General features: G+C 35.0%; 5 protein-coding genes and 2 pseudogenes across 7 annotated transcripts; 3 read left to right on the plus strand and 4 right to left on the minus strand.

Annotated features, from left to right (window-relative positions):
- The window catches only part of LOC141715217 (uncharacterized), a 526-nt pseudogene extending 193 nt beyond the window's left edge, over window positions 1-333 (minus strand).
- A 5,485-nt stretch (window positions 334-5,818) lies between these two features.
- LOC141713636 (ubiquitin C-terminal hydrolase 22-like) lies at window positions 5,819-9,706 on the plus strand. The gene is made up of 3 exons (XM_074517140.1): window positions 5,819-6,684; window positions 7,040-7,164; window positions 8,480-9,706. Exons 1-3 carry the CDS (start codon window positions 5,939-5,941, stop codon window positions 9,283-9,285), a joined length of 1,677 nt encoding a protein of 558 aa, XP_074373241.1. The 5' UTR covers window positions 5,819-5,938; the 3' UTR covers window positions 9,286-9,706.
- A 10,920-nt stretch (window positions 9,707-20,626) lies between these two features.
- On the plus strand, window positions 20,627-23,377 carry LOC141713637 (heptahelical transmembrane protein 1-like). Its single transcript, XM_074517141.1, has 4 exons — window positions 20,627-21,012; window positions 21,590-21,685; window positions 22,365-22,422; window positions 22,526-23,377. The coding sequence occupies exons 1-4, from the start codon at window positions 20,753-20,755 to the stop codon at window positions 23,207-23,209; spliced, it is 1,098 nt and encodes a 365-aa protein (XP_074373242.1). The 5' UTR covers window positions 20,627-20,752; the 3' UTR covers window positions 23,210-23,377.
- Window positions 23,378-24,140: 763 nt separating this feature from the next.
- Window positions 24,141-28,708, plus strand: LOC141711154 (putative clathrin assembly protein At5g35200; annotated as a pseudogene).
- Window positions 28,709-29,136: 428 nt separating this feature from the next.
- LOC141713638 (uncharacterized) lies at window positions 29,137-41,729 on the minus strand. 2 transcript variants are annotated; one of them, XM_074517142.1, is made up of 5 exons: window positions 41,589-41,729; window positions 39,543-40,417; window positions 37,359-37,479; window positions 30,972-31,031; window positions 29,137-30,861 (listed from the first exon to the last, which is right to left on the minus strand). In XM_074517142.1, exons 2-5 carry the CDS (start codon window positions 40,358-40,360, stop codon window positions 30,007-30,009), a joined length of 1,854 nt encoding a protein of 617 aa, XP_074373243.1. In that variant the 5' UTR covers window positions 40,361-40,417; window positions 41,589-41,729; the 3' UTR covers window positions 29,137-30,006. The 2 variants fall into 2 exon arrangements, with proteins under 2 accessions (XP_074373243.1, XP_074373244.1); XM_074517143.1 differs by having other exon boundaries at window positions 39,543-40,420.
- A 556-nt stretch (window positions 41,730-42,285) lies between these two features.
- LOC141713639 (uncharacterized) lies at window positions 42,286-49,381 on the minus strand. Its single transcript, XM_074517144.1, has 10 exons — window positions 49,057-49,381; window positions 48,910-48,977; window positions 48,176-48,237; window positions 47,928-48,077; window positions 47,587-47,763; window positions 46,364-46,576; window positions 43,975-45,686; window positions 43,675-43,740; window positions 43,515-43,584; window positions 42,286-43,204 (listed from the first exon to the last, which is right to left on the minus strand). The coding sequence occupies exons 1-10, from the start codon at window positions 49,254-49,256 to the stop codon at window positions 42,536-42,538; spliced, it is 3,387 nt and encodes a 1,128-aa protein (XP_074373245.1). The 5' UTR covers window positions 49,257-49,381; the 3' UTR covers window positions 42,286-42,535.
- Window positions 49,382-50,358: 977 nt separating this feature from the next.
- LOC141713640 (zinc finger BED domain-containing protein DAYSLEEPER) lies at window positions 50,359-54,252 on the minus strand. 2 transcript variants are annotated; one of them, XM_074517145.1, is made up of 2 exons: window positions 54,062-54,252; window positions 50,359-52,885 (listed from the first exon to the last, which is right to left on the minus strand). In XM_074517145.1, exon 2 carries the CDS (start codon window positions 52,864-52,866, stop codon window positions 50,536-50,538), a length of 2,331 nt encoding a protein of 776 aa, XP_074373246.1. In that variant the 5' UTR covers window positions 52,867-52,885; window positions 54,062-54,252; the 3' UTR covers window positions 50,359-50,535. The 2 variants fall into 2 exon arrangements, with proteins under 2 accessions (XP_074373246.1, XP_074373247.1); XM_074517146.1 differs by having other exon boundaries at window positions 50,359-52,931.
- Window positions 54,253-72,089: the final 17,837 nt, after the last annotated feature.

Here is a 72,089-nt window from a genome sequence, read left to right on the forward strand (position 1 = left end):
CCCCAAATGCCAAATCAAACCTATAATTCCTACAATACCCACTAATCAACACATTAAACGTAACCACATCCGGCCTAACCCGATCCTTAACATACGCTCGTAGAACCTCAACCCTTTCTCAAACTCCCTAAACTTAACAAACCCATAGATCACAACATTATACAATGCCACACTCGCCTTGCCATCAATCAACCTAGACATACGATCAAACATCTTAACTACATCATCAAGCCTCCCAATACTACAATACGCATTAATCGCAAACCAAAAAATCGGCTCAATTCTAGGACAAACAACAATCCCATCAGCACAAGGACAAGGATTAACAACCATAAATTCAAAACCTAATTTCAACTAATCAAAACGACGAGTTATAGCAAGAGCACGGATTATCCATTCGTAGGTATTGTGATCGTGTCGATAGAAGCAACGTAATTGAAAATGTGGAAATTGAGGTGGGTGAAAGAGGGCGTAATTCAAAATTAAAATTATAGTTTAAGAGTTACACCAGGAGAGTCTCAATCGACCATGATTTCACACCACTATGAACTTGTTCAAGCCCAAGATTTTGATCCAGACGAAAGAGGGGATGAGAGGTGATGAAATGAAAGGAGGAGTTTTCGCATATATGTTTGTATGAATATATTATATGTCTCGGCTGTTAAATGACTTAAATAACCCTGTCAATTTGGGCCTTTTTTAAAAAACTCGGCCTAAGGTTAAAAATACATATTTTTAATACTCGAGTGGCAAAAAGATAAGGTTTTAAACTTCAGGGGTTTATGGGTATAATGGTGCAAACATTAAGGTCGAAGAGGTCATTAAGCCTATATTTAAATTATATTGGGAGGGAATGGAAAAGATGAGCGAGAAGATATATGTAAAAAAAAGAGGGAAGTAAATTTTTATTAAAAAAATTGAAAGGCATGCCTAGTGGAGCCTTAAAAATGAGGCATGTGATGGATATTCAAGTGTTTGAAGGCACCATTAGGATATTATTGAAGTACATAATTATTCAAAATGTCTCAAATTATAGTTTAGGACAACATTTTAAGTCACAATTGGACTTGCTCTAAGAAATACGCCCATCTTAGAGCCAGTCCAAGAGATGCCTGACATGGTGTCATAAATCAAAATGTAAGACAAATGAGCAAAAGCAAGCCCTCCAATATCCTAAAAGTGCCTTAAAATAGTGGTACATCTCTTATTTACCCTATTTTTAAAGATGTCCCAGATAGGAGTGCACATGGGTCGGGTTGGAGACGATTTTACAACCCGACCTAATTAAATCGGTTTGAAATTTTTTAAACCAACCCGTAAAATATAAGTTCATAACCCAACCTTACTTGTCGTACATCGGTTTGGGTCGGGTTGAGTCATCCTATAAAAAAGTTTCAATAATATATATAATCGCTTATTTTGAAAATTTAAATAAATATAAAATTATGTATAACTTACAATGGTAGTACTAATATTTAAATTTGATTAATATTATGATTTTAGTAAAGTATATCATGTCGTAAATTATATGCACATCCAAAAAAAGTAAACATACACGGGGGAGGAACTAGGGGTCCCGAAGGGAGCCCCGGTCCCCGCCAACTGCGGAATAACCCCAAAATTTTAATATAAAATTTTAAAATTTACTATCAAAAATTTTTTTGGTCCCCCTAGATTTAAAAAAAAATTGAAATTGAGAATTGATTATACAAAATTTTATTGATTTTGTTAATTATTTCATTCAAAATAATATTGATTAGATGGAAATCATGGAATTTGTTCATTAATCTTAATAATTAATAAATAAACATATAAGATAAAGATAGTACAATTTGAAACAAAAAAAAAAGATGCTTAAAACTAAAGTCTAAAAACAGAACATACTTGTTCAGTTGTTCTGCTCCGGTCCCAAAACCCCCAATACACACTATACATACAAGTTACAAAATTACAATCGCTAATATCATCTCTCTTTATCTACTATACCTTTGCATCTAATCCTTAAATATGAGTAAAAGGAAAGAGATTACATCCTATTTTCAACCCAAGAAGAAGCAAATAACTACTTATGAAGATGAAGAACCTTCTGCCGCCTCAATTGAAGTCACTGAAGATGGAGTTGAGCCTCTGATTTTTGGTGGGATAAACAGAAACTCCGAGCAAAATTCTCAAAATCCAGAGATTGTTAATGAAGGTATTGATTCTGAGAACACTGATGAAATTATTGATTTCAATTCGTTAATACGTGATCCTGGTTTGCGGAAACAAATTGAGACTTATCATCCAAATAAAAAAGATTTAATTAGGAGAGCATACATTGATCTTGGCCCATATCAACCTGTTCAAGTTTATCCCTTCTCTAGTCCAGAAAATCATCCCCGTCGATTTCAAAAGAGTTGGTTTGATAAATTTCCTTGGTTAGAGTACTCCCCAGAAAAAGATGCAACATATTGTTTTTATTGTTTTCTTTTTGCTAAAAATCCATTAGGAAGGTGTGGCTCGAATACTTTTACTGTCATAATCTTAATGTCCAGAACATAAGAGGTCAAAGATACGATGGTGCCAGTAATATGCGTGGTGAGTGGAATGAGCTGCAAGCCTTGTTTCTTAAAGATTGTCCTTATGTAAACGAAAATAAATATGCAACCATAAATTGAACAAATAAAATTTTATCATATTTATAAGGAATCTTTATAAGATATTGGAGGTGAGAAAAAAAAAGATAATACACAAACCATTTAAGACATTCCAGTAGTTACATGAAAACATACGAGAAGATGTCTAAATACATGTCAAACTTAAGAAATTATATAAAATTATGGATGAAATATTAATGAATCGAGTTGGTTTAGGTTAGGGTAAAAAAATGTATAAATCGTACCCAACCCATTATGTCGGGTTGACCAAATAATAACCCATCTATTATTCGGTTTGCGTTGGGTCGGGTTTTTCGGGTTAAAAAAGGGTTGGGTTGGGTCAGGTAGTTCGGTTTGCTCAACCCATGTGCAGCCCTAGTCCTAGAAGTGCCTCTTATTTCACCTTTAATAATAAAAAAATGATATACCCTCTTTTTCACACTTCTTTTTTCGTCCATCCATACTTACATTTCAAAGATATTATTATCATAATAATAGGGCATGAATATAAGACTTGTTGTTGGAGTTCATGTCTACAAATAATGTCCTAACTTACTAGGACATTATATTTTATAATATTTGTATTGCATATTCTAGAACACTCCTGGATTTGCTTTTACCATGTGCGTAGGTTTCCTGATGAAGATGTCCCTTTCGAGAGCCTTCCATTGCTCATCATATCAGTTCATTAGCAGATATGAAGAATCTTTAATTTCTCTGTAGCGACTTAGCTGATATTATTGCGAAGGCAAATGCTCTTTGCAAGGTGTATTTTTCTCTTAGTCTTAGTGAGTGTCAATCACTTAATTATACAAGGTGCCTACGTACTAGAGTCCGAGAATGTTGACATTATAGAATTGAGGAGGATTTATAATGTTAATTTTCAAACGAGGGACAATATCAAGTGGTTTGGAATTGCTATTTCAGGAGTCAAACTCTCTGCTATTTAGAACTCTCTTCGAACAACTGGTACTCGTCATGTACCCTTGGCCAAAAGCAGCATGACATTCTCTTCAAATCCCAAAGTGTTCTTATAAACTTTGGATGGCTTTAGAAAATAGGCTCCTAGCGACATTTTCAGTTCCTGTCAGTTTGCTGGGCGCTAGCACAAAATCCCATCACCATGATCCCCACCATGATCCCCTACTTAAAATCGAGCGTCCACATAAAATCAAACCTAGAACCTTGGTGGTGGTATCTCAATCAACTGAGCTACCCGGGGTATGTAGTTTGCTCTGGACTGACTTCTTAGCTCATTGACAAATGTAAGGAGCAACATTAGAAAACTCATTGACAACATGTACTGGCAGTGGAGGTTCAAATCATTTGGAAGAAAAGAAATGGGTGATAGCATGATATTGGTAATTATTCTACTGCTTCTCGACTGGTTAATAAGGTTAAATGCATGGTTCGAGAGAAAAATTAGTTCCAGACAAGTTTATTACACAAAAGACTTGTAAAGATCATTCCCTTATAGTAGTTTTGTACTAGTAGGGAATTACTAGTGATTTGATAGTGTTAGTTTAATTCGGGTTCTTTTTTACGGTTAAAGGGTTCCACACTTTAAAGTTAAAACATGTAAAGTTTATTGAGTTATCTTTCTAAGTAAAAAAAATTCTTTAGCAAGAGAAGGAAAAAAAAGTGCATGCGGACCCCTATAAATAAGGATCATGCCTCGTGTAATTTTTGGGAAGCATGTTATCAAATTCGGGTTAAAATTCGGTTAATCCATGCAACCCAAATTCATGTTCAAATGATACCATCAAACAAAAAGCTTTAAATACTAAATGATTCCAAACATCTTCCTTTTGCAGTATCTTCACATTCTTCTCGTGAATATATAGTTATCTCATGTCAAAGATAAGATTTATGGTAAACCCGGTCATTCATGTGCCTCCCATATAACATAACAAAAATAAGCGATACAAGACGCCCTGGAGCTCCGGCTTGCATTGACTTTTAAAGCGGGGCCATTCCCGCCTCTTAACGTATCATTAAAGTGAGACGGTTTTAGGTCCCACTTTGTTTATTCCTTTAAAATAATTCACTTGGTTGGTTATTTTTGCTTCCCACTTTTGCACAATATAAGTCGAACATTCCAACTCACTTCAAGTCTTCGTAATAGTACAAGTGGTGGTTCCCTCCACCTTCCAAGTCTTGTATGAGGTATGAGTTAGAGCTCCTGATAATGAAGAAAGTCTGAGTTCCGTTTAGTAAAGCGAGGCTAGAGTTCATGTTAGCAATGTCGAAGTCTTTTAGAGCGGTGAGAAACACACACTAGAGAGGTATGTTGGAATCTCTTAAAAATATGAGCCAAAATCCTTTTTTAAAGAGATTAGTCGAATCCTTATTAGAGAGGTAACCGCAACTACTTAGAGCGATGAGTCCAAACTATTGCTAAAGATATGTGTTGAACCTTTAGACAGCTGATCCCGAACCCTGCTAGAAAGCTGGGTTGGAGTTGGACCCTCACAGAAGTCTGCTCGAATATTTTCCACAAAGATGGGTCAAGGCTCCATCTTATTCACATTTTCTCCCATGTGTAATGTCTCCGATAGACTCAATCAAAGGCCCATCCCTCTTCAACCAGGTGGGTTTTGTCTAATTTCACCAAAAATTAATCACGCTTATACAATTACATTTTACACGTTCATTTTTCACTGATTCTCATCGAATTTGATTAATTTGATATCGAAATAAATCTAGAAATAGTAAATTAAAATGATATCTAATTTGTCATAGAAATAAATATGAATATATCTACGAATTTCATAGTGCGTTTCAGCAGACAAACTTGCTAAAACCATTATAATAAGATGAAAATTTTCCAAATAGAAGAAAATAAGTTTATCACATTGAGTCACATTGAGTCAGATATATAAAAATATAACTAAGGCTATCCACTTTTTCTAAATTCATCCGTTCTTAGAAATTCATAAAAAATTCGAATTTAACAAATTCACTCAATCCGATTCAAAAAAATCCGGCCCAATTCATTTCGTAAAATTTAAATAAATCTTAAACTTCGGCCCAACTTTCAAAAACCCTAATTCACCATAAATATAAAACTCGAAACTCGTTACGATCTTGATCCTGAATTGTTTTACCCGTCTAACCGGAACCGAAACTTTGTGCAAACGAGGCCCCATGAAAGAGTAACACCCGCACCCCAAGTAACATACACATAGATCCATGTCCAAAATTTATCAAGACTAAAGAAAAGCCAGATGGATCCACCATCTGGGCTCTTCTTGCTCTCCTTCACATAATCAATCAAATCAAATTAAACACAAACCAAAAAAATGTCTTCACAACACCACCACCACCACCACATCTCATGCCCTCATCTCCCCACCTTCAAATCCACCCACTCTTTCAAATCTCTCTCACAATGCTTCCTCATCAAGCCCCTCGGCCGCGCTTCTATTCATCAGGACCCACACGACCCCCCTCTCTGTGGGTCCTGTTTCTCCCCCCACCGTCTCTACGCATGTCTCTCCTGCGCATCTCTCTCTTGTCCCCGCCACGTGGCATCTCACTCCTCCGCCGCCGACCACCCTATCTCCGTCGACATCGACCGCGCTGAGCTCTACTGCTCTCTCTGTTCCGACCAAGTTTACGACCTCGATTTTGATTGTGCTGTCGTCATTGCACACCTCACCGCCGGCGCCCACCGGAAAATCAAGAATGTGGTAAAACGACGTCGTATTGAGTATTGTAATTGGGTTTCTGATTTAGAACAAAAAAGGGTAATTGAAAATGGGGCAGTTGTGTTGCCTGAAATTGATAGTGAAAATGTGCCTTATGGACTAAAAGGGCTGAATAATCTCGGAAATACGTGTTTCATGAATTCGGTATTGCAGGCATTGCTTCATACTCCGCCTTTACGGAACTATTATTTGAGTGATAGGCATAATAGGTTTTTTTGTAATGAGGGGAATGGCAAGACCGCGAAAAAATTGTGTCTTTCGTGTGATTTGGATGAGATTTTCGGGAATGTGTATTCGGGGGATAGGGCTTCTTACAGCCCTGCTAAGTTTTTATACAGGTGTGCTTTTTCGGGTTTTTGTTATTTAATGTGAGAATTATGGTTATGTTTGTTATGATAGTTGGTGATGTGTGATAGAAACATGTGACAGGTTTTTAAAGATGTTTGACTGTTTTCGAAATGGTAGGATAAGAAAATGAAAGTTTTGGTTTTTTTTGTACATTTGTGTGGTTATTGACAATTGTGTTGTGTTTTTAATATCTATACACTTTTCATGTATGTTCTATGTATTTGGGTCATTTTCGTGTTTGTAGCTTAAAGTTTGGGGATTTCTGTTGGTCAATGTATTTATTTTTATGTTTTAGTAATTATGTTGATGTGGATGTTTTCCAATTTTGTGGTGATTGTCTTTCAGTTGGTGGCAACATGCTGCAAACTTAGCAAGTTATGAACAGCAGGATGCACATGAGTTTTTTATTTCTATGCTTGACGGGATTCATGAAAAGGTGGATAAGGACAAGCGTAAACCTAATAGTCAAGGTAAATCCAGTACTTTCTTTTGTGCACATGTTAGTTGTTTAACTTGGAAGTTAATGTGGAAACTTAGTTTTTTTGTGCAACTATTTGGATTTCTTTAGCTAATGTATTCAAATTTCTGATGATGAACTAAGTACCTGATGCCTTTCTATATGATCTAACGGTTTGGGATTTGGTGGATCAAATGTTTTGTGACTTTTGTGTTAAATGGATCTTATTTTGTACCATGTTTGTCGTCATGTACTTGACATGTACTAATTACATATTCTTTTCAGAACTACTGAATGTAGTTGGAGTGAGGAGGAAATGAGCGGCATTATAGTATTAGACTTTCAGTATTCAAGTTCTCACCTGAGAGTACACGTGTGTAAAATGTGAAGCATAGATCCTCTAGACCTCGCCAAGGAGTTTGACAGTGATTAATTTGTGTAGGAGATTCTGTCACCAATAGCCCTAAGAAACTTTGTTTAGTAAGAACAGAATAGTAATTAACTTGTTTGTTTGGATATCCATATTCCCTTAGCTTCTCTAGTCAAGTTCTCATTTCAACATGATCGTAAAGCGTTTTCTGAAACTTCATAAATTATTCAACTGCAGGGTCGGGGTTAAGATACCTCTCTTCACTGCCCTAGGCATTGGCAAGTGCTTTCAAACTCAAATTTATGACTAAATTCAACCTGCAAGCTCATTGTAGTAAGTCTCCTTTTCCTTGGTCTAATAAATTTACTGGAGGCATTTCTTTTGCTTTTAACTTGACCAATTTAGGTTCAACAGTATCGACTCAAATGATCTTAAGTTTGAAGTTGAAGGTATAACTTAGGTGGACAGACGGGTTATCTCCTTTTGTGAAACATTTGCGGTGTTGTGAAGTTATTATGCGAGGGTTTGGTGCATATTATCTAATATAAAAACAAGTAGATTGCATACCCCCGGGAAATATATCCTAATTTTTTATTTATGAGATGCGGCAATTTTCTTGACTTGCTTGGTTTTAGCCTGCCTAAATTTATGTTACTTGCTACAAAGCTTTTTTGAAGAATGTGCATTCCCTTGCCAAATGTAGTTGTCTCTTTTTTACTCTTTCTTGCTTCACTCTGCTTACCATGTTCTGTTTTTAATTTGTGCAATAAAGAAAAATATACTTCTTGAAGAACCATTTATTTAATCCTGTATCACTAAATAAAGTGTCTTATAATATGAGTTGCTGGACATGTTTCTTCGTTATAAAAATGTTTTCAGACATGAGTTTTTAGAGAAAATTTAAGAACCAACTATTTAATACAAAGTGTCATTTAACCAAACATTTCCTTGGTTGCAGGTAGTGGAGATTGTTGCATTGCTCATAAAGTATTCTCTGGTATCTTGCGATCTGATGTTATGTGTACAGCTTGTGGTTTTACATCTACAACATATGATCCATGTGTCGACATTTCACTAGATTTGGAACCAAATCATGGTGGCCAAACAAAAACTACATCTGCAAAATCACATACTTCGTGCAACGGTGAGCCAGTTGCCACCAATGCAAGCCAAATCAGTGGCACGTCTACTCTAATTGGGTGCTTGAAGAGTTTTACCAGACCTGAGAGATTAGGCCCTGACCAAAAGTTTTTCTGCCAGCAATGTAAGGTGAGACAGGAATCGCTCAAACAAATGTCTATCAGGAAACTTCCGCTGGTTTATTGCTTTCATATTAAAAGGTTTGAGCACTCCCCTGTTAGAAATATGTCGCGCAAGGTTGACCGTTATTTACAGTTCCCATTCTCATTAAACATGGGACCATATCTTTCCTCATCTATTTTGAGAAGTAGATTTGGAAACCGAATTTTCAGTTTTGACGGGGACGAGCCAGATCCTTCAAATGAAATATCTTGTGAATTTGAGTTGTTTGCAGTCATCACTCATTCTGGTAAATTAGACGCTGGTCATTATTTTACCTATCTGAGGTTGAGTAATCAATGGTATAAGTGTGACGATGCTTGGATCACTCGAGTTAATGAAAACATTGTTAGGTCTTCCCAAGGGTACATGATGTTCTACGTGCAAAAGACGCTTTACTACAAAGCAAGTGAAAAACAAGGGCCCTCTGAGAAACTGCATGAAGTAGGGAATTGTCAAGGATAAACAGTAAATAGAGATTTGAAACACTCTGACTCTAAAGGTCAAGCAAAAAGTTTGCACCTGTACCAGAATTTCATGTGATGCTAAGTAAGCCATATGAATGATGGTCGCCTTTAGTCAGATCGGAACTTCAACCCGGGCCTGAAATCATGATCAACTCTGAGAAATATCTTCTGCATTTTCAATTTAGTTACAGAAAGGTCTCTAAATTGAGAGGTAAGGAAGTGCTTAAAATTATTAATTTCATTTTAAGTATTCTTGGCGGAATGATTCAGTTTTCTTCATGAATCTTAGATTTTTAGCGATACCTTTGTAGGGATGTTGCAATTAAGTGTAACGTTTTCTATACATTATCAGATTATCTCTTGCAATGCTTGATACTGGGATTGCTTCATATTTGCTGGTGGTCATTTCTTTGAACTATTATTTTTCAGCTTCAGGTTATGAATGGACCCTTTCTTTTTTCCCCTTTTTACAAAAAAAAATAGAATAAATAAGCCATAAAACATATTTTTATCTTGTTTTTAATAATAAAACATTCATTTTCACGAAAAATTGATTCGGGTTTTAAACTCCTAATAGGGTTTTAACATTTTTTTTCATTTTTGTTGTTCCTTGTTAGAACTTTAACTTAAACGTCTTAATTTGGTACCACCCAAAAAAAAAAAGAGGAGAAATTTAATATCGTAAAAAAAGGTTCGTCGAGGACTTTTAACGGGCCTAAGAACATAATTTGACATAATTTATTTCTCGTTTTTTTGATGGGTATTAAAATATGAAAGTACTCGTGCTTTGTTAGAGCATCTTCAATGATGTTAGGTAAGCTGATGATGGGGGATTTCACTACAAGCTAGTACCGGTTCGACAAATATAGCATAAAGAGGTCGGCTAAAATCAAAGATAATCCTGGATAAATATCCTCTTGGTCACAGGTTCGAATCTCATTAGAGGAGAATTTATGATTATGTCTATGAGTCAGAACCTGTCGCTTAAATGCGGTTTATCTTGATTCACATTGTTTGCAGACTATTGCCCCGAAGAGTAGCGGCTGCGGTTACCTACGATAAAAAAATAATCATAGATAATGATTTTGTTTCATTGGAATGATAATTTTTTAAATATTTTTTACAAATTTTATTTTTGGTATGCCACCTAGATTATTAGTTAGGGGCGAGGATGGTGTTAAAACCAAAAAAAAAAATTTGAAAACTATTATGTATAATTATGGTATTTCAACATCCGAAATTGACAAAATACGCAAATTATGTAAAACCTTAACTATTAAAAAGCCCATCGAAAAAAACTACATGACATGATTGGGAAAAATATTTGTTCACAGTAGTATCTTTGGCAAAAAATCAAGGCTCAACAAATGTGAATGAATATATTCCATCGTTCTCCTCCAAATTGTCATCGTTTTTTAGAGAGTATCAATATAATTATTAATATGATTATTCTAATTATAGGGCACGTATTTTAAGATGAATATAAGATATAATTTTATAATTTTTTTTAAAAAGATTTTTTTTTCTAAAAAACAGAATTTTTAAACTTTAGTTCAGAAAAGAAATTAAAAAAAAAGTTATAAAACTATACACTCTATTCATCTTAAAATGTATATTAGACTCTCTCTTAAAAACGATAAAAATTGAGTGGGACGAAGGGAATAGAATGTAAGAAGGAAGGTGCACATAGATTCAATGCTAATCGACACTATCGAATTCGAACCAACGGTTGCGGTTTTAAATTTTTAAAACCGAAGATATATGGTTGCGGTTCCGGTTTTATCCAGAAACCGAGCCGAACCGGCCCATGCTCTCCCCTACTAATCACACTGTCGGGGAGTATATCCCAATAAGTTGCAAGGAAAAAGCGCGTATGAAACGACTTATTCACGGTCCATTCCGGTAGTTATTCATCCATCATGTACACATTTATTAGGGAGGTGGCTACTGGCTCGCTGCTGCACTGAAGTTGACCTTCACACCAGCTCGCGACAGTTAGTATTCTTGCTTTCATACATGCATGTGCCTTTATAACGAAACCGTTCTTGAATATTTCTCAGGTACTTTTATGGAGAATTCTCTGTGCGTGGACTTGTCAAAGATGGCTGTCTTTTTGCAAGTAAAGTGGGGGTACTGATGATGAAGGATTGATATTGACTGTAATCGCACAAGTGTCTGTAGCTAGCTAGCAATCAGCTTCATGCCAACATCTACAACGTACAGATGTTGTGCCAGTTGACAGTCCTGACATCGTCCAACTGATTAGCAACTAATGCAACACTATTATTGGGACAATTCGGATCAAATCCTGAGTCTTTTTCGAAAATCGGATCAAATCCCGATAACGAGTCCGAAATAAGCTCAAGCATAATGTCTTGAGTGCAACTAACTTGACTTACGATAAATCCACCACAGACCCCCAAAAGATCATGATTTGTTGGTGCACGTGGTAGTAGTACTTCACCTTATAAATTGAACAGAAATCTCATATATCCTTGATGTGGGACTGGGATGTTACAAACTCCCTCACTTAAACTCCTGACATACTCGTCAGACCGAACAGGGAGCCCATTGGATCAAGGTCGTACATCTCTAACCATTGTGGGATAATACCGGCTGGTTTAGTGTCCCCACCTCCGGACCTCTTGCCATTGTGTGGTAATACCACCTGCCTTCGTGTCCCCACCTCCGGCAACTTGATAAATCAAGTTTTCGAGAGTTGGCTCTGATACCAACTGTAATACCCCGACTTTTCAGACAATATATTACACTTAAATGTTAAACTAAAACTCCAAATTTTATTCATACTTAAAATAAGTTTCTAATTGTCCATAAAATTCTAAAAATTAAGACAAAATAAAATCATCTAAATTGGAAATAAAGTCAAATCTTGGGAGACGCAGCTCCAAAACAAATATAATCACTAAAACATTATTCCAAAATAAGCTAAAATCAAGTTCACTTTTAAGATGTCGCAAAAACTAAGCACCTAAAAATTTGTAAGTAATGAGTCAAAGAGCCCAACAAGAAAATAATTCTACACTAATGGATCAAGTATCATAATTATATAAAACCAAAATCATTGTCCAAAAATCCATACGACAAAAAAATCGATTTAATTCCACAGCTCTCGCTAAGGCCACAAATACCTCGTGACACAATATTAAAAGTTTATAATTTATGTCAATAATGCGCCTCTTACTAAGGTATCATAGAGTGTGCACTCCCGAAGGCATCATAAGTAGCACTGCCTAAAAAAGAAACAAAACATGAAGAGTAATAGTTCAAGTGCATAGTAAAACTATAAAATAATATATAAAACATATATGATAAGTACACTTAATTATATAGATATTTATAACCAAATACATTATTTTGTAACATATTAAATAAAATCATACATACATAAATGTGAAAATACTATTTTATAAACTATATATATAAGAGAAAATTATTTTTTATCAAAATAAATAATTTAAATTTTCAAAAACAGATATATATTTATAACAAAATCTGGGTTATCACAACCCGCTTATGGGATTTAGCATTTGTTTGTATCAAAAATTCTAACTTGGTTAACGGGATTTAGATTATTGCTTTATCGAGTTTATTATTTTATTAGAAGTAAAAATATATTTTGTTCATTATGTTGGGAAAATAAAAAAAAAATTTATTTAACGATATTATTTTTCATCAATTATTACTTTATTCAGTTTCAACTATAATTCTAATTTCTGCTAATCGAATTGAAATCACCAAACAATATAAATGAAATTTGTGTCATCTTAGATTTAGGATCGACTCTTGCACATTCTTAGATTTGTTAAAACATATAATTATTTGTAACTCGTAAAGTATACAAGATTAATTATTCAATAAAAAGCTTAAAAAGAAAAATAATTCCTGCTAATCGAATTGAAATCGCCAAACAATATAAATGAAATTTGTGTCATCTTAGATTTAGGATCGACTCTTGCACATTCTTAGATTTGTTAAAACATATAATTATTTGTAACTCGTAAAGTATACAAGAATAATTATTCAACAAAAACGTAAAAAGAAAAAAGGGGCAAAATTAAAATATATGAGTATATTCTTGTTAGATTTTTCTTTAAAATCACATAATGTATAAAAATAAGTACTACGGGATGAGAAATGTTAGGTTCACCAAATTTTTCTCAATAATAGTAAATTTACTAAATATATTATGTACTCCGCGCGTATAAATATATGTCCATAAATTAAAATCCGTCACAAATTAGCAAATATTATTTAATAAAAAATTTGGGTGGCCTACACTAGGCTTACAAGATTCATGTGTAGTCACGGATCTTTTATACAGAGGAGTAAATTTGTTGAATAAATGTCACGCGGGTATAATTGCAAATGTCAGTTTCTGGGTTTAGTAGGCAAGAAAAATGGTGTGAGGGTTGTTGGGGTTTGGAGTTACTTAAGGGTAACCACAAAATAAAATCTCATTTGGTTGTAATATGCATGTTTTTTTACTAATTAACTTTATGTATATTGTGTGATACTCACAATTAGGTCACCTATTTTCTCAGCGGCAAAGGGAGGTTTAGCCCCCACAAAGTAGCTAAACTTCTAATACTCCTTGATTGTAGGGGTGTTCACGGATTGCTTTGGTCCGGATTCTTGTTTTTTTTCAAACCGAACTAGTAAGAACGGTTTTCTGAAGATTAAAACCAAACCGGACCAATTAAACGCCGAGACCAAACCAAGTCAGGACCATAAAATAACAGATTGGTTCGGTTTTGAAACACTGTTTGAACTTGATCATTTACTTTTGTTTCATTTTTGTTAAACTTAGATGGAAACAGTTATTTAAGTAAATGTAATATAAAATTTATCATATTTATTATTATTATATATTACATAGAATTACTATGATATATATTTATAAATATTTAGTTTACGGCTTAAATCTCAAAGTAGTCACTAAACTCAAGATCATATATCAAAAAGATCATTCTAGTTATCGGGGACTCGTATACACTATTCTAGTCGAGAGTAATGACATCTCCGTTAGTCAAGGTCGTTGACTTGACATAAAATGTTACAAACTTAACAGAAATACATATGGCATGACATGGCAACAGAGAAGAACCTATGTGGCTTCCAAATATGCAGGACTACGTTTATAACAAAAGAAAAAGAAATACATATAAGTCTTTAAATCCTTAAATCAAAAGCACAGTTCTGATATCAAACTAATAATTCTCCTTAGTAATTAAAAAATAGCCAACCTCAATTTAAGCCTTGAATATTCAGAAGAAGATGATAAAGATTCATTTCTTTCTGTAAGTTTATGATTATAAATGAAAGGAAAGTACTTCTGAGATTGTTGATGGGTGTGAATCTTCCAAAACGTCGTGTATATGTTTAAAGATATGTGAGATTCTTTGTGTATATAATGGTTGATTTCCAGATCCAGGTGAGTCGTGGCCCTCTTGATATTCGTGTATGTCTGATCTATGTATCTATATACAGTATTTATAGGGACTTAATACATGATCTTGATTTTACTTTTTAATTTTCATTTTTAAATGAAAAACATAATTAGATGCATTGATTTTCTCTTTTACAATATCTTTAAATTATAATTTTAAATCTTATGTACTGCTTTTTAAAATATCAATTTACTTATTATGGATTGATATTTTATAATTAAAAATCAACTTGAAATAAAATATTTATTTTCCTACCTGCATCTTTCCAAGTATAAAATATTTTTCTAATAAAATTTAAAGAAATAATGGGATCTTAAAATTTACAATTACGGCAAAGATTTGAAAAAAAACATACGGATCAATTTTATATAAATCTGAACTTTTTAAATATTGAAAATGTTTATTATTTTAATCATAATTTTGTTTAGTAAAATTTGGCAACTAAAATATATTTGAGAAAAATATTAAACTTTTTAATGATTTTAAAACATAATAGACTAAATTCTACATCCTTTAAAATAGAAATTTTGAATTTAAAATTAGTAAAACTTGATAAGATTTTAGAAATTTAAAAATTATCTTATAAATGGTTTGTTAGACACCATAAACCTGCCACGCTGTTGTAAGTTAGTGCAACTGTTATTTATGTCAATTTCAACACATTTTCCGTCGAGTCAACGCGGTTGACTAACGACTATGTCATTATTTGCAACTATAGCGATGTAAATGAGTCCCCCATAACTACACATATTTTTGATATATGAGTTTGAGTTTAGTGACTATTTTGAGATTTAAGTCTTTAGTTTACGTATGACCTTCGTATACTTTAATTTAATTTAAATAATACTAAGTATATGAATAAGAGTATAACTGCAAAATATTAACTGAAGTTTTTATTTAAAAAGTAATTTAATTTTTTTAATATAATATACACCCACGCATAAACAAAACCATTATTTATAATCTTAACTTGTACGTATATAGTAGAATTTTTATATATTATTATATAACGGTCCGGTTTGATCAAAACGGTTTTAATTTATTGGAAATCATAACCAAACCATTTATGTGTGAACGGTCCGGTTAACCGAACCATTGAAAACAGTTTTAGCGGTTTCGGTTTTTCTTGATTCGGATTGCCGTGATCCGGTCTGGATTCACGGTTTGACGAATTTTTTGAACACCCCTACTTGATTGTTGTCTGTTTAGAATCAGGATTTTAAAAATAAGTTGACTTATATGATACTCAAATAAGGTATTCGTAAATCAGAGATGAATTGATTCGAATTTAAGTTATGATTCGATCTAGTATTTCGAGTTCTTTGATGGTGAAAATAAGTATTCGAAAAATAATCTATTGCTCGGATTTTGAAAATTCTACTAATTAGATCATTTATTGAGTACTTGACGAAATTTTTTAAATATCCGATGATGAAAATAAGTACTCCAAATATAATCGATTTTCGAATTTTATAATTTATTTAAAATAAAAGCCAATTGAACTTATTAGACCTGGCAACGTTTCGTGTCGTGTACAAATGTTCCGTACGTACTTTCGTGTTTTTATGTATCAAATCTTAAACCTGAATCCGACCCGGATTTGCATTCGTGTACCAATTTGGTGACACTAACCCAGAAGTCCATAACTAATATATTTGTATTTGCCCGCTTTAGTACACTAAAATACACGAATTATATACGAAAAATATTAATTGTTAAAAAATGAAATAGATAATTAAATGGCGAAGTGCTCACTGACGTAGTTAAGGAACAATAAAATATATTTTAGTATTTACAATTGTATATATGTTATTTATAATAGGTAAAATTCACATTTTTTTATTGTAGATAACCTGCACCCGCTACCCTTCGGGTACGTACTGGGTAAACCTACGGGCTCACGCAATAGCCTGCAAATCACGTGAAACAAGATAAACTGTATTTAAGCGACATGCTCTGACTCAGGAGACATAATCATAAATTCTCCTCCCGTGGGATTCGAACCTGTGACCAAAAGATAAAATTCACATTTAGTATTTACTATATATATGTATATTATATATTTAAAAAAAATATTTATTTATTCTGTGTACTTTTGTTCCATGTCGTGTATATATATTGGAAACTCAAACCCGATACTAATTATATTCGTATTTTTTATGTTTGTGTTTTTTCGTTTCCAAGTACCAAATTTTCGAATTCAAAATACCAATTATTGATATCATCTTCTATCATATTCACGTGTCATATATCACTATTGACGTGTCTGGAACTTGTGTCATTGATGACCCCGGCCCCTTCGAGAGCAACTGCACAAGTGTTGGTTGGCAACCTTGGCACCCATAACCTAGAGGAATGGCACGCCTCCCCGGCTCTTCTCTTTGCTCTCTTTCCCATCATTTCTAGAAAGTGGATGGGAAAAACAACACTGTTTACATGAGACTTGGAAAGTGTGCCCAGAAACATTAAACATCCCGTTAACTTATTCAAAATATTACAAGTACAAAATTAATTTTTAAAATAATTTTAAAATTTGATCTATTCATTTGCTAACTGAAAATGTATCATTACATTCATGTTAGTAAGATAGGTTAAATTATTTTATACTCACATTTCAATCATGCCATATCATTTGTCAATAACTTTTTATCTTTTTTTATATTTTTAATATTAACAGTAATTTATACCTTCTCGGTGATATCTACCCTACACTCGCGTAATTAAAGATTAAAATTTATTAAACAACAAGGTGGTAAATACTCTAAAGATTATATATTCTCATTCGTAATTATATATATATATATATTACGAGATATGATGAATTAAATCATTTCTTTAAAATATTTTATTTTATTACCATCTCTTCATATTTTCTTACGATCCCCTCAAATTCACGATACTCAAATTGAGAGTTTTCCAAAATTAAAAAAATAGAATCGTCTGCTTCAATCTGCCATTTGAATAAGTTTTTTGGTTTAGAATCGTCCGTGTTAGTCAACCACCTGAATCAATTTTTTCGTTCTAAAACATACCCTTTAATCAGCCACAAAAATATTTTCTTTTGTCCCTGTCAAATCTTCATACCCGTATTCGTCATCTCGTCCTTGTCATTATCTCTATAATTGATATTACCATCATTATCGTCACTGATCATCGTTATCAAGTCGTCGTTATTTCAAATCAAAAAATAATTATAGGGTCGTTGGTCGTCCTCACACATCACGAACGCTATTAGTGTTAATCATACTAGCAGTTGCTAACTCTAACACATTTAATTTTATCGTATTCACAAACTATTGTGATAATAACCTAAATTTTTGATATCATGATAAAATATTATCTCATGTTATACACTTTTATTCATAATAATTTAGTGTATATTGATTACAAGACTTGGTTAACAAGTTTAATATCTCGTAACAATGAAAATAAATCATATATTTAAAATTTTATTTTATTACTACCCCATATTTTCTTATCATAAAGTAAAACAGTCATGCGAGTATGTTTAATTAATTGAAAAAATTAAACATGTCGGTATATATTTTCTTCATAGCATTTTTTTTTAAAATTTCGAAGTAATATTTTTGGAACATATTTTTGTATCTAAGACTATAAATAGCTCTGAATATTAAAAAAATATTCTAAAAATAACATTTTCTATGTTTTTATTATAATTAAAAAAAATCGGCTTAAAGAAGCTTTCATCTTTGTCACCTTATAGATGTGAATTGAAAGTGTGAGAAATCTTCTGTTACTATAACATCCTATATATAACGTGACATTATGCACTTGTCCGTCATCTAATCACTCTATCAATTATCAAATCTGCATTGATTATCAGAAATCGATTGATTACTACTCCCTCCGTCCCATAATGAATTTTCAATATTGACTTTTTGTATTGTTCGTATTAAGCGATTGCCTACTAATTTACGTCTAATCTATAAGATCAAACATAGCAATGAATGATCTTGTTGAATCCGTATTTATGAGTACTTTAATACAATGAAGTTTTAATATGTAAAACTAATACGAAATTAAAGATATTAACAATAAAAAGTGTGCATTGGTAAACGTGTTCAACACAAAGAGTAAACGTTTTTAGGGACGGAAGAGAGTAATATTAACTATTTTGGTGTGATCTGTGAGCTGACACATACCCGTAAATAGCAGCAGTACTGTACTGTTAGGAAAAAGGTCTCAATCCCTGACCATTGGGATTAGATTGGTCTTATCGAGGAGTAGGGGTGTACGCGATTCGGATCGGGTCGATTTTTGGGTAAAAGTCGAACCAAATCGCGAAAAACGGTTTTAGAAAATTGTCATCCACAACCGCATTTGCGGTTGCGATTAACCGCGTCAATTGCGGTTGCGAATTTGCGGTTATTGCGGATCGGTTTGCGGTTCAACCACTTTTTTTAAAATAATTAATAATTTGCAAAAAAATAAATTCTGAATATTAATAAATTCAAGTTTAAGTTACGTGATAAATTTATATTGAAAAACAAAATACAAACTAATGCTCCGTGTGGAGCAAGATATTAAAAACATACAAAAATATGGAGGTGAGAGAAAAGAAAAAAGAAACGGATAAAAATAAAATTACATGTTAATTACATTTTCTATTTATTTTGGTTTTATATCTTATAATGATTGTGAATCTTATGAACGAAGTCTTAACATTAATTTAAGATTAGTTAATATATGTGTATACTTATTAATTTATATGATATTAACTACATTTTTGGAAATATTTACTAAACACTTGTACATTTTTTTATTAAAATTTATATAAATAATAAATAATAAATACTTACTAAACACTTGTACATTTTTTTTATTAAAATTTAAGATATATTTGGGGGGAGAATTGTAAGATCATCTCCCGCCTATAAATATTATGTTACTGGTATTAATCTTAGGTGTACAAATTTTAATATATTCCTATTCCTATACCCGTTGTTTATTTTATTTTGATTTTTCAAAATTTTTAAATTCTTATAATATAGTATTTATAGTATCGTATTCAAATCAGTTTTATTAATATATAATATCTATATTTAAATCATTGATTAATATTTATATGAACAATGGTGTATTTTTATAAAGTTACATGGAATTGTATATTGGTTTGTCATAATTGTGTAACTTTCTCAGATTGATTGAAATCTCTTTTTAAAAAATAAATATCGATTATTCGATTTTACAAACTTGTCAAAAAAATTATAAAAGATATCTATATTTTTCTCAAAATAAAAATATGAAATGGGAATTTACTATATCGTCAAATTAGTCACCTACTAGAGGGATATGTTACAAAATAAGTGTAGTGTGCGGGTGTGTGTATATAATTATAAGATAAGACTAGTATTCGATCTCCATATACCTGTAAAATTATAAAATCAAACTTTAAGGTTGGTCGATTAAAAAAATTATGCGAACTGTTAGTGGTCGATTAAAAAATTTATCCGAACTCGATTCGGTTGTTTATGAACAAACTCGTGTTCGGCTCGGACTCGGTTCGGTTATAAACGAGTCGATCATGAACATCACTTTTGGCTCGGTTCTTAAACTCGGTTCAGTTCAGCTCGACTCGTTTTAAAAAAAAAAAACCTCTACTCAATTTACACAAAACTCCATTCGGTTATGTTCATTTGCAGCTCTACCAAGTAGTGTTATTTTGCCAGCGCAATATGCAAGTGTCCATAATATTGATAACCTAATAATATTGCATTGCCGATTCTCCAAACTGTATTTCAAATAATAATAAAATAATAGTATTAACAAGTCAAAGCAAAGAGGCGGGGGGTGTCTTTAAATGCATGCAGTTGTTAGTTCGGTTCCTCTAAACTGCACTTAATAATCGGACAAAGACACCAACTTAGAAATCACCCGGAAGCACATCCACACACTCCATTCATATTCACCAATCTCTTGTATAAATCTCTCTTCAACTTACACAAAACCACACACACACACACATTTGTACAAGAAATGTCAAGTGAAGATCAAATGGATCAGAGCCAGTTGTTAACTAGTTCTACCAAGATGATCATCAAGAAGAAGAGCCAGAAGAAAAAGAAGAACAAGATGAGAAAGTTTACAGAGAGTTATGATCTTGTCACATTTGAGGAGTTGCCAGGTTACATGAAAGATAATGAGTTTATTCGGAATTATTATCGAGCTAATTGGCCTCTTAAACAAGCTCTCTTCAGCGTTTTCCGGTGGCATAATGAGACTCTCAACGTTTGGACGTAAGTTTCTTAGTTTTCGTGTTTTTAATCTGACCAAACATATTCGGTATATCTCACAAAAGTATGGTCGGTGAAGGGTGAAATCAACGCATATCTTGTGCTAACACCTAATGGCGGAACCAGGATCTCATATGAGTTATGTGAAAATAAAATATCGTCAATATTTTGTTGCTAGCTCCTGGTCATGGCTTAGAATTTTTTTTACTGATGTTTAACAAAATATCCAGATTTTAAAAATAAAAAAATTCTCTATTAAATTTTCAGACTTCTGCCCAGGTCCGCCCTGCTTACCCCCTAAAAAATTAAATCAATTGAACTTCGGATTTTAAATAGTTCGCTCCGTCGGCCGAAATAAGGGGCGGGTTGGGGCAGTTTTTTGTTCACCCCTACTAAGAAGTGAGCTTTAAGGGCCGAGTTCGAGCTTGTTAACGAACAGCTCGGTTCGTTTACGGGTCTAAAAATTGGGGTGGGAACGGTCAATGGTAGCAGTATTATATTGGCAATGATGATGATAACTAGGCGTTGGTGTGTAAAACAAACTCCAATATTGACATAAATGCTATACATGTTTGTGCAGGCATCTGGTTGGATTTATACTATTCGTCTGGTTGACATGCTCGAATCTGATACAGGTCCCTCCTGTGGTCGAGTTTCTCAATATTTTCACCACCTGGTATGTTTCTGTTAACAATGCTATTCTATTATACCCCCTCCCCCTCCGTCCCTTTCTATTTGTTAGAATTTGAATTTATTACGGAGATTACGAAATGAGAATAAAGTGAGAACAAATCAGAGATACGTTTAAACGGAAGTTAATAATGACCTTTTGAACCGCAAGATTTGCACCATTATACCCTTCGGCCCCTAATATACAAAACGGTCCCTTTTTTACCCTGAAGTACTGAAAACGTACATTTTTAAGCTTGGACTGGGAAAAAAACCGAAGGACCGGGAAAAAATCGGTGTAAACCAGGCGGTTCAAGGTTTAAAAAAAGATTAGTTTTCAGTACTTCGGGGTCAAAAAGATCGTTTTTGTACTTCAGGGGCCGATGAGTATATTGGTGCAAACCTTGAGATTCAAAAGGTCATTCCTAATGATTCACTTGTTGATGAATAGTCCTGCCAAGCTCGAGCAAACTTCTAACAACTTCGCCTTTTGATTTCGTGTACAATTTAGAAGGTAGTTTACCTAATATAGACCCTGTAATTGAAACTCTGTTAAAAGCTTCTCAGTAGACCTTAATTACCTGCAATTTTGAATCATATGCTTAGTGATAATCAAATCATCTACGATATGTCTATCGATCATTGTATTCTCTAGTGATCATCTGATTTATGCATCTTACTTGCAGGTCTTCTCCATTAGGTTCAGTTGGGAATGTTTCTCTTAATTCCAAGAATTTCTTCTCTGTAAGCTCTTCCACCTCTCGCATTTCATCGTTAATCGATCATAGATAAATTTACATTTAGATACTATTTTAGGATACTAATAGTCAAAATTCTGGTAATACAGGATACAACAAAACTGATTGACTTGAAGCACTCATCGTCTTTTGGTATGGACATTACACAACCAGAATTTGAAGCTACACGGTGGCCATTCTTTGTATTTCTTGGAGGCTCGATGTTCTGCCTACTGTCAAGCAGCATTTGCCACCTCTTTTGCTGCCATTCCCACCCCTTAAACATCTTAATGCTCCGACTAGACTACGTTGGAATTGCAGTCATGATCATCACCTCTTTTTTCCCTCCAATCTACTACATCTTCCAGTGTTCCCCACACTGGCAAATTCTGTACCTTAGTGGGATCACAATCATGGGCATTTTCACTATCATAACATTGCTGTCACCAGTATTCTCAACAAATAAATTCCGCGCATTCAGAGCCTCACTCTTTGTGGCAATGGGGCTGTTTGGCCTAATACCTGCAGTTCACGCGATGATAGTGAACTGGAATGAGCCTAGCAGGAATGTATTACTTGGCTACGAACTGGCTATGGCGCTATCGTATCTGATAGGCACACTCTTCTACGTTACTCGGGTTCCTGAGAGGTGGAGGCCCGGGTGGTTTGATCTAGCCGGACACAGCCACCAGATATTTCATGTGTTTGTAATCATGGGCGCATTGTCACATTATGGTGCTGCACTAGTTTTTCTTGATTTTCGCAGTAGGATTGGCTGTGAAACCAACATGTAACGCATTGTTAGTGTTGCATTTCACAAAATTGTGGCCTTGATTGTTGAAGGTGTAGGTTTAGCAATCATTTTATATTCTTTATGTGTTGTATTTAAGTTACAGAAGATTGGTTATATTCATCAAAAGTGTGAAGTAACCAAAGATTGAATACAGTGTGCTTTTGTTGCCTCTCTTGTCCTCTGCTTGTTTATAAGATTCATGCCTGCTCCGATACTAAATACATGTTCATTTTGAGGTTAAAAGCAACTCTCGGATACTAAATACACGTTCATTTTGACTTTAAAAGCAACTCAAACAGTTTAGATATTTGGAGTTTTAAAGTCAAATAGAAGGAATATGGGGAAAAAAACTACTCCAACATTATATTAGTGATTCGTTAAATCACTAAGATCCTTTAAGATCTTTTTTCAATTCCTTATCTTTACCTAACCTCTCTTCTCTTCTAACTTTTATTTTATAATATATATTTGAAAAAAGACTTTCTCTTTCTTCATTTTACGTAATAATGTTACTATTTAATGATTAATTATTATATAAGAAATGAATACAGGGAATGTTGTTGGAGTTGATAATAAGATGTCTTAAGTTACTAAGATCCAATATTTTATATTAAATTTAGGGAATAAACTAAGAAACGGTTGGAAATGCTCTAAACCAGTCCAATTAACCAAATTTTAACTTAAATCTACACCTATTATATAGTTAAAAAAATAATTAAAAAATAAATCATTAGAAAGTACATTTAGTTTATAATAATAATAATAATAATAATAATAATAATAATAATAATAATAATAATGATAATTTGAAAAATAATAAAATGTGTAAAATGGAGCCCGGATCTTGTGGGCCCGGTAATGAAGTATGTTCTCTCGTTCATGTTTGAATGTAAGGACCACTCCCATCTCTTTCCCCACATCATTTCCCTTGTTTCACTTTCATTTTCTCTTTCCAAATTTTGCATTCACCTGCAAATCATCTCCAAGACCAATATATAGTGTAATGTACTTTCCTAAATTTACATGCATGTAGCTATAATTTTTCGAGAATATGAGATGTTATGCATTTTTTTGTATTCATACGTTCTTATGTATTTCATGTTTAGTCGTAAAAGATATAGTTCTCGTTTGAACCTGACTCGTACATATGTGTCTAGACATACAATACGGTCCATAATTTTTCCCCATTAGTTATTTACGCATGTAATTGTTAAGTTTATAAAGAATTGAATGTCTGTGTTTGTAATGAACTCTAGCCTCTTTGTTTTTCGTGTTTTTGTTTCTCGTATTTAGGTGTAAAAGATAGGGTTCTCGTTTGAGCCTGACGCATAGATATGTGTCTAGACGTACTATATTCAATAATTTTTCCGCATTAGTTATTCAAGCATGTTAATTTTATAACGAATTGAATGTATGTGTTTGAAATTAACTCTAGCTTGTCTGTGTTAGAAAAATATATTATCCTGGAAATGTCCATTTTCTAAGAGCAAGTGCAACGCGGGGCTGCTTTGCTCATGGGGCCGCGTGAAATGGCTTGTCCAACCTTTTGTGACACTAGACAACATTGTGTACTTTAGATAGAAATGGTCCAGGGACGCCACGCCGGGTTTGGCCACTTGAAAACCAATTCAGTTTTTTATAATAAAACCTGTAAAAGCTGCTGCCACACTCTTGATTACTGAGTTCCGCAAGTGAATATAACGTTAATATTATCGTTGAAAATATTAATGTTGTAATATTAAAAAAATTAATCACTTTAATTTTATTATTAAAATTTGTATACTAATAAATTAAAATTAAAATCAAATAATAAAAACAATTATTAGATATATAATATAATAATAATACAAGAGTGCTACTACAAATGTGGGAAGTGGGCTTAACATTGGATAGATTGGGGTCACTTTTTTTATGGGGTCATTTCGGATGACGTGGCGGGGGGAATGCGTAAGTGTCCCCGGGAGAGTTGACCCCGAGGGCTGTGGATGCTCTAATACCTTGAGATTTCAGAGTAACTGGTTTCTTGACAGTCTGTACTGTGTGGACGAGTAAATAACTTTTCGGATGCATATCGTGCAGCTATAGGTCTCGAGGATACAATGTCAGGAGGGATGAAGCAAAGTGCCATCAGAAAAGCAGTGGGAGTTATAAAGGATAAAACCGCCGTCAGTCTGGCTAAAGTACACAGTGATTACAAGGTATATATACCTCGTAAATTTATTTTCGAGTTCTTTTACAAGATCGCTAAACATTCATGCTCAGAATGTTCTGATCCCTTTTTGCATTCTGCAGGAACTGGAAATCAACCTTGTCAAGGCAACAAATCATTATGAGCGCCCTGCGAAAGAGCAACATGTTAAAAGTAAGCTTAACTATGAACCGAGATGATGTTTCAAATTACGATATTCATAAATTTGTTTAGGGAACCTTATAGTTTTTTTCTGGTATCATTGTTGCAGCTGTCTTTGCTTTCATCTCGGGTATAAGGCCTCGTGCAGATATTGCTTACTGCATTCATGCTCTCTCGAGACGTTTATCAAAGACTCACAATTGGGCGGTATGAACTTCTCCTGAGCTATCATTACTGAGGAAGTCATTCTGCAGGTTGATCTTATTTTTACAATGTCTGTTAAGGTTGCTCTGAAAACTTTGATTCTTATTCATCGAGCTTTGAGGGAAGTGGATCCGACGTTCCAGGAAGAACTGATTAATTTCAGCAGCTACAAACGCCATATGCTCAATATGGCTAACTTCAAAGATGATTCTAGTCCAAATGGTATGTTAAAGTTTCATTCTTCTCCACTCCATTTTAGAAAAGGAAAGCTTCTTAAGAATAATAGTAACTTTTGCATTGATCTTCTGCTCAGCCTGGGACTATTCTGTTTGGGTTCGTAATTATGCTTTATTTCTAGAAGAACGTCTGGAATGCATGCGCGTGCTCAAATATGATGTTGAGATGGAATGCCCGGTACATTTTTTTCTGTGTGGTGTACCCTAAACCGAGCTCTGATACTATGTTAAGTAACCAGTCACACTAAAACCTTAAGGTGGTAGAGGAAGACCCGAACAAGATCTTATACTCTTTAACAGTGTAAACGCTACTATGTTAAGATCATAATTTGCAGTTGACAGTCAGACTAAAACATAATTACATTGGTGCAGAGAACTAGAGATCTCGATACTCCTGAGCTGCTTGATCATCTACCAGCATTGCAGCAGCTATTGTTCCGCATTATAGGCTGTCAGGTACTCTACTCTCGTTTAATGTTATCTGGCTATCGGCAAACCTTCAAATTAGTAACATCTTGGATAACTTCTTCTGTGCAGCCTCAAGGGGCAGGGTTCCAAAACAATGTCATTAAGTTAGCACTTTCCCTGGTTTGTAAACTTCACCAGTCTTTATGCTAATATCAGTTCTTTCCTCTTAAGAACTCGCCTATAAGATTTTAACTCGAGATGATTTGTTTCGTTTAACATAGGTTGCTTCAGAAAGCAGTAGAGTTCATAATGCTATAAAAGATGGCACAGATAATTTGGTTGAGAAGGTATGCTGTGACTTGGCCATTATGCTTTTCAAAGTTTAATACCTCATGAAAGAGTACTTACAGTGTCAATTTAATCAGTTCTTTAAAATGAAAAGGCATGATGCTCAGAAGGCTCTAGACATATATAGGAGGGCACTGAAACAGGTATTGTTGTAGAATTTGTTACCTGATTCCATTCATGAACGTTATTAGAAGATTCATGATATCACTTTATATCAGGCTGAGAGACTGTCGGAATTCAATGAGCTCTGTACAATCCTTGATGTTGGACGTGAAAGACTTCCAAGAATCGAGCAGGTTGGTAATCTTTGGGGTCATGTGTTGAGGTCTGGTGACTCGGGAAATTTTCTTATCGTTTAAGCCATTGTCTGTTGTTGTGTGTAATTTTTATGAAGCCTTCTGAAAAGTTCTTGCAAGCTATGGAAGAGTATGTAGGAGAGGCCCCTCGTAGTTCAATTGTTCGCAAGGATCTGGTATGTAGACGGTAGACCTCTGTTTTCAATTTTCTGATCTTGACAATATGGGACTTTTTCTGGAGAAAATCCTATAGAAATCTGTAATAAGTATTTTTTTTCTTGCAAAGCAGGAACTTGATGCTCCGAAAGAGATTGTAGCCATTGAGCATGAAAAGCACCAAGAGGAGGTGCAAGAGAAAAGGCCGCCTTCTCCATCTCCACCTAAACCTGAACCAGTTAAAGTGGAAGCTCCTGTTCAACCACCAGATCTGTTGGTAATCCTCATGATTCTTTTAGTCCTCCTATGAAGTACAATCTCTCTTTGAGGTAGAGAATTCAACCTTTTATATGCCTGCATTGTCTTTTTGTAGTGTCTGGATGATCCTTCTCCAGCGTTTTCTGCTTCAGATCAGAAGAATGCATCAGAATTGGCTATTGTTCCTGTCGGTAAGTTCCCTGAGAATTCAGGGTTGTCGAATTCATAAATTAAGTAACTTGTTGGTTGTTCTCAGAGTGTCCTGAAAGATCTACTAATGTGTTTAAGGCAATAAAGTTTAATTGCACATTCTGACTACAATTTTTTTTATAAGCTCGCCTGTGGTATGTGCAGAGAAGCATTCAACAACTACTAATCCAGACCTGGCAAAAATAACATCAAGCTGGGAATTGGCACTTGTTGCTGCTCTTGACCCTAACGAGAGCAATGCAGCTTCAAGCAAACTGGTAAAGAACATTCTTCCACAGTACACTTTCTGTTCTTGCATGAATCTTTTGTTTCAAAGTGATCTGTGCAATAGTCATGCATCTAAATTTGTTCACAGTAGTAGTCTTTCTAATGAAACGTTGCGTTTTTTATTAAAAGGCTGGAGATCAGGACAAGCTCAAACCAGATAACTTATATAATGATGCAATCAGAAGAAGCAACCAGAATGTGAGTTACAATCCATGGGAACAAACCTCACTAGCAAATCCTATGATGACGCAAACAACATACGTACCTTTTCATGCATCCAATACTCTAGCCGCGGAATCTACTGTCCAGCAACAGGCCTTATATGTTGCAGCAGCAAGCAGATGATGATGATGATGATGAACCCACAGCAACAGCCTTTTAACTCATTTGCTAACCAGTATGGTCCAGCTGCCCATCCCTACTGTTCCGATACGCCATTTCAGGCCTACAATGCATATACCAGCCTCATCTAACAACTGCATACAAAAGTAAATTTGTTTAAAGGGTATCATATCATATGTTGTGAAGTGCTCAGGATGATGATTATGCATGTAAAATAATAGAAAGGGAAGGCCCTCCAATTAGTATTATCTGTGTGTATTAAGGGCTAATAATAAGCTTGGGGACCAATTTCCAATCTGGTTCCTTGTTCTTCACATAAACAGTGTTCCCTTGTATTATTCACTTGTTTTTTTTATTGAGATAGAAAAAGGATCATGTATGATACTTTACTGTAATGAATAAAAAGTTGGTTCATGCTTGTTCTACTTTTCCGGGGGAGTTTTTTTGCTAGTCAAGAAGATTCACGCATCTTCGACAAGGTTCGAACCCTGAACATCCCGTAAAAGGGTATGAGGTGTTTTTTTGCTAGGTTAAGAAGATTCACGCATCTTCAACAAGGTTCAAACCTGAACATCCTGTAAAGGTACGAGAAAGATACCCCTGCTGCATCGAGAAATTAATTCTCTATGCTTCTTATTGGTAGTTATGTTGTAGATCAACTTGGTAAGAGACAGCTAAAAGCCTCTATCTTAAAATAAATCTTCGGATTTGTTAGTAATTTAGCCTATTGTAGAGACTAAAATGTGTTCTTTCCATAGGGTAAACTGGTTTGCATAAAACATTTTAACAGTGGCTTGAATGAAAACCAGACTTGGACAACACTGAAATCAAGTCCCCACATGCATAATGAAAAAAACCCAGCTGAAAATTATGCAAGAACTAGGAGGAACAACTACAAATACAAATCATATACATTTTACAACTTAAAATTTTTGGCAGAGAGCAGTTCTCCAAACAACCTCATGATGCAACATACAAGGAGGAAACCTAAGAACATACTTTTTAGTAAAAAAACAGATTGCCCCTAATCTTTCTTCAACGTCGAGGCCTCCAATCTGCTGTACCAGAAAACTGATACGGAGGTCTTATGTCCAATGAAGTGGTTTCCGGTCTTAAAGCTAAATTAGAGTTAATACCAGATAAATTGCTTGGACTGCTTTGTAAAGGTACAGGCCTTGGCAAGTTTGAAGAGAAAGAGACTGGAACCTGGACAGATGGATGCAACTGTTGGTAGGAAAATTGTGAGTGTACAGAAGGAGGTGGAGGAAGTATAACAGGTCGCGGAGGGGGTGGTGGTAGGATAACAGGTCGCGGCGGTGGTGGTGGAAGGATAACAGGTCGCGGCGGGGGAGGAGGAAGGATAACAGATTGTGGGATGACAGAAGACGTATTTGCGAAAGATGAGTTATGTAGTTTCTGAGGAATAGTCGTTGACGGGGGAGGAGGAAGGATAATAGATTGCTTGTATGGCTCTGGGGGGCACCACTCCGGCATGTCGTCATCGTCGTCATCATTTAGAAATCTGTTTTTGGTTAACAATGTACAAGAACTCTCGGTAGAGACCAAAGCAGCTGTAGGAGGCAACACTGTAGTTTTGTTTTGGACATTACATTGTTCTTCCCAGTTGTGCTTAGGAGAGTTCTCACAAACAACTTCCGGCGAAGCCTTTCCTTGAAAGGGAGCGGAATGATATGTAGAAAAGGGGATATCATTTACACTTTGGCTAGGAGCAGATACTGTAATGCACAGTCCCCATGGTTACTGACACTGAACCATCCTGTTTAAAATTCCCCCCGGGGATAAGCTTCATATCAAGCATAGAAGTACCTTTACTGAGTGCAGTGGAGGACCCACGCGCGACTCCAAAGTCATACTCAGGAAGATCATCTTCGTCAAAAATAGGCGAACACAATTTCTTCGCATTATACTGGACAGGAACCGAGGCATTTTGTTCTTGCCAGTTCACTTTAGATTGCTCTACTCCAGAAATAGCATGAAGAAATTCTTGAACTTTGAATAGGGTCCCACTGGAAGCCTGACATGGTCCAGGGGAAGGTACAGACATTTTTTGAGGGACTGAGATGTTGCTTGGAACCAAAGTAGTTGCTGGGATTGTATCAGCAGAGGAAGACTTTTTTATTTCAAGATGAACGTTACTTGACTCAATCTTCTTAATTTCATTACCAATTCCACCAGTACACTCAAGACTTGGAGTGGACACTGCTGTCACATGTTGAGTTGGCTTAGTTTGTTGACCTGCTTGTGTGGAATAAGATTTTTTCCCAGTAACTTGATTAGACAAAGATCCAGAAACAGATGTAGCATGTTGCTCTGATGAAGACTTACACTTGCTCTCCACTGTTTTAGAAACAGAATTTAAACAAACCTGGCTTTTACGCCATACCACACAACCAATCAAAGACTCCTGTTTGTCTTCAATAGCAGACATCCCCTTGAAGAAACCATATTTGGCAAGAATGGTAATAATGGTAGAACTACGAGGACATATGTAAAGGTCTGTGCCTGGTGAGAGCTGAGCATATCCTACCTTTTCTCCCTTTTTGTATCCATTTGAAACCTAAAAAAGATCAATAACGACTTATATTCTTATGTGCTTCAGAGGACAGTGAAATATCTACGCACTCCTTCAACAAGCCAACTCTACATTATAGCATCAAGATTCCTCACCTCTTTCATGCCCGCAAATTCAGATTCAGAAGATCCCTCTTTCCAGCAAAGTGATATAACCTGAATATAAATTTACAGTTACCACCCAGAAACAGAAAATGTATAGGAATAGATAGAGAATACAATGTGATAATTTTAGGTGTCCGGAAAGGCTGGAACCATAAAAATTGTGGGATCATATACAGTTTTGGTCCCAAACTAACAAGGACAAGGGCTCCATTTCTTACACTAACTCAATTCCTCGGTGCATTCGTCTATATTAAGGGATTATACATCATTTATCTTATATGAGGAGATTTTTACAATATCTATAATTCAGATGATAGTTCACATACCATCGTTTAACTATATCATGTGAGAAGGAGATACAACCGCTTGCAAACAAACAAACACTAAATCAAATCAGGACTCATGAAGATGAATAAAGCATGGCTCCATGGGCTTTATCAATATTTCATGCAGCTGCGTCGGAAACAATTTCCACAAAAATTATGACTAGTACAGGAAAAGAGGCTTGGTATAAGCTAAAAGATTTGTCTGAACTGAAGGTAACGCAAGAACAAAGAGGATGCAAGATTTAAATCTCAAAAGAGATTTTGAGACTTTAGCCATGGAAAAAAAAAAGCCGGATGCAAGATTTAAATCTCAAAAAGATTTTAAGACTTTAGCCATGAAAAAAAGACACCATGCAAGATTATTATGACAAATTGATGGATGTGTTGAATAAAATGCAGTTGATGGGAGAAGATCTACCCGATAGCAAAGTTGTAGAGAAGTTGTTTGTGAATTAGCCTGAAATATTCAAAGAAAAACTCTCATCTCTCGAAGATTCAAAATATACAAGTGAATTACCTTTATCTGAGCTAATAAATTTATTACAAGACCAAGAACAAAGGAGAGCAATATGAAACAAGGAAGCTAAAAATTTTGTTGAAGGAGCTTTATCCACAGACGAATCAAAAGCGAAAACAAGATTTTCTCACAGGGATTATTATAATAAGATTTGTTATGACAAAAATTTTTTTTTGCATAAAGGAAAGCCTTAATGCTTTAAATGCATCAGGTTCGGACATGCACAAAAGTATGGTAGAAACAAGACGGAAAAAAAATTCCAATAATACACAAATTAATGACAAAGAAGAATTGTTTTGATTTTAAAGAGATGTGCTCCAATATGTAAATTGGTGAGAAGTGCATCATCAAGGTGAGAAGTGCATAATCATGGTGAGAAGTGCACCAGAAGCAATCGTAGAGAGAAGTGCTCCATCAAAAATGATAATGCTCGGAAGTACATCAACGGATCAATGGTTCAATCAATTCTAGAACTTTGAATTAAGATGGAATGTTAGAATAAAATTTCAAAGTTCTAAATGGTTAGATCTTGATAATTATGATAAGTAAAATTAGTTCCACATATTAGGATGAATTAGTAGAGATAGCTATTGAAAATTTTCATGTCTTTTGGAAGTAGTAATCCAATACAATATTTTAGTGATGTGGGACAACGGGTCAAAAAGCCCAAAGAAAGTATTTGGGAGCAATATAATAGGCTTTGGAAGCCCAGTTTATTAGATTATTCTAGGATAGTTTTAGTTATTCTATTAGTTTTACTTTGATTAGGAAAGTAGATTATTATATATATAGTTTTGATCTTTGTAAATCAGGAGAGAATATTATTATTGAAATCGATAAGCGTTGTTTTCTGAAATCTCTTGAGAGAGTTTTCCACCCTAATCCTAAATCAGCCCCCATCCCCTATCAAGTGGTATCACAGTCACCGTTCCTTCACCCACCATCATCCACCGGCAACCCACCAGACAGCCACCATAAGCCACCGGCAACTACCACCAGCAACCGGCAGCATCCAGCAGCCACCAGCAGCCCCCAACAGCTACCAAACGCCATCATCACCCACCTTCCCAGTTACATATTACAACTTCTTTCGGAACCTTTGTCAAACACCTTCCAAGCAATCCCAAAAATCAGGGCACCACTTGTCTACTGCTTTTATTGAATTTCAGTTTATTCTTCCCCTAAACCAATTGCAGAACAACCCTTAGTTCCCCACAATGGTCAATGCTAGTGAAGTAAACAGTCGACTCGATAAAATATTGAAGAAAATACTGAGAGCTACAAAATTGAAGGTTTGACTTTAAGAGATGCGAGATGTGAAGGCATCACTAAAGTTCATTACTAATAGCCTTCAATAATTAACTGAATTTCAACCACAAACCGCAGCCTCAACCTCAATTGCGGTCTCAGCCTTATGTTCATGTCCCAGAACAGAGAACAAATATAGTGAAACTTGAAGTTGCTGAGTTTCGTGGAGATCAAGAACCGGATGTATTCCTAAATTGGCTACATAGCATTGACAACTTCTTTCGATGGTATAATCTAGTCGAGGATAAGAAAGTAGTTTTTATTTCTGCAATTTTAAGAGGAATTGCTCGTATTTGGTGGGAGCAATATCAGAGATCCGAGTATAAACATGTGGCAGGATGGGAAGACATGAGAGCTGCTTTGGTTCGTCAATTTAAGCCTGCAGACTATAAACAACGTGATTCACTTCAGTTTACTGAAGTTGTGCAAGGAAGCAAACCTGTTGTTGATTACACTCGACAATTTTATAATTTGGCAGCACAATCTGAGCCTTGGTATGAATATGTCCTTATTTCTATGTATCGTCGAGGCTTGCATCATGATATTTTAGGTAAAGTAGCCGGTAGTAGATAGTTTGTTTTTAAAGGATGTTATTCAAATTGCATATTTAGTTGAGGATGATCGGAAGAGGAGCTTTGGGATGAGTTCATTCTCTAACTCGCCGAGGAATACTTATGTTCTTTCAGATCCTAGTCAAGGCCAGCAAACGATTACCAGCATATATAATCGTGTTCCGGTACTCATCACAAGGTAGTAATACTAGCCAATGCTATAACTGTTAAGGAATTGGGCATAAGATGTCCGAGTGTCCTTCTCCTAGACAAAATTCACCTTTGAAAAGGAAAAAGAAAATCTTGATGATTTATACGTCGAGATGACTAAAGAAGACCTCAAAGCGGAGGAACATTTAGAGAAGGCATCTAATCTTGGGTTATGCAAGCAATGCAAGATGGTACAAATGATTCACATGTACGACGACAACAAATCTTTTACACTAGAGTTACATGTGCTCGTAAAATCTGTTCTCTCATCATTGATACTGGTATGCACAAATGTTTTAGCCGCGGATGCTGTTAAAAGGTTAGGCTTAACGACAGAGGTTCATCCAAGTCCTTATGATATATCTTGGATTAATGATACGAAGTTTCGGGTTTCAAGGAGGTGTTTGGTTAAATTTTCAACCAGGAAGTTTAATGATGCAGTTATGTGCGATGTTCTTCTATTGAAGCTTTGTAATATCATTTTGGGGCGTCCATGGCTTGTTGATCGAGAAGCTCATCATGTTGCACGTGCCAACACATGTACTGTTGTCAAGAATGGTCGTCGATTATACTCTTGCTAGTGACTGTTCTCATGTGCCAGTTATGCAACAGACTTTGGTGCTTTATCAATGCTCGGTGTGATTTTATTAACTCGACGGAGTCGAGTTCTTTTCAGCGGGGGAGAATTGATGCAGGACAGCGGGTCAAAAATCCCAAAAAAAATGTATTAGGGAGCAATATAATAGGCTTTGGAATCCCATTTATTAGATTATTCTAGGATAGGTTTAGTTATCTTATTAGTTTTACTTTAATTAGGAAAGTAGATTATATATATAGTTTTGATCTTTGTAAATCAGGAGAGAATATTATTATTATTGAAATTGATAAGCGTTGTATTCTGAAATCTCTTGAGAGAGTCTTCTACCCGTAACCCTAAATCATCTCCTATCCCCTATCAATTACCCTATAAAGAAAAGCTTAAATGTTTAGAATTTGATGATTGAGAGTAGTAAAATCTTTGTTTTGTTTTCTAATCTATGTTTATTTTTCAATAAAAACCAACAGATATGAAGCTTTGTAAAAACTAATAATTCAAACAATTAAGTATTATGCCAAATTTCTTAGTAGCTATTTAGGTGGGGATTATCATGCTATAGCTTTCCAACCAAACCTTTTTATTTGAAGCTTTCTTAACTGCTGTTGTTACATAATGGGTAATGGAGCAAACGTGTATACATGCTTGCATGCCAATATGGTCCACATTTCTTTTCGACTATAGCCAGACAAACATCTATAGATAAAGAAATATACATTTCCGACATACGAGTCACCAACATAGAAACATTAAGCAACTGTCCAAGTTATGAGGGTCTGTCAACGATCTTCAACATTCCATCAAAAGGAAAAAAAGTCTTAACAAGCAAAATCAGTCAACAATCTGACCAATAGCTTATTGATCCATTTTATCTCAGCCCCAGCTTAGCATTATTCAATGCAGAACTCGCATCATTTGGTAGGAGACTGAACAAACTGTGCTGTCTTTCATAACATATGCAAGGGAGGCATGAATTTGTCTACAAGAGGTATATGAAGCAAACAATGTTTTTCTCTGGAGTGAAAAAATAAAGAGAGAAGTTCAAGAACTAGCACAATTGTTTATGTTCTTTACGGGGTCTAGATTAGCTTGGTCATGAGATGGGTCTTTTGAGTTCTCCTCTGCATTATGTCTTGTCTGTCATAGGTACAAAGAGACAAAATTTCCTGTTCTCATGAAACTCTCCCTGTTAGTTTTGACTATACTAAGGTGGATTAATTTCTGATAGCAGGTCTTCAATGGTAGTATAGTATGGTGGTACTCGACCCACTGTCCGCCTGTCCCCGTGCTTCCTGATCTCATATACATATTTCTTCATCTATAAGATTAATTAAACTTATTACTGGTTATTGTTATAATTGGCTACTTAAACTATCTTCAGCTTGACAAAATCAAATTAAACTAGTTTTCTGTGCGAACTTAGATTTGTTACTTGGACTCAGGAAAGTATTCCACCACGGATGTGTCCAAGTGTCGAACTCGACAATATTTTGAAAAAAATGTACATGCTTTTGTCTAATAAGTGCCTAATTCCGAGTGTCAAGAGTCCGACACGGCCACGGGTACACGACGCAAAATGAAGAGTCCGAGTAACATAAGAATTTGGTACTGAAAATTTGGAAGTGTGAAAGATGTAGTGCATAGAATGCACTGATTTCATATGCTGGATATTAGACAATTTACTGAGATTCAACGGAATCTTTCCGTAGTTCCGATTTACATTATGAATAAAAACAATCACTAAAGCACGTCTTGTTACAAAGTAAACTCATAGGTAGTTTAGAAATTAAACAACCTAGTAGATGTTCGCTTATATACTCTTTATTAATAACTGAAACTTCTATCACCTATATATTTATGATAAATAATTTAAAATATAACATTACAGCTAAGTTCTAGAAAAAAATTACTGATATGATACATTTACTTAATCTAATTAAAACTATCATACAATATTGTAACTCAGTATAACATTAAAGTATCATATTAAATTTTATGACTATTATTTACTCAATCCCATAAAAAATATAAAACTGCTTTAACTTTTTTATTATTAAAAGATTTATCTATTCCTGCTAACAAAAACATTATTGTTTCATCTATTTATCCTTAAAAATCCATTACTATTTTTTTATATTTTTGAAAACCTGTTTTCAGTGGTGATTATAAAATCAAACTTTGATTAAAACCTATTTATTCATAATTTATTATTTAAATATATAAGTTTACTAAATTCAACCATCACAATATGTATCATGAGTATGATACATAACCAACATTAACCTAATTTTATTAATTTTTGAAACCCTTTTCTCAGTGTGGTATTACTTAAATTGATAAAATATATATACTAGCCCAGCCTTACATATGTTTAGTCTATGAGGCCTTTGTAAGGCTTAGTTTTGATATTTAACTTTATTCCTCCAAGCTATAGTTTGAATTTACTAGCAGGGGTGTCAACTCAATTCATCCGAGCTTATGCTAACTTCGTTTATATTTCATCTCTGAATATCTAGCATCTCTGAATTAAGAAGGCATCAACCGATATATATAAACGTCGCACGGGCACTAGAACATAATAAACAAAACCAATTAAAGTTTTGTATTAAAGAATAGGTAATCCGAAGGGAATCCCAAAATAAAGGCAAGACACTGGAGCAAATATCCTACAATTCAACAATGCAGCCAGTATTTTTTGGCTTTAATTATCGGTCAAAGATATAATGTGGTAAGAACATTTCATATTTAAGGTAAGTTCATGCAGTAAAAGTAAGGTTGTAGAGTGCAACAAAGATCGTTTCATTCTTCTTCATTTAGCAGTAAGCAGCATTAATAATATTTGTTTCCTAAACTATAGAGATAACATCTTACCATCAAGCCGCGGTTGCGTGAGCGAGGAAGATCTTGAATATACTTTTCAAAAGCCTCTAATCTTACTTTTCCTTTAACTTCAATGAATCCAGACCAGCTGGTGTCAGGTAACTTTTCACCACTACACATAAATTATTGTGAATAAAGTGAACAATTATACAATGAAGTTGTTTATTTCGTAGGAGGTCAAGTAAATGAAGTAGCAGGCGACTAAAACATATTGTCTAGAAACGCAATTTACATGGAAGCATGGGTTTTAAAAAAACATAACAGCAACTATCTATACAAGCAAAGTTGAACTACTACATTACATCGTGCACAGTGTAAGGAGCGAATAAAAAGGGTTCAACCAGGAAAAACCTAGAAGGCCAGAACCCAAGTACTAACGATTAATTAAAATGAGGACCAAAACAAGCTAATTTTTCTTATATATAAAGTGAATGAGCCTCGACGTGCATATTCTTTAATATAAGTATGTAAGTACACATCATGATGAACACAATTGTCTTCCATCACATTCATACGTGATACGGCTAGGATTAAAAAAAGCAGTGAAGGCATAATTTTCTGGAGGGAGTTAACACACAATATAGGTAATAGTATAATAAGATATGTGGAATTGATTACTTAAAAAATCTGGCAGAAGGAAAAGAGGAGACGGAGGAAAAAAAGTAGAAATCATCTGGATACACTTTGCAGTAATCACCCTCTTTAACGCATCCCTATAATGTAAGGTAGCCTGTCCTTGACCAGTTACATCTATTGCAGAAAACTTCTTTTCCTAATAACAGACCAAGTAATATACAGCACCCCTCCCTTCATCCTCTTGTTATCCTAAAACAGATCCCAATTTTCACCAATACTCTGTTTAAATGTTACAAGAACATCTTAACTGGCATTTAATTATCCTAATGATCAGCAGTCCCAATAATCTTATGTAATATGCTACTTTGATTCAATGTTATCGTTCAGAGTTCAGACAACCCAAAACTTATGCACATGCCACTCAACATTTATGCAACAGTCTTCACAGCATTGTGAAGGTTGCATCAAGCATCCATTAGAGGTAACTGAAAGCAATTTCCGTGAAACCCTGCCAGTAATGGGACAGAAAGTTTAATGACCTAATTTGTTTCCCCGAATGCCTTTTTCATTACGAAGAGACAATAGTAAGGATCTCAGCTTTGTTATAAGAACAACAGGTAAGTGGTGCACAAGGTAAAACCATAACTCTCTAACTTCTAGATTTTTTGCAATAGAAGAACAAATTGACAATGTTCAGATTCCTCTGCAAGGCACAAATACAGATGACACTATAGACTCCCACATAAAGAGAGTAAATATACTCAGGCTATTCCAAGGTAATAAAACTAGGCACAGGTTTGGTATATCCTGTTTCCAGAATACTTTACAATCCTAAGTTGCTATGAGCATGCAGTAAAAATTATAATTGACTTGACACTTGACAGATGCCTTCCAGATTAAGATAAAATGTACAATAACCTATACCTGAACCAAAAGAGTCTACCATAACCCCATTGCGCAAGGGAAGAACTTGATGATTTAAATAAATGACCCAAGGGTGCTTTACCACTAAACAAAACTAATCATAGGAAGAACATTTGTTTGTCCCCGGTCTCTTAATAATTAATATCTATCCAACAAGATTACATTGTGTCAGACAAACTAAATGTCTTCACTATATAAAAGGAGATACGAATTACTCTTTTTAACCACAAAATAAGTAATCTCCATGGTTCTCTTAAGAGCACGAAAATTCAAAACATTGTTCACTTCAAAGTTTGATATTCCCTCCTTCACAATAGAATTAGCCTTTTGATCAATCGACCCAACTTTGACTTAAGATGTAGAGTTTTCCTTGTATGGAGTACATTATATAAGTCATTGGAGTCATGATTATCAAATTATGTGGACTGGTTCGGAGTTCAAAGAGAGAAAGAAGAAATAATTATCCATATATGAAAGAAAATGCATTTGTGCTATTTAATGAAATATATCTAGTGAGGGATTGCATGCAACTCAATACAATTATAGCATTAAACAAAGCATAATATAAAGAGAGGAATGTGATTAATACTAAATGTATGTAGGTGTCTATATGTTGTATACATGTGGACAAGTATCAAATACAGAATTTGTTAATCAAAAAAGCATGTGGAAGACCTTTGAAAGAATGCAACTGCAGACACAGTCACGGAAGAACTTAGCTGAACCCGTCCGTCCCACAACTTGTTATTAACTGTGATCAATGAGTTTCCTGAAGATAATTTACTATTCTCATCTGCCTTAGAAGGACCTTCATCCTGAACAATTTTCTCGCCATCCCCAACCAAACTATCATGTCTACTTCCATTCTTTGACAAATTGTCATCTACTGAGGTGTTCTTCGACTTTTTCATCTCTGGTGATACAGCTTTATGTTGTGATCCGACGTGGTTTTGTTCGTTGTTTTCGTAACTCTTACCTAACATTGAGCCACAAAATTGTACCTCATTTTGCAGTGGTTTAAAATCTTCAGTTTGGCATGCCGGCGCTTGCTGAGTTAAGACAATGACATTTTCCCCCACAGGCATCGTAGTTGCAGAAGGAGCCTCCTTTTGACTTAAAGAAGCATTATTCGTTTTATCAGTTGCATTTCTCCGGGAGTCTACACCATTACTCGACCAAACTTCTGGGAAATCCCTCCCATAATTATCATTGTTTGCGTACTGCTGGCTGGAAGTTGCTTGTTCTGCAAATGATTCTACACCATTTTTACTCTCTTGCTCATTCACTCCTACTGGTGATCTAAACTCCTTAATATTTGATTCGCGAGTGAGGTCATTAGCTGCTAATTTCCTTTTTCCTGACAACCCATTAAAACTATCTACATGATCTCCTGAAGGTGGAATTACCTTACAATAGACATAATCTCCAAAACTCTTGTTAGAAGAAGTTTTCTGGTCAGATAAACGGAAATTCTCTTGTTTCTCATGCCACATCTTCACATGTAAAACTGCAACAGGCTTTCGCTGATCGTGGTGCTGCTTCGCCAAAAACTGCTAAAATAATAGACAATCAGAATTTTAAACACTGATCAGGTTGCTAGAAAGAAGCTTGGTAAGAATACAATACAAAAGAATTATATTACTAGAAGCTACCATCTGGAGAACTGGTCAACCCTGAATACTGAATAGAACACAAAACCAAAGATAACAAGTACAAAACACCTATACACTAGCAACCATTGCCTGCTGATCTCTATTAAGTATAGCAACGATAAAAAAACATAGTTTTATCTACCATTCGCATAATGGCTATTCTATCCAAAATTTGTTGAGAAAGCTATTACCTGTCAAAACAGGTTTCAGCCACTACTTTTCTTTTCCTCTAGTTTAGCCATTACTCTTTAGTTCTTTACAGAATCTCATTAAAATCTAGGAATCAACTTGACACATGTAATCATTTAAACCCTCATTACTCAATTGCTCTATTTGTCAAAGCTTTGACGAAGTAAACTAGCAAAATGTGGATCTTTTAACAGTTAAATTATCCGAAACTCCAATATCCAACTCCTTTATCTACATTTTCATCACTTCTCAGGTTCAATATCTCCTCCGAAACTCTAAAACCCAAATTATGGAATCTTCAACAAAAAGGTATTCGGAACTTGCAAGATTTGATACATTTTCTCAATTCAAAATCTATGCTTCGACCTTAAAAGTGTTACTCTCGACCATTTAAGGTATAAAGTAAACATAATCACAATGTTTCCTAATTGATCATACAATCAAATAGCACTACAGGTTAATTTAAAAAAAAACAATAACTCACTTGCCTCAATGTCTGCACTATTAAACTTCACTACCACATCTTAAAAAACCTCCGAAAGCCATAAAATACTAAACACGAAATCCGGGTGCACAAAAGTTCAAGTCTTGATTCAGTTCTTCCTCCAAATTTCTAAAACAATTACATTAAGTCAACCCCTAAAGGCTAAAACATGACAAATTGTAAATAAACATAGCATACCTACAAACATACAGCACCTCAAAAAATTCAATAAAAACCCCTAAAATCAAGATAAATTAAAAGACCCAAACAAGGCCTTAGCTAAAGATGCAAACTTTAACATCAAAAACCCTAAAACCCCAAGAAAGATTTGATACATAAACAGACATAAAAGGCATAAAGTTTGAATTTTAAAGAAATATAAGACAAAAGACAAACCTGGGTGTTTAAAATGCACTTAATCTTGAGTTGCCATTGTGTTGTGTTGTGTCTGTTGTTTAGATAAACACTTAAGTGAACTGTTCTGTCTGATTAAACACTGCTGCAACTAAGCAGAACTGAAGATGTTTTGTTAGCTGTTGTTGATGGGCCTTTTCGGGTTATGGGCTCACGCACTCACTACTTTTGGGCCTTCTTACCTTTCGCAATTTATATGTGTTTCCGAATATTTTTCCATTCTATTTACCAAACATTAATGCTATGTTCCAGAAATTTTAAAATTTTAAATATTAATGATATCTACCCTAAATTCGGGAACACAGCAAAATTTGGTTTATTGAAAATTCGATAGTTGGTTATTGGTCTACTCATTCAGGGGTCTAAGGTCAACACTAACATATTAATATATATAGATAAATGTTCCGCAGGATTTTAAACTAGTATTATTTATCTACTAAATGATAGTAGCTTATAATTCTTTTTATTTAATGTTTATTTAATAACATAAAATGATAAACTGAAAATCAAATCAAAATATATGTGATGTATGCAATTTTTTAAAATATTTTTATGAATTTATTAGAATTTATAAATTAAATCATATGATCATATGATTCAACTAAATTAAATAGAAAGAGCAAGCAATCCAAGGCGAGGATTCATATCCAACAATAAAAAAGTTATTATTTGTTTTTTGTACAAAAGAATGTTTTTGAATACATGGCTTTATTAAGATTAACATAAACACAATTAGCAAAAACAAAAGATTAATTTAAACACTCTTAATGCCACAAAAGACAAATTACATTGCTTTGTATGTAGATAGTACATTAGTACAACTTACAACACTCGGCTAAAATTCAGAACATGCATGTTCAAGCACAAATACAGACAAGAGTATGCACCAGTTGATGATGAGGCTATTATATAAATCAGGTCATGCAAGCTCAGTCTAGTTTGCTCCTATCTTTTCTCAACATCTCCAAGATTGCATCTGCATTTCGAATTTCCTGGCTCTCCTGTGATTCTTCATTTCCTTGGGAGAAATCTACACTTGTATAAGTACGAATACCAGGACCCCTTCCATCACAGTCCCTCGCTCTTCCTTGCTGGGCTCGTCTCACTTCCTTCTGATGTTCTGTTAATTCTGGCCTTTTTCTTTTCAAACTCGAATTATTGTGCTGACAATCTTTCTGCGATTCTCCCGCCAGTTCTACTCGTTTGGAACCTGGATTTGGTGTTGCAGTCACCTTGTATCCTTGTAGACAACCATCTAATTTAAAATGACTTGCTCGGCAGAGTTTGATAGCTCCATTTCTTGAGAGCTTGTCTAGGATGGGAATCAAGATTTCAGGGTAATTTAACTGAATCTGTTCGCCATATGTAGAATTCCAGAACTTTGTGGTAGGCTCAGAGATGGCGTTATTTGGGTGGTCAAGAGTTGATTCAAGTAGGGGTGCCTGCAACTTAAGGAAGGATGAATCAAAGTTGATTGGTGGCCAGCTTGATCTTAAACTGTTGAGTATTTTAACCCATAATAGCTGAAGTTGATATTTGCTGCTCTCATTGTGTACTTCTGAATGAGATATCCATTCACACAACGGCTGACCCATAATCTGATGAAGAAATGAAGACAAATGCAATCAGTGCCCTGTGCCAACTAACATAGACATGTCATAAGTTGTTTCAGAAATTACAGTTTGTATTGATATGGTTACATAATTAAGGAAGGACATAAGCATCTATTTCAACTTTTTTAACTTAAAGGAGGCAGGTGGAAAGCAGTTTGACTAACAAAAATTAATCTTTATATATCCAGAAATTGATATCTGATATATATCCAACAACTTTCTATCTTGAACTCAAGCTTTACAGTTCTCTAATATAGTAATATGTAATGGAGGTAGCAAAGAAAGAAAACAAAACCTTCATGAAATAAATAATTTGCTCTTGGAAGCAAAGAGAGCCTACAAAATGCACCAATGTGGAGAACACCCTGAAAATCTCACAATGAGAAGTATAAGCATTACAAGCAACTGAAAAGCGTCATATACAGATGTCAGATGCAACAGTTTTGGGAACTCACCTAGAGACTACTGCGAGGTCATTAGAAAAAGTTGATGGTGTCCTCATCCATGGCAGACTCAGATATCTGCGCAACAAATAAAAAAAAAGCAATGACTATGTATTGATAGACATATATCTTCAATTGCATGTCATTAGGAGGGATCTTGTAGATGAATGTGTCAGTTAAGCTTAACATCTTGCATGGCTTGGGGGATGAAACTTTGATCTATACAATATGCAGCAGTAAGTTAAATAAATAAAAAATAAAGGAAGCCACTAAAATATAATCCGCCAAAGTTATATCTGTATGTTTTTGTACCTTGAAGCAAATTGTAAGATATTATTGATGCTATTAGATGTCCGAGAACTGCCAAATTCCTCACTCGTGGTCCCACACTTTTTTTCATGTGTCATAGTCTGTTCGAGGACACTTATCGCAATCTCTCCGCACAAATAGAAGAGTTCATGATCCTCGACCTTTTCCATTTGAATTAGCCCATTATCAGACTCTAGCATATTTCTTCTTTCCTCGAGCCACCAATTAAACATTGAACACAGATCTTCACTGAAACTCTTCGAGGAGAAACACTTAGGTTGTGCGACTCTGTTTACAGAAACATAAAGTATCTTCCACACTTCAACTACTTTTTCAAGCTCATGATCTCTCTGTTCTTTTAATGAAACACAAGATTGCAGGGTGCATATTGTCTTTACTGGTGACAATTGCCTTTGAGGGCAGGAGAACACAGCAATAGGATGGGACAAGAAATGACATAAAACAATATATCCATGCTTGTCGGATTCTGTTTCCAGTACAGACAGGTCCTTCACACTGTCTAGATAATTCTTTAGACAGTTGGCTACAACTACCCAGGCATCTAAGCATTCCAATAGCAAGTGTTTATTGAACATACTATTAATGGCTTGGAGAATCTCAAGAGGACTATATGAGGACAACACTGAACATAGATATCCAGACATCCCCTGTATAATAGAACCTGCCTTCGGTTCATCCAAAATTAACTTCATCACTACGCAGATATAATATACTGTCAGGCAAACAATTGGAGTACTCATGTTTAAGTGATCCATGGACAAAGTACCAGGCATCTTTCCTTGTCTGAACTCACTGACAGTTCTCAAATTGCTGATGTAATTAGAGCCTAATGCTACTTTGTAAAGCGGAGATCCCAATATTGAAGTATCTAACTCTTCAGTGATAGCCTTCACAAATTGGAGGGAAATATGATGTTTATAATTATTTCCACTGTCTTCTACTGCACCTTCACAAATTTTGTTTACAAACATCAATATTTTTCTTATAGATACCATGATCTCTTCATATGTAAGGGAGGAATCCATCAGAATGTTTTTGACTCCTCTCAGAACAGTTCTGAATATTCTTAATGCTGCATCACATAATAAACTTTTTGTTTCAGGGTCAACAGAGGTCACTGGACAGTGACTAATGAGGATATGCAACATCTTTGTAAAAAAAACTAATTGAGTAAGATCCCAAGGCAGCCACTTAATCGCACAATGCTTCCACGACGATTCTCCAGAAAAAAGAGGTCCGGGAATATGAATTTCAGCAGATAACAGAGATCTTATCTGATCATTTAAGTCAGATCTTAGATCTTCACTTCTTGCTAAAGCAAAATTATCAAGAAGATCCGTGCAGATATTTATTAACAACATGTTCTTATTATCAGGTCTAGTTTGGAAAACAACTTCAAGCATAGGCTCCCAAACTAATTTCATCACTGATGGACAGTTGACATGGGCGTCAAGTTTTTGAAGCAAATGACACCAAGTCTTTAGGCAAGATAAGTGAATAGATACGTCACATTTACTTGACATGATTCCTGTTAGGGGTGTCATTATGAGCTTAATTCTTTTCAACTGTCTATCTGCTTCAAACTCATTAGAGTCAATAGATCTTTTCTCTTTATCAATACTGTGACCACTGTTGGTCGCAGGAGCTTGTTTTGGAGGTTGAATAAGAGCATCAACCAAACCTTCCCAAGCAACCTAAAAAAGTAAAGCAAATATATTATTTAATAGGCAAGAATTTGAATATATGCTTAACCTGAATAAACCGGATACATATAGGGTATTAAATGCAGATATGAGTCCTCCCAAAACCTAGGATTGGGGGATCTAGAAGTCCCTGTTTAGTTTTAGTTACAAAGCGTTATTAAATTAACTCAAAACTGCGTTTAGTGAACTAGCATCTACAATTTACATTTAAAAGACACGATATTCTGCAGTTCTTTATGATTCTTCAATATAATGGCATAGAAGATACTTAAATTCATCACCCTCAGCAAATATTATCAGCAATATATATGAGCAACCAGAAGGAAGTAAGATACGGAGATAAATAATATAGATGTAGTTTCACAGGGAAGTTATTCATGATGGTGGTAGAGACTGAGATTGGATATTATCAATATCGCAAAAATCCTTTGCATATGCACTAATCAATAATCAGAACATCTCGATCTCTATAACCTTTAATAAATTAAATAATAATACTCAATGTAATAGTGCTAAAGTACATTTCCTCGAAGGTTGTAAACCTTCGAATGCGTCAAGAATTTTGTGAAAAATGCATTCAATAGTTTGACATATGTAATGATTGAAATTTTTTTATGCTTTGATGACAACGAAGGCATCAATAATTTGATATATTTGCATAGGAATACCTGTGAAGCAATCTGGACTTGTGGATCAAGATCAGAAAATGTCTGCTCAGGGATTTTCAGCATGTCATTAATTAAATGCCCATTCTTTATAGCATAAGGTCCAATTAAGCGAATAAACCATCCCCATGCTTGTAAAGTTTGAATCTTCAAGCCTTGGCTTAATAGCTCCTTCATTGTAGGGAGTAGTTTTCTCTTCATATCTAGGGAAACCACCTATACAAGAAATAGAAATGCTTCGAATAACTGCACATCATGGCAGATTCTCCAGCTCAACTTAATTTATGAACTTGTAGAAATATGTCCACATAAACTTCCTCCGTATAACATTAAACCACTAGTTAGGAATGTTTTTTTCATACTTGACCGACTTTTATCTCCATTTAAGACTTCACGGCAATTTAATTATATATTGAAAACTAACTTCAGCCCCAGATTAATGAGCCAATGGGTTTTATTCTTAGAGAAGGCATGCCAGACAGAACTTGTCTCTGCATGTCTTTTATTTAATGGAAAAAGGAAAGAACAGACAGTAATGAGAATTTGAGAACAGCTAACAACACTTCCTGGGTGGCTTGGAGTTAATGACTAAATTCTGATGCAAAATCTGAAATTTTCTAGGAAGGACATGCACGTCTTCCAATATCCGGCCACACTTTTAAAAGAACCGAGATAGATTCATATTTTATTACAAATCCAAATAAGAATGTGGTTTATCGGGGGGGGGGAATGTTTGGAGGTAATACTTTATTTCAAATTAAAAGAAAGTTCCTCTTTTGTGATTTATAATTATTTTCATTTATCTATTCTGCTAATTGACACTTTTATTTATTTTCTATCAGATAGCAAAATGGATCAATTCCTGCCTCAAATAAAGCAGCAGGTGGCATGCTTTCTTCTAAGAAAAACTAGTGGAACTCTGCTGTGAAATAATGTTACTATATTTATGATACTTACTATATTTACTTGATCTAACATCATGAGTTGGAAAGATTCGAGATAACTTTATAATTTTACCTTAACAATTCCTTATAAAAAATTCTTACCATATTGATACTTATATGCATCACTTTGACATTTAGTCGCAAAAGACTTGCAAAAGTGCAGTGATAGTGATACAATACTTAACTACTCTCAGACCAATCACATTATGTCCAAGTGGCGATAAAAATCTCAAACCAAGACCACAAGAAACTAATATTGGAAGATAGTGCAGATTAATATACCTTCGAGAGAGCTAGTGCTGGAGGATATATTGTAGATTTTATCTTCAGTAAACATCTTTGTGCCATATCCCTCTCCCTTTTATCGACGCTGAGTAGTCTTCTATAAACTGGAGGAGCCCATACATTTGATGTGTCTTTCATCACATCATTTAACTGAGTTGTCAACTTAACCACGGCCTGTTAAGTAGCATTTCTATGGTTAAAGCTCTAGCCTTTTCCAAACTCAACGATAACATAGTTAACTAGTATATCAGAAATCTGAAACTAATAATGCTGGTTATTGCTGTAAAAGCATATTGTAATTTGCAAGTGAATGAAACGTTAAAAAACGCAAACTAAACCTGCATAGCTTCGAAGGTGGTTGACAGAGAACCAATTGGATTGTCAAGGGCATGAATAATTGCCCTCAACAAAGAATGGTGTTTTCCGGCCAAAAATGATGGGTTGAGTTGTTGTATTGATATACACCACACTCCTAAATTGCAGACAGACTGTATGACATGGTAAACATGTGAGAAACCATTGTCTAGTAAGTAAAATAAATATAAAATTACATATTAAAAAGTATAACTATCTCAACTGAATTCACCTTAATATGGGTAGTGGTTATCACTTTCTCTAGTACCTCCACAATCATACTAGCATCATTCACTGCCATGCCGAAAACAATTATGTTAACTTTTGGGGTCTTCATCCAACATCGTGTTTTCTTAAAATCAGATTATTGAGCATTTATAGAAACTATTTAATATCATCTTAGAGCACAGATAAAGTCAGTAGCCATCAAACACAACAGCTCTTCAACTGTAGTGCAGCATATATATATTTGATGCAACAACTATATATCAATACTTCGATGTGGAACCCCGGTGGCGTAGTGACTCCATGTGAGATATGTGCTTAAGTGTGAAAGTATATGTTCTATCACTTCTAGGAAACTGGTTAAAGTCAATAACAGTTGCTTATATTGATATTGCCACCACGTCAAAGTTTGAGCCTTCTACAGGATAACATACACAAATGTTAAAACTATCATCAGCTACAGAGCAACCGACTTCAGCCAAAATGACACAACACTAGAATTTACGCATCTAATTGTAAACCTAAGTGTGAGTCCCATCGGAGATACATTTACACCTTTTTTCTTTACATTAGCCATTAAACTTTGCGATAACAGTTACCATTTTCCATAATGGACTCTACGGGTTTTAATGAAAGCAGTGTCTTTTTTAACCCAAAATACAAACTTTTACGGGGCAAATCACAAAATTTGAAGCCAAGAAAAATAAAAACTTTAAAAAACATCGAAAACAAAATCTTTACCCGAAACAACAGAAACTAGGGAAGGATGATAAACCATGAATCCCAAGCACTTCAAAGCCTGTACAGCACTACAATTCAAAAACGATTAAACACATCAACACAATCACACACATTTCTATACCACATTGTCGAAATTAAAAGCCTTACATTTCTTCGTCGAGAGTCGAGACATCGGAAAGTATAAAAGAGACAAGTGAATCAAAAGAATCAACAAGTAATTGAATCAGAGCAGGATCATTAGTGGCTTGTTCTTGGAGATGCAAGAGTGTTGAATACGCAAAGGGCTTTTCTGTACTTGTAGTTAATAAAGTTTCGATCTTTTTGAGTTGGTCTGTGAAATTAGCCATGATTGATTTGTGGTGAATGAAGAAGATGATGAAGATGAAACAAACCCTAATTTTGAGGGAAGGGTTTGATAAATATTGTCTTCAATTTTCGCGCCAAATGTTTTTCGGGTCTTCGGGTCTAAATGTGTTTGGGTAGACCCTTGTTATTTGTAGTTTTGTGCCCAACATATAAAAATGATTGTAATTTATGTGAATTTATTATGTAAACAAATATAATGATAAAGTTATTTTTAGATATTAAGAAAAAGGCTTTCGGGATTGACAATTTCTTTTGCGCAAACTCTTGTCGCTTCAGTTTTTGAGTTAAAATTATTGTGAGCCTACAAGAATAATATCATTTGCGATTTTTCAAGATCTTGTAAGCTCTTGTCACAAAGTAATTCGATAAAATTTTTAAGTAAGAATCATGGCAAGCGTACTGTAATAAAATAATTTGCGAATTTTCAAGATCTCATATTCGAATTTTACATTGAATCACTTACAAAATCAAATCATGTTTCACATCAAGTACATTACTCATTTTGAAGTTTAAATCTAACATCAAAAAATCGATAAAATTTAAACTTCCGTTATAAAATTTATTAATCTATAATACACTTCACTTCCCGTTAGCGAATCTATTAAACGTAACGAGATTTCAATTTTTATTACCCGAATCTCTTAAATCTTAACTTTAACAGTTGTTCTATAATTACATAATCTGTTATTAAGTTACGAGACTTCAGTTTCCATTGTTTTGAAGTTTAAATCTAACATCAAAAAATCGATAAATTTCAAACTTCCGTTATAAAATTTATTAATCTATAATACACTTCACTTCCCGTTACCGAATCTATTAAACATAACCAGATTTCAATTTTTATTACCCGAATCTCTTAAACCTTAACTTTAACAGTTGTTTAAATAATTACATAACCTGTTATTAAGCTACGAGACTTCAGTTTCCATTGTAACAATTCTATGGTTACATCACATCATCCTCTACTTTAATTTCTTAAAATTCTGGTTCATACAACAAACAGAATCGAAAATTTTGAGCAAAAGAAAAAAAAATCACCTGATAACTTGCCTTCATGTAATCTTGTCCCACAATTGCTAAAGCTACAAGAAAGTAGAGATGAATGCATGCATACAGTCCTAACTGTTGAAACATCCACATTATCATACAAAAATCTAACTTTCCAAACATCCAGCGTCAGAATTGAGAAACAGAAATTTAGTCTAAAGATCAAGTAAATTGTTAACTACCAAATGCAAACAATACAGAACAAATATAGAACTAGATTGGAAAATCCATTTTGATAGGAACAGTTAATGCATCTGCCAAGTCGCGTTGCAGCCAGTCCTTTGCGCAAATGAGAGCCTCCACCGTCTCTGGTCGCAAGGAGCACCTGTATCGATCCATCTCTTTGCCTACAGTGTCAAACACCAGATCCGGTCCCACAGTAGACACTGGAACTTGTAACATGTCACGAGCCATCTTTGAAAGAGTTGGGTACTTGCTCTTGTTTAGTTTCCACCAGCCTATCACGTCAAACTCATGGACTCGCGGCAACAAAGACTCCTCCAAGTACTGATCCAACTCTGATTTTGACTGCTGGCTTGTAGACTCCATGATATATACATCAAAATCTGTAAGCCCAAGTCCATTGCTTGACGGAACACCATCTTCTGTCTTGATGCTTACCCCATTCATTTCATCCACATAAGTTGGGGTGAGAGGCAACGGAAGTTGCACATACTCATTAAAGAGCTCGTGGATTCCATCCTCAACTGACTTGATGTATGTGGCAGCTTCATCCCCGTATATTTTATTGAAACTGAACTCAACAAGCTTCATCTTGAATCGGGGATCCATGACTACGGCAATTGCCAGAATCAAGCAACAACTTTTCCAGTATTTATCAAAATTCTCTTGCAATGGTCTGCTAATGCTGCTGATGATCGAATCCTCGCTTGAGGCCGCACGAGCTAGCTCTAACTGAATCTTCCAAGTTTCATGAAAGAATGTGTCTGTGGTGGGAATGACAGGAGTGGTTAAGAGGCTTGCTGTGTCAAAGAGTAGTTTCAGATAAGTAGTTAGTGCCTCGACCATTTTCCAGTCCTCCATGGATGGCGCTTCCTTGTAATCCGGATCAGAAGTATCCAGGCAAGAAAAGACTTCCTTCAGCTCTGAAGCGGCCAGCAGCATTTCATATGTTGTATTCCATTGTGTCTGGTCATCCAAAGCCAGGCTCTTTGCACTCGGGACTTGTAGTTGCTGTTTGAGCTCAAGAAACTTTTCCTCATGGGATTCAGAAGTTTTGACATACTTGACACTGTTCCTGACTTTCTTGACTGTGTCTTGCGCACACCTCAGTGCTTCCTGGGCTATACTACTAAAAGAACGAGCAAGACAATTTCCCAATAGCAACTGACCACCAAGCAGATTAGGATTCTTGACGGAGAGCAAAGCTTTTAGGTTATCCAGTGCAGCATCTGTTAAAGACTGGTTGATGGTGAGGGAAATTAGTCGACCATCCATATTCCAATCAGAAAGACAAGCAGCAACAGAATGACTGAAAGCAGAATCTGATTCAGGATATGGTTCCATAATAACATTAAGAATCTTTCTGTGCATCTTCCATTCACTGTCAATAAATTGCCCGGTGACAAAAACATAGCCTACAGTTTGGGAAGAAGTCCACAGGTCAAGTGTCAAGCAGATACGCCCTGGAATCCCTTCAAGCAATTTCTGCAGGGTTTGCTTTTCTCTAAGATAAGTTGCCACGCAATCTCCTTGAACTGTGTTAAAGCTCACCATATCAAAACGTGGCTGCAGATTTTTGACGAAAGCAATGAAGCCTGGATGTTCAACAATGTGAAGGGGATAGTTATGCATGATTATCATCCTTGCAATCTCATGACGGCAACGATCAGCGTCAAATGCAAAATAAGGCACTGTAGCAGTTCTGTATCGTCGTTTTGGTGCATCATTTAGCCTTCCAGGCCCACCCATCTTTGTAGGTGCACTGTATGGGGATAATTGATTGTTCTCCTGATTACGTAGAACAACAGGGCAGGTTCCTTTAGCGATATGGCGTTTGAGGTGACTGGTTCCTGCCACCTTATTACCTGTACTATATGCAAAGGACTGCTTGCATTGCTTACAACAAGCCCTTCTACATCCAGAACCAACATTCTCAATGGTGAAATGCTCCCAAACAATTGACTTCTTTTTCCTGCGTTTACTAGGAGGCTGTGTTTCAATGCCAAGGGGCATAGTCATGTCTATGTTGCTGCTTGGCTGCATTTCTAAACCGACCTCCTGCATTTCCAAATTGGGGGACTGCACTTCGAAATGTGTCAGTTGCATCTCTAAATTGGCTGGTTGCATGTCTAAATTAGCAGTTTGCATCTCTAAACTAGCTGGTTCCATTTCTAAATTGGCCGGTTGCATCTCTAAACTAGCTGGTTCCATCTCTAAATTGGTCGTCTGAATTTCCACGCCATTCGTCTGCAGTTCTACACTGGCTGGTTGCAGTTCTACACTGACAGTATGCATTTCAACGTCATCTGGTTGTGTCTCTACAGTGACCAGCTGATGGTTATTCTCTGTTGATGCTTCCATCTTAGTAGAGAGGCCCAACCTGCTTCGGGCATTAATTGAAATTTTAACTAGTAAGATGGATAAGCCTGATGCCAGATGTAAAAAATAAAGAACTTTTACATTAATATGTGAACAAGATGCATACATCAAATGTACTTGAAGGGAATTACAACAAGAAAATAAAGTATGTGACAAAAGGATAGGTTCTTGATGTATGAAATCAAAGTAAAAGCACAAAACTACCATTCTACTACTTTAAAACAGTTGGGAATTAAGGTTAAATACAAAAACACTCATATCTCATTACTATATTCACCTTCCTCATTGCGTGAAATGTAAAATCATCCCTCATAAGCCCCAAGCTCAAGTTTTCAGTCATCAAACTCCAAAAAGACCAAAACTTGAGAATTTTAAACTTACCGTTACCTTATATATGTAAAGAAAAGGCTAAAAAAAAAGTACATGACGAATTAACATAGATGTAAATCCAAACAACGTAAAATACGACTTGCTTGATAACATGTATACATCTATACAGACATAAGGTGAAACATATTACCGCAAACCAAAGGCAATACCATTGTCATGTTAATATTTTTTCCAAGAAAAAAATTCACACTGTCAGCCCCTACATCTGCCACTATGCACATAAACTTAATTCATTGGTTAAAAGAAGTATAAATATGACTTCTATAAGTACTTAAACTTTATTCCTATATATGATACAGTCAAAGACACACCCAAAAGGCCAAAACTATACAAGTACAACAAACCTAAAAGTACAAGATAAAACACACTAAACATAAGCATATCATTTCTTCAACTGGGCTGGACTCATCAACCAAGTACACCAACTTAAAAAAAGATTCTTGTTCTGAAACACAAACTAAAAAAAGCCCATCAGACTCATCATCATCTAAAGGCTAAAACAGACATTAAACACTTACTGGGATAAAAGTCAACGACCCAAAGACCAGATCCATACTTTTTCATCAAATTTGGGCTTAAATTAATTAAAAAACTCAAGAACAAATTAAAAAACGCAAATTTACAATTAAACTTCACAATTCACAATCAAGAATCACATAAAACCCCTAAAAATCCAAACTTTATCAACAATCAACACAAAAAAAACGATCTACAACAACAATAACTCAATTCCACGTACAAATTAAAAAAAGGAACAGAATTACGAAAAACTAGGGTTTCAAACGACCTGCAGAATCGCCGATCGGAGAGATCGTAGCTGAATAGCCGGCAAAACACGAAAAGCCGATCAAAAATCCAAATTCCGGCGAGATCTAGGGTTACGCCGTCGCGAAAGAGGGAGAGAGAGAAAAAGCGAGAGAGATGAGAGAGATTGGGCTTGAACCCGATAGAAATCGAATTGGACCCTTACGTTAGTGGTTAAGACCCCGTGTATTAAAAGGGATAAGATTTTTTGGTGAAAAATTAAACCGAATTGGATATGGACTTTGAGGTCCACTTTAATTATTTTGTAAAAATTTAAATTTTTGTGATTTTTAAATTGGAACCGTTTAGGATGAAATGGACGGACCCCAGCCCAGCTAGCATTAGGGTTTGTGACTTAACTTACAATAGGATAGGTGTTTTTATAAGGGCCTACTTTGGTTTATTTTATTTTATGTTTTCGAGTTTTGTGTTTTTATTTATGTAGTTGATTTGAAAGTAGCCCAAGCATGGCTCTTTCTTACATCACATCTTTTCAGTCCATTTGGCAAGCTTGGTTTGGACTTTGGATTCATCCACCACAATAATCTTCGATTAATTTTTATTTTTTCCTAACTTTATGATAGCTTGTCATTCTTAAGTGATACGGTAGAACCCCTGTAAAGTGATAACCTCTCTAAATTAATAAAATATTTTGCTCCCGATTCGAGACCAGTATTAAAAATTAATAACTCCTCTATCGTGATAATTAATATTTTTTCAGAAAATTTTAGTGTTAAATATCGGTCCCAGTTTTCGCATAAAGTGATAATTTCAATTAAATACATATATTTCATATCTCCTATAAATCAGAAAAATATTTCATGATACTAGTTTGATTTAGGTTTGATTGTCCAATAACTTTTACATTATCTAATATCTTCCGAATTGTCTTCACCTCATCTTTGTGGTCATTAATTTTTTTTAGAAATTTAAGAAACTACTAGTATCTGGTTAGTTGAATATAGAAATGTATTGAATAATCTATTTTTATAATTTTAGTTAGTTGAATATAGACATATAAGAGGTACAATGTATATTAGTAATTAAAATTAAAATTAAATTATTTTTACACTGAAAAAATATAAACCTCTCTTACGTGATAACCTCTCTAAAGTGATATTTTTTCCCGATTTCAAGGTTATCACTTTACTATAAACATATATACAGTAAGATCCCCATAAAGAAGAGAACCTCCCAAACTACCAAGAAAGGTATAAACCTTCATGGAAAGAACAAAATAGAGTTACCTCCAAACTTTGTTTAAGTTTTAAGTTTCAAGAAAAGTAAGGATCTTGGATGTAAGTATGATTTTGATGGTTATTTTGTTGATTTCTTGAATATTAGTTACTTAGACGCTAAGGTTGATGTTGTGGTCTCAAGAACTTGATGTTCTTGAGATGATTAAATAGTTAGATGTTGGTAAGATGATTTTTGGTTGATAATTAGTAGTTTAGAGTGAAAACGAAACACGGATCGTAAACGTAACGACGATAAAATGATCGAATCAAGACATTAAGTTTTGTGTAAAGATACAGAAAGCTTAAACTGTGTTTTCTTGAAAAATAAGACTTCGTAATGATAGAGCTTGTTGTAAGGATCGTTTAGGCGCTTTAATCGCTTGATTTCGATTTACGGTTCAAAAGTTAGGTTCGTTTTAATGAAAATGATTTACACGATAAAAACTGCTACGAATTTTGAACTTTGGAAATATAATTGATCGACTTAAAATTATTCTAAAATCATGAAATTTTTACAGAGAGTAATAAATGGAGTTTAAAAACTGTCATAAAAATTACATTGGGAAAATATTGATATTTATATTTTATAAAAATGTCGGAGCTGGGGTCGTAAGGAATACGAACACCAAACACAACCCACTGTTAAAAACCGCTGTTTCGGGATTTTTAACCCTCTTCTCAGGAAACCATTTTTCAAGTATTATGTTCTAATTTTTTTTCTAGATCCCTCACGTGAAAACGGTGCATCAATTGAGTTAACGGTTTGAGAGAAATCAACGTTTTAGTGAAAGCGGTATGAATAGTAAAACTTCGTAGTTGACCGAACTTTTAAAATGTTTTTCACCTATTTAAATTCATCTTATCAAAATCAAACTTTTATGATAAATATTACAAATACTCAAGAATCTCCTCGAGGTGGTTCGTATTAAAATATTATTTTTTCGATTTATTAAAAATGCTAGAGTGTGACTCGCGTAATAGTAACATTTGGTAAATGGAAATGGAAAAAGCATTTACCCTCATTCGAGTAAGTAACGATCTTAAAACGGATTGTGTGAGTTATTTCCTTAAGGGTGAGGCCAAGTTTACGGAATTGGTCCGATTAATTTCTGAGTATATAAGTACAGAAACCCAAAAGGCAATGAAGTTTCAACAAGGATTGAAGCCTGAGATTCGTAGTGGAGTTGTGGCATGACAACTCAAGACATATCCTTTCGTAGTTCAAGCCGCTCTAGTTATTGAGAGTGATCAGAAGTTGGCCATCAAGGAGAAGGGTAATAAGAAGAGGAAGTTTGAGGGTGTTATCGACCAAGCGGATCAAGGAGAATTCAGTCGGATGTTTCAGAAACAGTTTGTCCGAGATAGGAATAAAAGATTCAGGAGACAAAGTTTCTCCCAGGCTAGGTCTAGTGCTGCTTCAGTTGCTTCCACTCCATCCTAGTCAGTGAAGTCGGAAGTGGATTGTAAGTCATGTGGCAGGAGACACAGTAGTTCGCGCAAAAAGGATGTTCAATTTTTCAAATGTGGCCATAAGGGCCATTATGTGTCGGAATGCAAGCCAGAAAATCCAGGAGTTACTTGTTGTTGGAAGGTTGGGTATATTGCGAGGAGCTGTGGAACAGCTACTCAAGGTACCACGTCCCAAGGGCCAGTATCCAGCACAGCCAGAACCTTCAAAGTGACCAGGAGATCCAACGCTTAGGACTCGGACGTAGTTGCAGGTGCGTTTTCTCTCAACTCTGTACTTGTTAAGTTTTATTTGATTCAGGAGTGTCTAAGTCCTTTATATTAAAGAAATGTGTGGATAAAATGAATTCAATACTAGAAGACTTAGCTGAGCCCTTAACCATAGAAATGGTCAATTATGATAAAATTCCAGTGAGCCAACTCTGTTGGATCTGACAATTAGAGATCCACGAGCATTCTCTTCTTGGCTGATTTGATACCCTTTAAGCTAGGAAAGATCGATGTGATTCTAAAAATGGATTGGTTGTCTTGTCATAAGGCAAGGATTGATTTCCAGAAGAAGCAAATTTTAATGTTTATGGAAGCTAATATTAAGGTAAGTTTCCGAGGGCAGAATCAAGATAAGAAGTTCTTCCAATCATGCGAGAAAAAATAGTTAGTAAGCCAAGGATATAAGGCAGATCCACAATATGTAGATATACGAAGAAGAAAGTACTTAAACTGGAAGAGATTCGAGTTGTAAATCAATACACGGAAGTCTTTCCAGATGAATCCCTAAGATTTCCTTAGATTATGAGATAGAATTTCTCATTGATATAGTACCTCGAGCCGAACCAGTGTCAAAACTCCATATTATATGGTCAGCGGGAATGAAAGAATTAGTTAGGCAACTGCAGGAGATATGGAATATGGAGGTGATCATACGAGATATATCCCCGTGGGGTGCACCAGTGATGTAATTGGAAAATAGGAATGAAATTATGAGATTATGCACCAATTATTGGAAATTTAACAAGTTGACAAATAGGAATAAGTAACCCTTATTTAGAACTGATTTTTTACGTGACCTAATTTAAGGAGTGTGTTATTTCTTGAGGATTGACTTAAGATCAAGCCTGAAGTCATGCCAAAAAAACCGTGTTTAAAGCGAGATATGGGCATTACGAGTTTCTGGTAATGTTATTTGGACTAGCAAATGCACCAGTCGCCTATAAGGATTTAATGAACATAGCGTATAAGGAGTACCTAAATAAGTTGTAATTGTATTTATTGATAACATCCTCGTCCATTCAAGGGCCAAGGAATACCAAGCCGAACACCTGAAGATTTCCCTATAAAGGATTGGAAAATATCAACTGTATTCTAAATTTTCAAAGTATGAATTATGGTCGAAATTGATTAAGGACTGCGATTGTTCTATTAATTACTACCCACGCAAGGTCCACTTAGTGACAAATGCCTTGAGTAGAAATAAAGATTAAATATCATTGGGATTGCTGAAGAATCAGCAAGGAAATGGAAGAAGTTAGAAATTGATGTTCGAGCGCCCGAAGGTGATAAGGAGCAATTGTATGGGATAACTTCTCAGTCGGAATTAATGAAAAGAATTGAGAAGTACCAAGAGGAGGTCATGAACCAAGAATTAGACGGTTTGACTGAAAAAGAATTTATACTCAAAGGGATAGTAAAGGCATGTTTAGGTTTTCTAGAGAATATGGATTTCCCATTTAATTGAGTTGAAGAATGAAATTTTATGAAAAACCCATAATTCCAAACTTTCTATCTACCCGGGAAGCATTAAGATGTATCAGGATCTGAAGCAGGACTCTTGGTGACTAGGAATGTTGGGAACTAAGCTGAAGAGGAATACCGCTTATCATCCTCAAACGGATGGTCAAATGAAAGAATAATATAGACGGTAATAAATATGTTGAGAGTAGGGCTGTCAAAAAAATTCGAAAAATCCGATATTCGTCCGAAAAATCCGCATTCGTATCCGAAATAAAGCGGATATTATCTGTATCCGACACAAAGCGGATATTATCCGTATTCGAATCCGACGATTGCGGATACGGATACGGATATAGGCATATTCATATCCGATAATATCCGAATCTGAATAAATATATTTTATATTTAAATATTTAAATAATTTAGAAATATATTATATTAAATTCCTAGTGTGTTTATGTGTATGCACACACACACATATATATATATATATATTAAATATTATGTTTATACAAATTTTATAGACATATGGAAAAAAATCATATAAGTTCAACAATTTAAAAATAACGATTATATTGAAATGAAAAATAAAATAAATTTTTGAAAATTTAAAATATAATTAAATCACTTTATCACTTATTTTAATTTGTAAAAATGAATTTTTATTTTTAACTATATTTTTTCAAAATTTTTAATTTTTAATATAAAATAAAAAATTGATTGAAAATCGGATTCGGATCCAGATATTATCTGTATCCGGATAGTATCCGTCGGATCCGGATATAGGCGGATCTGGATCCGAATTATCCGTTTGACAGCCCTGGTTGAGAGTATATGCTTTGAATTTTAAAGGAAACTGAAATGATCATTTGCCATTAACTGAGTTGCTTATAATGATAATAATCATACTACTATAGGATTGCCACCTTACGAAGCCTTGTATGGACGTACGTGTAGGCCCCCACTTATTTTAAGATGAAGTGGGATAAAAGAAGTTGTAAGGTCCTGAATTAGTTCAGCAAACCTAGGACGTAGTGATATTGACCCGGACAAGGTTAACATCAGCTCATGATAAACAAAAAAAAAAGCGCGGACTTGTATCGAGAAGATATGGATAGAGGAACAAGATTGTTGGTATTGTTGGAAATGTCACCTTGGAAAGGATTGGTTAGATTTGGACAGAAAGGCAAGCTAAGTCCTAGATATATCGGACCGTTTGAATATTGAGAAAGTAAGTAAAGTTGCCAATGAGTTGACGCTTGTTAGGTCCCAATTTGTTTGTAGAAGGGGGGGTTGAATGCAAACAATACCGTTTAATCAAATAAAATGCGGAATAAAAATGTGAAACAAAATTCAAGTTAAATAAAACTTTTATTAAACTTGAAAGGTGTTACAACTACGGTATCGGTTACAAGGGATTAATCTCAAATCAATTATTACAAATCTAGAATAAATTCAACATGAACTTTTTCTATTTTTGCAATTAAAAGATCAAATGCTAAATGCGATTTGAGATTAAGTTCTAGGGATTTTAATCCGCTAGATTGATACACAAGAACAAGATAAATAATTCTAGTGGATTGGATTTTACTTTTCAATCTAGAATTTTGATCTTGAATAAAGCAAATGAAAAATAAAATGTTGTGCCTTTGTTTTCTGCTGTGTTCTTGACTTGTGTATTCTGTTGAATTATATCATGAATGTCTTCTGCTGCTTCTTTTAATCCAATCAGTCGAGTAGAATGTATTGGCATGACAATCTCTTTGAGCTGGCAAGACAATCAGAATGAACTAGCAAGACTTTCGGTATGACTATCAATTGTCATACCGATTGTCATAGTAGTTCAAAATCAGATTGTCTTACTAAATTAATAATAGATTTTAATGTAATAAAAAATCTGATAAGACAATCCTTTTGAATTAGCATGACTTTCGGTATGACTATTGATTGTCATACCGATTGTCATACTAATACAATCAGTTGTCTTTAAGAATTAATAACAGATTTTAAATCAATTAAAATCCTGAAAAACCTTAATATTAATTCTGAATTAATTAATCAATTAATTCAATTAATCAATAAATTAATCTTTGCAGATATACTTTATTTTATTAATTAAATTATATGACTTAATTAATTAATAGAGAATTAATACTAATCTTGAGCAGCATCCATTCTTCTAAATATCTTCTGAAAATCACTGAAATTATGAATCAATTCCACCACTTCAATGTTGACACTCGATGTACTGTCTGGTTCATGAGTGACTAACTTCCGTGACGTTTCTTCATGCCTTGACCTTGATACTCTGGATTTTCTTCAGATTAAATCCTTGTAATTAATTGATACCCTGACGAGATCTCTGTCACTTGGTTAAATCCACAATCTTGATTTATATCACTGAGGCTTGATCAATTTCTTGAGCTTCTTCCAGTGAATTAAGTCTTCAAGTCTGTAGATGAATAATGTTTCTTAACCCTTTGACAGATGTTACTTTGTGAGATCTCTCTGACGATAGATCCACTATTTACTTATTGTATTCTTATTTGAGTTGAGTTAAATCCTCGAATAAACGAATAGGCTATTACATATGACTTTCAATCTCCCCCTATTTGCTTGTTAGACAATAACAACAAATACCTAGAGGATAACTCAACTAACAAATAAGAAAAAGATATAAACAGTAATGCAAAGTAAATAGCAGAAAAGTTATTGATTATATTTAACATTTTCCAGATTCCAAACGAAATTTACAAGTGAATACAAGATAGATGTTCCTCTAGCCTGAACATATAACTACATTAGACTATCTTGATTCATAAAGCTCTAATCATATTATATTGAGTTTTGAGCTAATTGACTTCAGTTGTCTTCTCTTCTGACTTCACCTTCTTCTAACTCTTGAAGCAACTCTTTGTCAAAGACATGATCCTTTTCTGAAGTGAAGCTTGCTGGTTTGACTGGTTGAACTCCAACTGACTTCAGCTTATTCTTGATCTGATTGTACCTTTTAATATTCTTTTCACAATAAGCTTGAATCAAATCAGCAGCTTGAGTCTTCAACATGGATGAGTATCCAGCAGTTCTTAAATGATGTTCCATCCAGACCAGATGCTTAGCTGAGTAGTCTTTAAGAGATTGTACATCTAGCTGACAGATTTGAAGACAATCAGACTTAAAGAATCTCACTTGATGAGGATTGTTGACCACTTGAGGACTAGCCCTGCTGGCAAACTCTTTAAGCCTTTCTCGAAGAACTTCATTCAATTCTGAGCTTCTTTTTACCTTGTTGAGAAGAACCCAAATCTCTGACAAAGAACGATTCTCAAACAGATGAAGTGACACCTTGAAAGATCCTTCACTCTGATAATATACAAAAATGCTCATCTCATTTAGGGATCTATCAAAAGCAGTTGTGATCCTTGAGACTTCAGTCTTGATAACATTCATGTACATGTCATTGTTAGGATTTGAGATTTCCAGCTTGTCAAGAAGATGTAGGAACTGCCTATCATTGTTAGTGCTCAGCTGAGGCATATCAAGTACTCTCCCAGCTTCATCCCATTTTTCACCAATCTTCAGTCTGACATCTCTTCTCCTTTCTTGAGCCTTAATGTCATGAATACGTTGCTTTTGAAGAGTTTCTGTTCTTTGAATGTCTTTCTTCATGTCAATGATCTGGGAGACCTTTTTGAGTTCAGCTTCTTTTCTTTTCATCTCCGACTGCTGCTACTGAAACTCTTTCTCAAAGATAGGATCCACTGTAGCTTCCTCTTCCCATTCTCCAAAATCACTTTCCTCTTCAGCTTCAAATAAACCATCTTTATCTTCCAAGACTGGTTCAGTGGGAATGTCAAAAATATCAAAGTCATCCTGTTCTCCACTGTAGTAGACATCATCAGCCTTTCTTTTGTCTCCAGCAGAGGTATCTTTTTCTTTCCCCTTTCCACTACTCCCTTTCTTCTCCCCCTTAGTTGAGGGATCCTCTACGGACTTTCCCTTAGATCCTCCATGACCTCCATCACCTCCCGAGCCTGAGCCTCCACCAGACGGCCCTTCAAAGTAAGTCCTTTGTTCTTCATTGGGACAGTGAGAATTTTTGATCATGTAGTACAGGTGCTTCATCCCTTCATTCAGATGTTCCATACATGTCTCTATCTTCAGAAATCTGGAGGAATCCAGTGAATGATTCATTTCAACCAAATCTTCAAGAGAAGTCATCCTTGTATGTAGATAGCAGAAGTTAGAAATGTCATCAGATGATAAAGTTGGAGTTTCCTGAATGGAATTGAGCTTTGGTGTGACAGTGTTCTTGAGATCTGAGATATCATTTCTTATGAGTGCCAGCTGATTGTTGACAGAGGTGGAAGAAGAAGACCGTTCAACCACTTGTGCTTTGAATGCTTGAGCCTCAGCTTGGCTTTTAGCAAGTTCTTGTTTTAGAGCAGCAATTTGAGCTAACAGGTTTTCAGTATCTGTGTCTGTGTGTGCTCTCACCTGAATTTCACTCGTGTTTGGTTCACTCACCTCACGTGCTTGTGTTTCTCTCAATATAATTGCTCGTGAGAAGTCTTCCTGTTGCTGTTCTTCTGTACCTGCAGTTAAAATCACCCTAGCCTCTTCAAGAGAGGTCAGTGGTGGTGCAATGGGAATTCGCGAGTCCCGATCCTCAGTCAAACCTATCATTTCATGTGAAATAGATGTCTGAATTGCTTCAGGGATAGATTGACCGAGTTGCCCTCCACTTTCTCCAGATAAATCTGCGAGTGGAGAATCCCGTGAGGGAGCCAGAGGTGTTTGATCTGGGAGGGGAGAAAATGACTCTATTAAAGGTGGCTGAGAGTCAGATTTTCCCTCAGAAGCATGTGACTGCTCTTCTGCCGTAACTATGGCAGGCACTGTAACAGACTCTATGTGCACTCCTCGCTCTGTGTCCTGAGTATCATCTGTGGATATGTATGGTTCCATTGTGAGCAATGGAATTGTGCTTGACTCAGTACAAGATGCCATGGCCCTATGGCGAATTTCAATAGATTCATCCTGTTGAGAGAATGTCTTTAGTAACTGTTCATCGGCCATTTCAAAGTCCATGTCCTATTGGGAGGACAAGGATGGGCTTTCAGATGCCTCAGTATAAGTTCTTCTTTTCTTTGGAGGAGGCAGAGCTGAGGGTTCACTCACATTTAACAATGCACTACTTCCTATTAACCTTCTTGGTAACATTTTAGACAGTGGGGGAGAGGTTGAGATAGGTTGTGACTCTGTGTTTGGCTCTATGACCTGGGATTGAAGCTGTGGTTCTACAACTTCATGGTCAGTCCTATCGACCACTGGGGGTCTTTCAACAGAAGTAGGAATGGAGTGAGAGTGAGGAATTACTACCTGTAATGGAAGAGCATCTGATGTTGGAGGAGCCTGGGTGGCTTGAACCACTGGAGGTTGAGGTTGCTGTTCATGACCGGGGAGATTGAAAATAGGTAAGGGAATATAAGTGGCCATGAAAGCAGATACAAGTACTGGAACTTGCATGAATTTGAAGGTTGTGTCTTGGCGGGTGTAAATCTTTTTTGCTTACTGGAGGGGGTTCGGTTACTGCAGAGTTAACAAAAAGGGCTTTGTGTTCAGGTGTGAGAAGATGATCTGCTATAAGCATGAGAAAACGAGCATAGTAACATGATACCCTACGATTTGTAGAATGATCACGTAAAGCATAAGTGAGATGTCTCAAGAGAATGGGAAAAAGTAGTTTGCCAAAATTGATCCTTTGATTGAAAACAACCGCAAGACCAATATACTGCAGAGTGGAAGTGATGTTGTGAAAGTTGGATTTAGTGCAGTTGGCAAACACTTTAGAAAGTGTATCGAAGAAAATATCCCATTCAGACACCGAATTGGATTTAGAAAGTTTGGTTAAATTGATCACCCCCTGATAGTGAATAGCATGGAAAAAGTTTGTGATATCATTTTCAGAGGGTAAATTACAGAAATTGTCCAATGGAAAATTTAACGCTTGATTGACTACTGTTTCATCAACCACATACTGTGTGTTTGCCACGGTGAATGAAAAAGATTTTGAATCATCGGCCACAGTAGAGGTTGTGCAAATCAGTCTAAGCAGATCGACATTTAAAATCACATTTGATTTAATAGCAGAGCTAACAATCGAATGGTCATTTAAAAATCTAATCCAAAGCTTAAATTTTTCCACATCACATTTTTCCGGATTAAAATAACCAACCTGATTATGCGCGACAATTTGGAAATTGAGAGCCATTTAAAATAATAATAAGACACACACTTTCAGAATTTTAAGAATAATATTAAGAAAATTTGAATTAATTTAATAATTCGAATTAAATTAATTATAATCGAAAAATTTAGACAGAAATGTATCTCGTTAAAATTCTTAATTCACAAACGCAGATTTGAAAAGCCAAAAGACACAAAACAGAAATTAAAAATTAAATCTAAAATACCCAAAATCAACAAACACAATGATTCAAAAAAAAAATTGAAAAATTTTTGGCAGCACTCCTGTATGTATATATATGTAAGTATATATCACAGGAGTGATGATTTAGATTGCTGAGTAAAAACTCGAGCAAAGGAGATCAAAGGCAGTTGAAATTGTTTTTGATCGAAGAGAGAGAAGAGAGAAAAAAACTGTTGATTTTTTTTTTTGAAAAACTGTAGTGAATGAGTTATGAAATAAAACAAACACAAAAAAAAAGTTAAGTAGTATAACTGGTATGACAATCGGATTGTCATACCGATTGTCATACCGATTGTCACACCAGTATAAAATAAACGGAAAATATTAATAAATAAGGTTTATAACTGGCAAGACAATTGATAGTCATACCGATTGTCTTGCAAGTATAAAACTATACTGATAACAAAATAAAACACAATTATATATTGAAATAACTTTCAGCAAGACAATTTCAGTTGTCTTGCCGATTGTCATTCTGGAAATAAAACAATTATAAGCAAAATTAGTATATAACAGATTTATATATATATGTGTACTGAAATGATTTTCAGCAAGACAATTTTAATTGTCTTGCCGATTGTTATTCCAGTAGAAAGACAATTATATATTATTACAGAAAATATTTATAAAAACAAAGACAATATTTCAGAATTAATTATTTTTATTCCAAAAATAGATTTCTGTTGAATTTTAGCAAATAAAATTCATAGAAAAATATTTTTAGAGAAAATAAAATATTCTGAGATATTTGACGTTAACAAGTCGAGTAAATAAAACAGATAAGATAATATAAATTACATATAATTAATCAAGAAATATGATAAAATGATAAAATAAATATGCAAATGAATTTTTCATATATGAAAAATTCATTTGTAAATTCATTCAAGAGCAGATTTCAGATATTAACTAAATTAATCACTAAAACTATTCAACATGCCCAATTTACCAACTAATCTGGTAAATGTGGATTCATCAAGTGGTTTAGTGAAAATTTCTGCTATTTGATCTTCTGTTAGAACAAAAAATAGTTCAACAATACCATTCATGACATGCTCTCTAATAAAATGATACCTGATGTCAATGTGCTTTGTCCTCGAGTGCTGCACAGGGTTGTTGGTGATGGCTATTGCACTTGTATTGTCACATAAAATAGGAATTTTGTTTAATACAGAGCCATAGTATCGTAGCTGGTTCCTAATCCACAAGATCTGAGCACAGCAGCTTCCAGTAGCAATATATTCAGCCTCGGCCGTTGAGTTGGAAACTGTTTGCTATTTCTTGCTGTACCATGAGACTAGCCTGCTTCCTAGGAATTGACAACTCCCTGAGGTGCTTTTCCTATCAACAACACTTCCTGCGTAATCTGAATCTGTATATCCAACAAGGTTAAAACCAGATTCTTTAGGGTACCAAATACCTAGATTTGGTGTTCCCTTAAGATATCTTAAGATTCGTTTAACAGCAACGAGATGAATATCTCTAGGATCCGCTTGGAACCTTGCACATAAGCATGTAGCATACATAATATCTGGTCTACTTGCAGTAAGATAGAGTAACGAGCCAATCATACATCTGTAGCTTGTGACATCTACCTTGATGGAGTTTTCACATGGTCCAAGCTTGACAGCTGTAGTTGATGGAGTCCTTGCTGATGCAGAATCCTCTAGATTGTACTTTTTGAGGAGTTCCTTGAGATACTTGGATTGACAAATAAATGTTCCATCTAACCTTTGATTTACTTGTAATCCAAGAAAGAACTTCAGCTCTCCCATCATGCTCATTTCAAACTTGCTGTGCATTAACTTAGCAAATCTCTTACGGAGATTATCATTAGTAGACCCAAATATTATATCATCCACATAGACTTGGACTAATATAGTATCATTCTTATGTTTTTTAGAAAAGAGAGTTTTGTCTATGACACCTCTAATAAAGCTATTTTCAATAAGAAATTCAGAGAGAGTGTTATACCATTTTCTTGGAGACTGTTTGAGCCCATAGATAGCCTTGAAAAGAAAGAAGACAAAATCCAAATGATCTGGATCTTGAAAACCAGGAGGTTGCTCTACATATACCTCTTCATCCAGCTTTCCATTCAGAAAGGCGCTCTTGACATCCATTTGATAAACTTTAAAGTTTGAGAATGCTGCGAATGCCAGAAATATCCTGATGGCCTCAAGTCTAGCCACTGGAGCATAGGTTTCATCATAATCAATGCCTTCAGCTTGAGAATACCCTTTTGCTACCAGTTTTGCCTTGTTTCTTGTAACCACACCATCTTCATCTAGTTTATTCCTGAATACCCACCTAGTACCAGCAGCTTTCTTGTGTGTAGGTCTAGGTACCAGTTTCCAGACTTGTTGACTTTCAAACTGATTGAGTTCATCTTGTATAGCAATCACCCAATCTGGATCAGTTAGTGCTTCTTCAATCTTCTTAGGTTCCATCTCAGAAAGAAATCCTGAGAACAGACACTCATTTTGAGTAGCACGTCTAGTTCTGACTCCAACATCTGGATCACCAATAATCAACTCAAAAGGATGAGCTTTATTCCAGACAGTCTGTCTTGGAAGATTTGATCTTGATGATTCGCCTTGAAATTCATTGGGATGTTGTGTCCTACTAGATGATCCTTCAGCATCTCCCCCTGAGTTGTTACCATGTTGACTTGAAGATTCTCCATCAGTAGCAGTGGTATCTCCATTGTTGCCAAAGTTTCCATCACTATTACCTTGAGTATCATCATGATTAACAGGTTCTTCACCAGCAACAACCTCAGGTTCTTGACCATGTTCTGATTCTGAATCTGACATATCATCAAACTTCAGTTTCTCAGAAGGATCTTCAGTTTGGATACTAGGGATTTTAGTGTCATCAAATGTAACATTGACACTTTCAGTTACTTTGTGTTGATCAATGATATACACTCTGTATGATCTTCTTCCATATCCAACAAAAATACCCTCATATGCCTTTGCCTCGAATTTACCACGACGCTCATCTCCATCCTTGAGCACGAAGCATCTGGCACCAAATACATGAAAGTATTTGATAGAAGGTTTCTGTTCATTCAAAATCTCATAAGGAGTTTTCATGAAGTCTTTATTGATTAGAGTACGATTCTGAGTATAACATGCAGTATTGACAGCTTCAGCCCAAAAGTACATTGGAAGACCTGATTCACTTAACATCATTCTTGCAGCTTCAATCAATGTACGATTCTTCCTTTCTACCACTCCATTTTACTGAGGGGTTCTAGGAGCTGAAAATTGTCTGGTAATCCCTTTGTCTGTACAGAATCCATTGAGAAGTGAATTCTTGAATTCTGTTCCATTATCTGACCTTATTGCTCTAACAGGGACGTTAGAATCTAACTCAATCATCTTGATATGATCAATCACAACTTGTGGTGTTTCATCCTTAGAGTGAAGAAATAAAACCCACGTATACTTGGAATAGTCATCAACTATCACAAGATAGTAACACTTCTTTGACATCGAAAGGACATTAACTGGTCCAAATAAATCCATGTGCAATAATTGCAGAACACCAGTTATGGAAGATGTGTCAGTGCCTCTGTGACTTGCTTTCTTTGACTTTCCTTTCTAACAAGCCTCACATAGTCCTTCTGGAGAGAATTCCAGCTGAGGCAGACCTCTTACCAATTCTCTTTTTATAAGAGAATTCATTGTTTTGAAATTGAGATGAGAAAGTCTCTTGTGCCATAGCCAACTTTCATCTAACGATGCCTTTGCATAGAAGCAATTGACTTCAGGATTGCTTCCAGAGTTCATGTCAGCTACGAACAGATTTCCTTTCCGGATTCCCATTAAGGAGGGTTTTTCACTTTTCTTGTTCAGAATCTGACACGTCAGCTTGTCGAATAAAACATTGTAGCCGTTGTCACAAAACTGACTAATGCTAAGCAGATTGTGTTCAAGTCCTTGCACAACATACACATTTTCAATGATAACATTTCCAGCTAGCAAACAGCCATATCCCTCCGTTAAACCTTTGCTGTTATCTCCAAAGGTAACCACTGGGATAGCTTTCTCAACCACATTTGATAGCAGGGCTCTATCTCCGGTCATATGTCTTGACGATCCGCTGTCAAGAATCCACACTACCGGTTGTACCTGTTTAATGCTCTGCAATACAAATGGATTAGACCTTTTTCGGAACCCAAGCTTGGTTGGGTCCGACATACTTATAAAATTGGCCTTTATCAGGCAAAACAACATTCTTAATTTTAATATTCTCAACGTTCTCAATGACTGAACATTTTACCTTGTGAACAGCCTTGACAAATTTATATTTAGGCTTAGGCACAAATGTCTCCTTTCTAACTTTAGGAGGACTAGCAGTCTTAGACCTATCATGCTTTCTATTATTCACATGCTGACGATGAGTAGTCTTATCATTAGAAACATGCTTACCATTAAAATAAGCAAACATCAGATTAAAAGCATAAGACATACAATCAGGAACACCACATGCTTAATGAGAGGGATTAACAATAGGCAACTTATGCATGGTAGACATGGCATTTGTGTTATCCAACTCATGTGTGTCTGAGTTAGTCTCAGTTGCTTTCACAACCTTGACTGGAACTTTTGACACACTTGACTTGGAGACAGCTTTCTCATTAGCATTATCTTCAGCACGGATTTCTTCTTGAATAATAAATGAGGTCTCATCAAATGGTTCATCAATTGATTCTTTATAGATGGGTTCATCAACACCCTTAAGCACATGCGGTACTTCCCTGCCTTTAGCACAGACATGAGGAGGGGAGTTTATGCCTAATTTTCCAATAGCAGCATTGTAATCATAACCTATACCAGATATTTGATTAACAGCTTGCTTATTGTAAAACTCTTTAGACTTCGAACAAGAATTAAAGTAAGTTTTAACCTTAGCCTTAAGACCGGTGATCTTGTCTTTGAGAATAGTTTCAAGTTGTCTATAACAGTCAACTCTATTCTCTAGAAAAGATACTTGTTCTTTTAATTTATCTTGATTAATGTGCACAAGTCTTAATTCATTGACCTCTTTCTCAAGGTCTTTGATTTGTTGATTTAACAATTCATTATCACGACGAGCACAATCTAAGGAACCTCCTAGATGATAAACTAATTCAGCATAAGTAAATTTTACCTCTTTTCTTGACGATGAGGTGTTTGCATCACTAGCCATGAGAGCAAGATTCCCAACTTCTTCATCTTCACTGTCAATATCATCCCAGCTTCTTCCCTTTGCCAGGTAAGCCCTTTCAGATTTACTCTTTTGATTAGAATCGTAAGAGTTCTTCCTTGCTTGTTTTGGCTTCCTGCATTCTGTGGCAAAGTGTCCCAACTCATTGCAGTTGAAGCATCGAATGGTGCTTCGATCAACCATCCATGTTTTATACCCACCACTGCTGGTGTTAGAGGATGAAGATCCACCTTTCTGGAATCTGTTGTAGTTGGACTTGTACTTGAACTTGGGATTCCTTTTGAATCTGACATTTGAGAATCTCTTGAAAATCAGGGCCATTGACTCATCCTTCAATTGCTCCAGTTCTTCCAAGGAATAATAATCATCTTCTGATTGATTTTTAGTAGGAGGATCAAATTCTGCTACTATCACATTATCTTCAACCTTGGAAGATTGTACCATTCTTTCTGACTGTTGAGATTGTTGTTGATATTGTGGTTGTTGTTGTTGTTCATCAGCTACTAGAGCAGTAGACGTGCTGACCACTCTTCCTTTCCCGTAAACTTCCTTCTGCTGAATCTGCTCCAACTCATAAGTCTTTAACACACCATAGAGCCTTTCCAAAGAAATCTCACTCAGATCTCTTGCTTCTCTTATGGCAGTGATTCTATGTTCGAGATGAGTTGGCAGTGTTAAAAGGAACTTTTTGTTGACCTCCCTGATGGAATAGTATTTACCATTAATGTTCAGGTTGTTGATCAATGCATTGTACCTCTCAAACACTTCAGTGCTTCCTTCTCCTGGATTGGATTTAAAGTATTCATACTCAGAGGTTAGGATTTCTAGCTTGTTCTCCCTAACTTCCTCTGTGCCTTCATTAATAATCTCAATAGTTTCTCAGATATGTTTGGAATCTTTACAATTCATCACATGTCTATTCATCAAGGGATTAAGGGAATCTACTAAAATTAATTGAAGGCTAGCATCCAGGGAGGCTTCTTCTATAGGAATAACGCATATTGTTTTAAACATCTGATCAGAACAGATGTATATACATTGTAAACAGGCGCATAAAATCAGTTCATATACGTCTCTTATTTTTTAGGTGGGGTACTAAACTCAAAACCAAAATTATTAAGATGAGACATCGCAATCCGTACTAAAATTATTGAGAAATAAAAAAAATTAATATAATTAAATTAGCAAACTGATCATAAAGTACTTATAAAAAATTAAAAATTACATATCAATATTTTACCAAACGACACTTTCAAAAACCCAATGAAATCACTAATCACAACTCGTTCATGCAACTCTTACTGACCCAAAATCAAAACTATAAACTCATCCATTTAATAGAATTGTGAAACACGTATATATATAAACACAAAAATATAATAATGTTGTAATAATGCGAATTTGGTATTAAATCAAACAACTCTCACAAGAAATTTATATTACAAACATAGTTTTATAACTTATTTTAAAGATTTTTTTTTATATAAAAATTTAAACGTTAAATGATTATTTATAAGAAAAAAATTAAAAATAATTCATGAAACTACATCTTTAGGAGCCTTAAAATGCTTGTCAAACTCTCATCACCAAGGTAGACGTCTTGGGGGACATATTGAGTACTATATACAAAGATATAGACATATATCAAATCATTAAAAAATTACAGGCTACCACTATATTTTAATAATGCTACCAAAAATTGACATAATGCTAATAATCAAATCCGAACCTAACGTTAGTGACTAAAAACAAATACGAACCTAACATTAGTGAGTAAAAGAAAAATAATAATAGTTGAATGGTAAGTTCCTAAAAACATGTTAAGTTGGGTGACAAAAAAATCCATTTTCCCTTGTCAGGATTGA

Source organism: Apium graveolens, chromosome 3, assembly GCF_009905375.1.
Source record: "Apium graveolens cultivar Ventura chromosome 3, ASM990537v1, whole genome shotgun sequence".
Lineage (NCBI taxonomy): Eukaryota > Viridiplantae > Streptophyta > Magnoliopsida > Apiales > Apiaceae > Apium > Apium graveolens.

Bases quoted from the DNA above. Each gene is read 5' to 3' on its own strand.
- LOC141713636 (XM_074517140.1), top strand. From the start codon at position 5,939: ATGTCTTCACAACACCACCACCACCACCACATCTCATGCCCTCATCTC. The intron at 6,685-7,039 runs GTGTGCTTTTTC...ATTGTCTTTCAG, and splicing joins CCTGCTAAGTTTTTATACAG to TTGGTGGCAACATGCTGCAA. The intron at 7,165-8,479 runs GTAAATCCAGTA...CCTTGGTTGCAG, and splicing joins GCGTAAACCTAATAGTCAAG to GTAGTGGAGATTGTTGCATT.
- LOC141713637 (XM_074517141.1), top strand. From the start codon at position 20,753: ATGTCAAGTGAAGATCAAATGGATCAGAGCCAGTTGTTAACTAGTTCT. The intron at 21,013-21,589 runs GTAAGTTTCTTA...ATGTTTGTGCAG, and splicing joins GAGACTCTCAACGTTTGGAC to GCATCTGGTTGGATTTATAC. The intron at 22,423-22,525 runs GTAAGCTCTTCC...CTGGTAATACAG, and splicing joins ATTCCAAGAATTTCTTCTCT to GATACAACAAAACTGATTGA.
- LOC141713638 (XM_074517142.1), bottom strand. From the start codon at position 40,360: ATGTGGCATGAGAAACAAGAGAATTTCCGTTTATCTGACCAGAAAACT. The intron at 31,032-37,358 runs GTAAGATGTTAT...ATTTATATTCAG, and splicing joins CACGCAACCGCGGCTTGATG to GTTATATCACTTTGCTGGAA. The intron at 30,862-30,971 runs GTGAGGAATCTT...GATCTTTTTTAG, and splicing joins AATTTGCGGGCATGAAAGAG to GTTTCAAATGGATACAAAAA.
- LOC141713639 (XM_074517144.1), bottom strand. From the start codon at position 49,256: ATGGCTAATTTCACAGACCAACTCAAAAAGATCGAAACTTTATTAACT. The intron at 48,238-48,909 runs GTAAAGATTTTG...TCGGCATGGCAG, and splicing joins CCTAGTTTCTGTTGTTTCGG to TGAATGATGCTAGTATGATT. The intron at 43,741-43,974 runs GTACAAAAACAT...TTTGTTGCGCAG, and splicing joins ATCTTACAATTTGCTTCAAG to ATATCTGAGTCTGCCATGGA.
- LOC141713640 (XM_074517145.1), bottom strand. From the start codon at position 52,866: ATGGAAGCATCAACAGAGAATAACCATCAGCTGGTCACTGTAGAGACA.